A 72089-nucleotide genomic window follows, 5' to 3' on the forward strand; every position below is an offset into this window, starting at 1 on the left:
TTGAGGATAATTGAGATACAAATGATGCATATGACTGAGATAACTTGTGAGATGACACATATGACTGAGATAACTTGTGAGATGACACATATTTACCAATGGGATATTTAACTTTGGCTTGGAGGTCAGGTACATATTGGATTGGAGGTTGACCACGGTTAGAACGGGGTGGAAGATTATATTGGACAACAGTAGACTCAGTGTTTGGCATGTTTATGGTCTCATGCAAACAAGGTTCAATTTCATGATCAGTTTCATGCAAACGAGAATCAATTTCAGAGTTGAAAACACGATCCACTTCATCTATAATTGTAGTATCCGAAATGGGATCGAGAGATACCTCTAAAGAATCATGTTGAACCTGTGGAGAAGATTGAGCTAATTGGTTATGATCAGAAGGCGATGTATCATCTAAAGGAGAATTTCCCATATCTAGGATTGGCTTACTTCCTGCAGAGTGATTTTCACAAGATAATTTATCTTCACAATATAATTGTGTATCAATATCAAACATACTAACATCCTGATTTTGCACTTCACTAACATTCCCCCCTTGAAGTGTAGAATCAACATAAAAAAATTTATCTTCATGAAATGTCACATCCATAGAAATATAAAATTTCTTTGACGTTGGATGGTAAGCACGATAACCTTTTTGAGTTGATCCATACCCAACAAAAACACATTTAATAGCTTGTTCTTCAAGTTTCGTTCGTTGATGTGGGTGTAAATGTACATATATAACACATCCAAAAACATGAGGCAGTAAATGAACTATGGAAGGAAGCACACAATGATCAGACAACACATCTAAAGGTCTTCTAAAGTTCAGCACACTGGAAGGGGTTCGATTAATCAAATAAACAGCAGAGTTCACAGCTTCTCCCCATAAATGAGATGGAACATTACCATCTACTAGTCACTTCTAATATATGTCTATTTTTCCTCTCAGCCACTCCATTTTGTTGGGGAGAATAGGAACATGTAGTTTGATGCAAAATGCCTTTAGAGTTCATAAACTCTATTAATTCAATTTTCAAAAATTCTCCTCCATTGTCTGATCTAATGACCTTTACACATGTGTTAAATTGTGTAACTATCATTTGATGAAAGGAACGAAACACATCACATACTTCGCTTTTATGTTTAAGCAAATAAACCCAAGTTACCCGAGTACAGTCATCAACAAAACTAAAACCATTTTTTTCCATTATTTGTAGACTGCGGGGCGGGGCCCCAAACATCTGTATGAATTAAAGAGAAAGGAAAAACTTTTTGTTATTGCTTAAGGGAAAAACAGCATGATGACTTTTCGCCATTACACAAGTTTCACAAAGAAAATCTGAAATATTGCATTTATGAAATAACGACGGAAATAATTTTTTCAGATAACCAAAAGAGGGATGTCCCAGCCGTCTATGCCATAACCAGATTTCCTTTTTATTTTTATCTTGTATGTTCTCACTTGCAAGATAAGCCCACTCCTTTATGAGTTTTTTGTGAAACATTTTCAAGATAATACAGCCCTTCACTTTCTCTACCACTGCCAATCTTCTCCTTGGTCTGTAGATTCTGAAAAAGACAACGGGTTGGGTAAAACGAAGCAACACAAGAATGAGATTTGGTTAATTTGCTAACAGAGAGAAGATTACAATACAACTTAGGAACAAATAAAACATTCGGTATTGATAAGGAGGGTGAGAGGGATACAGTACCAACACCTTCAATAGGAGATGAAACTCCATTGGCATTGATAACGATAGTTTTAGAACTTTTAGGGGAAAATTTAGTAAATTTATGAGGATCACAAGTCATATGGTCAGTAGCACCTGAATCAATTATCCAATCGCTATCTTTAGTAACAACATAAAGACTAAGAGCAGAGTTAGATATACCTGACTTGGTTACAAAACCAGCAGCAGTAGAAATATGGCTCTTAACATTTTCTGCCTTGTTGTTGGGATTAGTTTTGCCTTTTGGATGCCAATCTGGATAACCATGGATTTTAAAACATGTTTCCTTGACATGATTATCCCCATTGCAGTGGGTACACTTGCGGAATCCGTTCTTAGGATACTTCTTGACAGCAAGGGCGGATCCCTCAGTAGACTCACTACCAAGCATAGCCTCTTGGCGATTTGCCTCTGCACAAACAGTTGCATAAACTGATTGAACATTTGGAAGAGGAGTGGTAGCAAGGATACGGCCACGAACTCCATCCAAATGTGAGTCCAAGCCAGCCAAAAACACATAAACTCGTTGAGAATTAACCATCTTGTTATACTTCTCAACATCTTTAGGGCATTCCATGGTACAATCTTTAATAGCATCATACTCCTGCCATAACCTCTGCAATTTACCAAAGTAGGTAATAACAGATCCTCCATTTTGCTGAGTAGAGATTACCTCACGATACAATTGATATGCTCTTGATGCATCTTGGTTGGCTGAGTACGTCTCCTTCACAGTTTCCCAAATTTCCTTTGCCGTAGCTAAGCGGATGAAGAGAGATCTGGTTTCTTTGGTCATGGAGTCCAGAAGCCAAGACTTGACCAAGCAGTTTTCATCTTCCCATGCTTCATATTCATCAGATTCCTTATTTTTTGGGTGCTGCCTTTGATCCAGAGATGTAACCCCAATGTTTTCTGCCTCTGATCTTATTCTGCGCATTCAACGACCACTCGACATAGTTGGTGCCGTCAAGTCGTTCTGGGGTGAGCGCTTCATGCATATGGGTAGCAGCGGAAGTCCCAGAATTAGATTTATTTTTATCAAGGGAAGCCATCAGAAATTATTCAAAGAAACCAACAAAGCACCGTTCCTATATTGTGGAGGCGGTGTTGGCTCTTGATACCATATAGAAGTGTTTCAAAGAATATTTCTGGTGTGTGTTATTCACTCAACAGAGCAACATTTGTACACATGAAACCCTATTCTATTAAAGGAATGATATAATTCCTTTCTTAAATTAAGGAAATAATATCTGAACACCTAATTTACAGCTAACATAGAATTTGACCCACTAATTTAGCTAACATAATATTTGACTTATCTTAACAGCTGCTTATATCTGAATAAATTCAACTTTTCTTGCACATCATTACAGATTATGCTGAGCTCTTCAGCCCGGACAAACGGAGATAAACAAGCATCTTTACAATTCAAAGTTTCGTAAGAAGTAAATGCCTTGTCTGGTCGGTTGGGGTGGATAGGTGATGATAAATAAAGGATCTTGGAGCATGTATCTCCTGGAATTGGTGGTGTTACAGTGGTTTGTTCACATCTCTAGTGGGAATGTCATAATGATGCACCTCTAAGAATCGTTGTTACAATCGTGCGGTTGCAAGTAATCCATAGTGCTAGCCCCTTTTCTGCCTCAATGCTTCAGACTTACAGTTGGGAAGGTTGGTAGGTAAGAACTGGGTGTCAAGTTGGACAGTTGGGATATGATATGTAGACTTTGTGGTGCTCACTTGAGTGAGTAATGTGTTTAGTTGTTGCGTCTTTGTTAAGATTCTTATAATATGTTGTGATGAGTTATATATGGTTCATTTTTACGTTTATCAAGTCGAGGGGTTGACTCGAACTTCTAAAATAAATGGATAGTGGATACATATCCTCCATCTTGGTCTGTATGATTACAATGATTTATATATCTGTATTTGGATTTAATATCTTTATTGCCTGATGTCTTCGTATTTTTATTTTAATTTCTTTTCAGCAGTAGTTTGGTTGTGGATAATTGCCAATGTTTTCATTTTCTTGGGGTCTTCAATGGTTTAGATGGGTGGTGAATGAAGGGCAATGCAGGCGAGCATAATGTAAACGTTGCCCTTGTTTTGAAGTTTCTAAGGCTTCGTTTGGATTGATGGAGGGGGAGGGAATGGAGCGGAAGGGAGGGGAGGGATGAACAGGTCCACTGTTTGGATTATTTTAAAATAGATGGAAAGGAATGGAATCCAGTGGTACACATTTCATTATATACCACTCTTTACCCTCACTTTTGCTCCCCTCAATTTGGGAGGAATGGGATGGAGCAAAAAACATTAAAATTTTGAAATTACTGGATTACCCTCACCAAACCATCATGCATGAAGTAACTTCTTACCTTGATGTCAAACTGCCCACCCACGGTGCTTGCTAATCTGTTAATTTTTTCTTAATATTGCCGGACTCATCTTCAACAATTTCACTGCTCTAACTTGCCTTTCATCATCAATATACAGAACGTATATGTCAATTAGTGAAGTGATTGTTGGAAAACCATTCCCTATTAATTTGTAGGACTACCTATTCAATGTATGGTACCCAGCAATAATTTGTAGAACGTATATCTTATGAACTTAGAAACAATTGAATGTAATTCGGAATTTCTGTAGAAACAAAAACATAAAAACAAAAACAAAATGAATGAGTAAATAAAAAAATTGGGTAGTAAATTAGCGCTGCAATTCTATTCACTTGTTTCAATTCTATACATTTAGGCTTCGTTCGGAGCATCTCCATGACACCCAATATATTAGTTTAATGTTTACTTTGGAAGTCCTTTAGAACTAACTACCTGGTGAGTTAGTAATATATAAAGTACAATTAATAAGGGTAGTATAGGAATAAAAAAAATATAATTCATTTCGCTCCACCCATTATTCATATAATGGAGTGGTAACTTTGTTCCGCTCCGTCATAAAATACCCAAACAATGGATTGAAATTTTTATTCCATTTTGTTCCGCTCCATTCCGTTCTATTATATTTCATTCCGCTCCGCTCCACTATATTCCATCAATCCAAACATAGTCTAAAAGAAAACGAAAAGAATGGGGTTATTATGTAACCCTTCTGTTTTTGGAATTATTAGATTTCAATGTTTGAGTAGAATAGAAGGTAACGTTTCCCTTCTTTGAGAGTTTTTCCAAACGGGAGGGATAATCATGCAACTTTGATCACTCGCATAATTCACTTTTAGAACCAAGGGAACGATTTATTTTATACATCTAAATAAGGAAATATTTATCATTTAGAATTCATTTTAATTTTAGGCTATGTAAAAACGGATTATTTTGTAGTGTTTTTATTTTATTTGAGGTAAAACTTTATTTTATTTTATTGTTGTTATAAGTTGTTTATTTATTTTAAAAAGTAGTTGAAGTTCTATTTAAAAGTAGTTATTATAGTCAAAAGTTTTAAATGACTTTTGAAAACATTTTTTCCCATGAACAAACTGAAACAAATACGTGGACTCTTACTCTAACTATAGTGTCTTTTTTTTTTTGGTCAAAAAACTAACTATAGTGTCTCATGTCTCATTTTTCTGTGGATATGATATAACTTACCTTTTCTACTACTTTTTTTTTTTTGGTCAAAACCTTTTCTACTACTAACTTGAATACTATAAGCAGAGGCGGAGCCAGGGGTGGCCTATAGGGCCTTGGGCCATGGCCCCCTTCCACTCTCCAATATATCTCTCTATACTACTACTACTACATATATAACTAGTTTAGAGTAATGTTGTGTTTTTAAGTTCAAAAAAAATGTTGTGTTTTCTTATTTCATCCTTCCTATAAATTTTACAAACTAGATGGAAAAAAGTTATGTAAGCAGATTTGTTTGAGGATTTAAAGAGGATAAAGCATTACATGTTTTTTTTCATACTATGTTGCGAAGTGTTATCTTTGTAACGGTTATGATTTCATCATTTTTTTCTTGGTTTTTAAAGCAAAATTTATATTGGTATAGTGATGAGGAAAAATATATGATATACACCCTTCTAAAAGGGGGAAAAACAGCAAAATCAGAAAGCAATCCCACACAAGATAACAACTAGTTCATAGAATCAAGAAAAAAAAAACTTAAAGCCTATGCGTGACCACATAGAGAACACCCAAAGCCCCCAAAGACCCCAAATCCAAATAACACCCAAAGCCACCCTTTGCCAAAACTAAGTGTTAGAAATCACATGGATTTCTTCAATGGGATCCCAAACATAGCAAAAGGGAGAATAGGAAAATTGATTCCAATATTCATTCATTATTAAAATTGATTATGGAAAAATACAATGAGCTTGCTATATATAGCATAATTGCCTAACTAACTATTAACTATCTACAATGTGGTCCTCATACTATCCCTACTCACTAAATGTGATTCTTGTATTTTAATATCCTCCCGCAAGCTGGAAGTAGTATTTGGTAGTACATCCAGCTTGAAAATAGAACTAAACAAAAAATGTAATGATGAAAATCAAATTCAGTATATAAGCAGTAGCAATCTTCATAGTCCGCAGCTATCAAGTCTCAATCCATATCATGTACTCATAAACTGACAGCCTTCTCTTATCCTCTAAACAGAACTCATTCAGCATAACAAACATAATGCTTGATCCATCTTGAACCTTGGTTCCAAAGAGGAAAAATTGATTATGGGAAGTTACCATCACTGGTTCACTCTCATCATTAAGAAACTCTGCAGTATTAATACACTGCTGCAGTAGTTGTTGAACTATTTGCTTTATTGCTTCCAAGTACTGATCATGCAAATACTCAAGTAAGCACTTGATGAACAATGTGGCAGCAGCAACAAAAACAAGTGGAATTGAGTTGCCAAACCATAAGAAAACATGAGCAATCACTGCATCAAAAGGCCCTGCCCCAGAAGATCTCTGCCTCCAGATAAGAGCATTTAGCACAAAGAATACTTCAGATGAAATAGCAAGAAATATGGATGTTGTCTTGAGAGTGATTTCCTTCCATTTTATTCTCTTGAACATCTTATAAAGACATAATGAAAAATATCCAGCACAGAATACAGATATCACCAATTCAATCTCCTTCTCAGCAGTGTTAGCAATGGAGTAAAATGAATCAGTTCTGAAATAAGGAGACATAGGCACTTCTAATGAAAACTTGACATCTTCAACACATAAAAACTTATCTCCTACATTCACAATCAACAATCTCAAGAGCCCAAGTTCTTCTCTGCAACTGTTACAACAGACAAGCACCAATACATCCTGATATATGCTCAAATTTGAAGCACAACCTATTTGTTTATCAAATGACTCAAGCTGAACTTGCTCCAAACTGCTTAATGAGCATCTATCAATCATTGGTGCATTTACACAAACACCTTGTGTGCAGCTCCTGAATCCACCAGGATCAAGTAAAATTGACTTAGAAGAATCTCCTATCATTGTGTCATTTTCACAAACAGCTTGTGGACAACACCAAAAACCATCAATCTCAAGCAACAAGTTCGAACCATTCATCCAATTAAAGGAGAAATCCCATAATCCCAGCCAAGACAATTGAAATTCTTTGATTGAAAGAAGGATTTGAGTTACCTTTGTGACACAACTTTCTCCAAAAGACTGATCGATGATGTGAGGAACATCAATTTGTTGAGTAACAGAATTCTTCATGAGACATGGAGAATAGGAAGATGAATCTGCTCCAAGATTAATCACAGCCTCACTAAAATTTCCAAAAGCATAAGCATTGGTGGCTGGTTTCCATGCCAGAAATTGAATATTCTGATCAGCAAAGAACGAAAGACGCGAAATAAGGGAAGATGCTACACCAAGATCAGTGGTCGACATTGAATCAGAAGCAATGGCTTCTTCCACGAGAGAAATTGATGAAGCGGAAGCTTCAAGAATTTTCTCAGGCACAGTTTCAACCATGGTTGAATCAGAGAAGGACGAAGAACCAGAATTGGAAGTTGTAGTAGCATCGCGAGTGGACGATGAATCCAGCAATGAAGAAGAAACGAAGAAACCCTTGCTGATAGTGCCAAAAACGAACGGCTCAATCGCCGGTTTCCACGCCGGAATCTTGATTTCTCGATCGGCGAAGAAAGAAACAGGAAAATGATCAAGAATCTTCTCAGAAATCGTTTCATCTATGGTAGAATCAAAGCACGCAGAGGAAAGAGGAACTGGAGCATGCAAGACAAAATCCTCATCTTCAACCTTCACGAATGATTCTTGCACCATGAGAGAATCAGAAGCCATGACCATCGAATCAGAGAACGATGAAGGAGAAGATGAAACTACAACAATGTCTCCAAAATCAGTGACCAAATCAGAGAAATTGAAGGAAGATAATCTCGCAGTGGTTCTCGCAGTGGTGCTGCGACGGCAGCGCTTGAAGCCACGTCGAGCAGGTCGGAGGAAGCGCTCGTAACTCGACGACGGCAGTGGCGGCGGAAGAGGCGGTGAGCTCCATTGGAGCTCTGATACCATGTTAGAAATCACATGGATTTCTTCAATGGGATCCCAAACATAGCAAAAGGGAGAATAGGAAAATTGATTCCAATATTCATTCATTATTAAAATTGATTATGGAAAAATACAATGAGCTTGCTATATATAGCATAATTGCCTAACTAACTATTAACTATCTACAATGTGGTCCTCATACTATCCCTACTCACTAAATGTGATTCTTGTATTTTAATACTAAGGATCCTTATACATTGTAATCTGAGCTGCAATTTCAGAGTGGAGAGTATTGTATGTGTAATCGTACTCCATGTCTAGGTGTTTCCCCATTAACATTCTATAAATCTTTTTACTCGACTATATGCAAGTTTGTATTCTTCATAGTTATATACTTTTTAATGCTTATAAAAAGTTATTAGTTGCATATTAAATATATTGTGTAAAATATGTATGTGAGAATTTAAAATTTATTCTAAATTATATGTTCTTAAGTCTTGCCCCCCCCCCCCTCCCCTCTCAAACTATAGTGGCATGACTCCAAGTAAGTCCTATAATATTGGTTAAATGGTAAATTCTGTGGTACCCATAATTTTCTATGGGTATGGTACCCGTATTAAGTAATTTAATATATTATTATCATGTTATTCAAGGTAAATACTGCATTTTTAGATTTTATTTTACTTATCAGTTAACTTTATCTTATGAAATTCATATTTTAATGAAAAATGAATGAGTGGTGGAAACGAATGATGGTGATGAAGATGCGCGTAAAATGACCATAGTAGATTGATGAATAAAGCTCAGAAAACATAATTCGCAAATCTCACGTTCCTAAGAATGCAACGCTGCATTAATACGATAGAATAAAATCAAACTTTGAATCGGTATATTGAGTCTTTATTATCGAACGAACTCATTTTGGGTACCACGCCTTAATCTAGTTTAAGGTACCACAACAAGCACCTTTAAAAAATTGTAAATTGATTTGGGTTATACGCGTAGTTAGCACATCATTTACAAGTAGACAAACTCATGACATTCTGAACTTAGTTTCAATAGGCGAACAACCCAACTCTTGGGCCTTGATTACTACAACCTAAGTGGCGAAGAGCCGACATCAAGGTGCAAACCTTCCCGTTCATGTGAGATTTTAGGGAAGATCAGTTTGTTAGAACTTTCGTATGTCATCTATTACTTGTGTGGACAAGACCATACATGAGATAACATATAATAACATTTTATATAACTTATATAAAATTATTTACAAATTTGATATATATATTATCATTTTATTATATTTTATTATATATAGCAGATATAGTAATAGGGGCATATTAAGTGAGAGGAGCAGTTTAATATGAGAGATGAGAGCCATCAATAAGAACCGTTGGATCATTATTAACGGTTCAGATTACACTGTTCAAAAATCTTCAAATGTCTCTCTTTCCACATACCCACGCGCACACGTCTTTACTCTTTTATCTTCCTCGTTTGTCTGCGTATCTCTCTCTCTCGCACAGTTCGTATTTGGGTTTTTTAATTTTATTTTAAGGAGGAGTTGTATTCACTGTCACCGCCTTCATATAGCATACTTTAATTTCTTTGCAATTCTAATTTTCTTCACTGTAATCCACAATTTCACATGGCACATACATAGAAATCAAGGAAGATTCTATGTTAATTTGAGACTGGATGGAAATTGAAACGGTACAGATTGGGGATTTGGGGGTATGACTTTCACAACCTTAACCAGAATGATGATGCAAAAGAGGAAGAACATGGTTACATGGAGAAAGATTAGTGGGTGAATGGATTCATGATTCATCAATGGCGAAGCTGCGGCGAGAAAAGAAAGGGAACGGGAGAAAAAGAAGATGCGCGTGGGTTAGGAAATTAGAATAAGTGGAGTATAGTAAATTGAATTAAATCTTAACCATCAGTTATAATCCAACTGTTTACTCTCATCTCTCACGTTAAACCACTCATCTCACTTGATACGCTCTTTATAGTTATATATATATATTATAACTAGTTAGTAGCCCGTGCAATGCACGGGTTGCCCGCTTGTATTATTTTTAAAAAATTAATGCTTTGGATTATTTTTAGTATGATTTAATTGTTATTGTTTAGATATTTCACTGAGAAATCTAAATTTTTCAATAGCTGATATACAATATAATAATATTTTCATATTTTACTGATATATATATATATATATATTTGCACTATTTTTGCTAATAGTTCTTTTTGTAATTTTAATAGCATATATGACTAATATTAACATGAACATGTACAGACATTTAATATAAATGAATAATAATTGGCTTTGTTTGTTAAAAAAATAGTGCAAGCTTATAGGATAGAGATTTGGAGACCGAACTAATTTTTGAATCCGAATTTGAAGAATTGCAAACAAATTTAAAGAGAATATTTGATACATTGTTATTATGGGAGTTAAATTAAAAATTGAATAAAGGAGAAATACCACAATTTGAGGAATTTTGAGAAGTTTTAGCAATTTGTTATGTTGAGAATATAAGTCCTTAAAGAATGAATAACCAGTAAAGAGTATGGAGCGTGAATTGCACGGATGAATGTAGTAGAGAGATGTAGTTAAAAATTGAGAAAACTAATGAAGTGGATAAATATGAGGGAGAGTGTGGAATTTGAGTGCCACACTTTCTAGAGTGAAGTCTCAAATTTATTAGATAACAGGGTGGATATATATAACGTACATAATATCATATATGTTATATATATTATATATGTTATATGATAACATATAATACATTGTGTATAAAATACTATTTTTTTATTATATTATAAGATAAGATAGCATATAATATATTGTGTAAAAAAATTATATTTTCATTATATTATACATAGCATATAGGTTTTTTATATAGTTATATATATTATATATATAACGTATATAATATTATATATAAATATGTTTTTTAGAGAAATAAAAGAAGTAATTAATTGGGAGAGTGAGGTAATACAGTGGATTTTGAATGAGAAAACTAGGGGTGTACAAAGGACGGGTTGGGATGGGTTTTGGTTAACCCTAACCCGACCCTAAATATTGATCGGGTCAATTCAAAGACCCTAACCCGTCCCTAGACCCGAAACAACTTGACATTATGCGGGTCCAATTTAGGACGGGTCTATGTAGGACGGGACCGGGTTGGCCCGAGGGACAATAAGTTTAAGACTATTTGATACTAATTGTAAAATTTAAAGATAATAACATACTAAAAGAGTTATAAGTTGGAACTATTTTTTTAAGAAATAACTTGAAAGGATCCAATTCTTTCATAATCTATTGCACTTGAGGTTTACATTTTGTTTGATCATTTCTTCACATGTCTCATATATGCATAATACACACACATGATTTTCTCTTATTAGAACATGAAAGTGTGCATAGTTTGACAAACGTTTATTTAATTCATAAGGTAGATGTTAGACATTTTAATCTCATCTACATGGTAAGATAAATTTGAGCACCATGTATCACATTTTAATCATTATAACAAATTAAAATTTTATAAAATATATATGTGGGACGGGCCGGGTGACCCGAGTGTCAACCCGAACCCGACCCTACCCGAACTCGGGTAACTCAAAGATCAACCCGAACCCGGTCTCTTTTAATTATCGGACCGGGTTCAACCCGGCCCTAAAGGCTTGGGCCGGGACGGGTTGGCGGGTAGGGCCGGGTCTTGTACACCCCTAGAAAAAACAGCTATCAAAAAGAAATAAAGCCCAACAGTTGTTGAATGGCTCATATGTGTAAAACACAGTAGTACAGGCTCTCAACCATATTCTCCCTATCTTTACCTTTCCTTCCCGGAGTGGCGGAGGGACAGGGGTGACTTACCCCTGCTTAGTCACCCCTGAAATTCTTAGAAACTTTTTAAAAAAAATTGAAGCAATGTGGGACTTGAGAAGGACAGAGTGTTTTATATGTTGGGAAGGGAAGGAGCTAGCTTCTGCTCTTCCGTTTGATGGGCTGGACAACTCGCGGATGGTGTTCCCCATAGTGAATCTGTGTTTTTTTTCTTCTTTATTTTGTGTAATCGATCCAGATCTGAACTGCCTTGGTTCTCTGGTCTGATCGTGGTTTGGTCCCCTGTTTCCTTCCTTTTCTCCCCTCTGTTTCTGTTTTATTTTTTTCATCTCTTTGGTTCTCTTTGTAAAGGGTGGCACCCCTTGTGCCCTTAATAAAATTAATTGCATATCCAAAAAAAAGCACTCTTTTTTGAATGGCTGTCCTATTCTCTGTTTAAAGAATTCTTAGGAGTGCCAATTTTAGATGGATATGCTAGCAGAATGCAGAAGGAACTCTGGATCCTCACTGAGTGCGTAACTTCCTTATGCCTATTTTGGAATATGTTGATGTGTACTGTTTTAGATGGATACTAGAAAATTATTTGATGTGGCTAAAGATATTGTTTTAAGAAATTTCACTCCTCGCATGATGCTTGTGAACTGAAATGGAATTTACTATCAATTTACCGTTAATTTTTTTTTCTTAGGATTGTTGTATTGGATTGGCTTGTTCAGGGGATATCGAGTTTGCTTTGGAAGGGTGGCTTATTTTAGAATTAATTAGTGCTTGTTCTGGCTCTCAGTAGTTTAGCTTTGGCAACCTTTTTTCTTGTCTGGGAGGTTGATTGTTTTTTGTAGTTTTGTTTTCTTTTTCTTCCAATTCAATAGATACTAGTGCTTTTTTACCCGCGCGTTGCACGGGAATATGTCTATTGTATTTGATACATCAATTCATATTTTAAATTATAAATATTTAAGATGCTAAGAATATAAGAATAATCATAATAAATATGTAGATATTTAAAGAGCACAAATTTTGAAAAACACAGAAGTTCATGAACCAAAAGCTTTAATTTTTACATATGTGAGGTATAACAGAATTTTGTTTGTGAAGATGTATACTCGTGTTGCATAAAGGGTAATGTTTTTGTGTTTTAGATATATAACAATACATAAATATATAATTATTTTTTAAATTATTAAAAATACACTTAAGTTATAGAAAATGATTTTTTTTTTAACTCGTACAAATTTTCATTTTCATGTAAAATGTTTCTCCCCGTGAGATCTCGTAACTCTAATTTGTTAGCACTAATAAATTCAGGTCATAATTTTATAGTCCATATGTATTAATATTTTGTATTCCTCGTACTTTTCTTACTATCAAATTATTATAGTTATATACTTATATAAATATACACTCTTTAAATTTTGAAAATAATACTAAAGTTAATTATATTAAATTTATTCTATTAAAATAATATCAATTAATTAGTTTAGAACATAATGATTGTATAAAAAAAATATAATGATATTTTTTATATAAAACAAAATCTCACGTAGATAGCATTATAGTACTTTAAAATTAAAACATACAATTGAAAATTATATGCAAATACAAACAACAACCGCTTTAAAGTTTCAAAGCAGACTTAGATGCAAATCATCTTACTGAATGAATTCTCATTTATCAGAGAAACAAAATCTTATAAATTTCATAAATCAATATAGATTTAAAATTTTCAAATTAGCCAAGATAGATTTGTTTTGGAAATGAATTTTAGGTACAGAAATTTCTCCTCGTCATTTATACTCCCTCCGTCCCCTATTATAAGTCACTTTTTGTGAGTTTTTTTTGTCCCAAAATATAAGTCACTTTACAATATCTATGCAACATTAATTTTTTCTCTCCATGTTTACCCTTGTAGCATTTAAAGAATTTTCCTACTTTCCAATATTTTTCTTTATTATCGAGGTCACTTTCATTTATATCTACTCAAAAAACTTCCAAAACTTATTTTTTATTGGTGGAAGGGGGTTTTCAAGATAGTGGAACATTAATATGGAGAGAGAGGTAGATGAGATTCATTGAATTGATATACTTTTAAATGTGGTCAGTTTAGGAAAAAAGATACAAATTTATTGTAACTAACTAATTCTAACCACTTTTCTTAATCCTAGAGAATTAGGTAAAAGTGACTTATAATAGGGGACGGAGGGAGTAACTGAATGCATTCGGTTGGTATCTCATTTGATTTTATTTGAAATTTGACATAATATCAATCAATTAGTTTAGAATATAATGATTGTTTAAAAAAAATATACTGATACCTTTTATATAAAACAAAATCTCACGTAGGTAGCATTATTGTAATTTAAAATTAAAACATATAAATTGAAAATTAAACCCAAATAAAAACAGCAATAGCTTTTAGATTTCAGAGCAGCTTTAGATGCAAATCATCTTACTAAATGGATACTCATTTATCAGAGAAATAAAGAAGTTAACTGTATAGAGAAATCCTTAGGGTTTTACAAAATCTCACGTTACATATACATAAAGAAATCTCTAAAGTTAAAAAGAAGATTTTACAATGATAGTTTTTATATAAAACAAAATCTCACGTTACATATACATAAAAAAATCTCTATAATTAAAAATAAGATTATAAAATTAATAATGATTGCATTCACATTAATAATGGTTGATTTGCCGGAGTAATATCCTTTCACCCTCCATAAATGTACATCAAACCTTATATGCACTAACCTATGAGCTCTAGTCCGCAGTTAATGAGAAACTCTGCCAAATTCACCTACCAACCATCAAATCTCGGAAAAAAAGCAACCTAGCAATAGGATTTGGCAATTCCAAATTAACACTAACCTATAGGTATTCAGTTGTAGAAGAATCCCACCAAAACTATGAAAAAATCTAAATTGCAATGTGAAATGAATCACACTACTTTTCCACATACCTCGATTAATTAAAAAATATATATTTTCTATTGTTTTATATGCACAATATTTTTTTTATTGATCTCATGTTAATTATATTCTCATAAAAAATACCTTTTTAAATTTTAGATTTGATTAGGATTTAGATTGTTTATTTTCTCAATTGTGATGGGGATAAACAATCTAAATCCTATTATAATATATATATATATATATATAATATTTGTGTGTGTGTTTTAAGATAGATGGTTCGGTCTTGGGCCCTAGTTCGCTGGCCGTTTGCGGGGGAGTGTGTGAAGGAATAATGACATTTAAGAAAATTCATTTCAATCTTAATTTTGTTTTCAGTTTCTCAAACAATAGATTAATTGCCATTTAACAATTTATCTTCAGTTTCAGTTCAACTTCAATTGGTGCCTAACGGTTTTTCATTGGCAATTACATAACCTTTATTATGATTAATCGGAATGGTCAATATATAGGTTAGGGGCAGCGACCATTTCTTGGGCTGGAAAACATGGAACATGGTTATTCATAAGAGAATAGTGAAGTAGAACATGAGACATAAAAAATGAGTGATGTTCCTTTCATACCGTGAGTTCAGAGATTGATTCCTGGCATATTCAATTTATATTTTGATGTAAAAAAAAACACAAAATTTCATTATATTCCATATGTGTAATATTTTTTTGTATTTTTTAACTATCACAATTAATCATATCATCAATGATCTGTCGAACTTTGTGAATATTTCAGCATATTGTGATACTCAATCTATCTTTATTTATAAGTCAGTTTAAAGAATATCTTTTTCTTTTTATTTTTTTATTTTTATTTTTTTTGACAATAATAGGGGTAAAAAACCCAACAGAACAGAGAACTACAAAACCATACGGGTAGCAACCCCAATAACATCACCCCTCAAAAGGGGATACAAAGAAAGTGGAATATCTTTTTTTTTTCTTTTTTGATGGGAGAATATCTTTTTTTTTTAGAAGTTAGTCAATGAAGCATTTTATATTTTTTTCTAAAACTGGCCTTCATATTTAATATGAAATAGACAATATATTTTTAAACAGTTTGAACTTGGAAAAAGAACTTGGATAATCTAGAAAAGTTACTAGTAGTTACTTTTTTTAATTAAAAGATTTGGTATAAATGCTCATCAATGAAGTCGGATGCATCAAGACATAAAAATGAAATGGTAGGATCCATAACTTTTTATAGGATTATTTTTTTTTTCCATCTAAAAGATAAATTGCACCCTTCGGTTTGATCTTTGGACCTCCCCACCCAACCCATATGTCTCATAACTCTTACCACTTGAGCTATCATTCGAGGACTTTTATAGGATTATTAGATAAAAGTGAAAGACTAATTAAGCTCTTTTTGATATATTAAAAAGATAAATTACAGGGGTTGATTCCCAGACCTTCGTCTCCCTAACCCATATGTCTAGGGGTGTTCAGTTTGGGCCGGTTTTAGGTGGAACCAATAACCGATCCAATCAAAATTCATTGGTTTGGTTTCGATCGATTGTTAGCAAGAAAAATTCCAAATCCGAACCGAATCGATTCGATGATGAACAGTTTGGATCGGTTCGGTTCATCGGTTTCACAACTTCTTCTATTTTTTTTTGGTAAATATCAATTTCACAACTTTAAATATATAGCAAACACATATGATTCACAACTTAACAATGCATAAAAATGACAAATCAATAACTCAATCATAGCTTAATCACAAATCCATAATTCATAATCAACAACTTAAGTACTTAACAATAATGTAGAAATGCTTAAAGTAATGTTTAATATTAGTACCATTACTAATTAATAATAAAAAAAAAACATAATATGTCTAACAAACACAAAAAGTCTAACATTAACAATATTTATTCAAAACATTTCTTTAATAAATACACATATATATAAATATATATCATCGGTTCGGTTCATCGATTTTTAATTTTTTAAACTGTGAACCGAAGCAATCTTCATTGATTTTTATCAGTAATAATATGTTTTTAATCAAATAACAAGAAAAATTATTCCAATTGCTTTGGTTCAGTTCGTCAGTTTCTTCGGATCGATCACCCCTACATATGTCCACCAAACTTGCTTAAACTAATAAAAATTTATATTAAATACAATTTAGCAAACTCATGATTTGCAAATTCTTTTATGTAACAAAAAAAAACTCATGATTTGCATTAATGAAAATACTTCAACACTTGGTTTGGTTTTCCCAATCAAGCAAACACAACAGTCCCCATAAAAGATCTCTCTCTCTCTCTCTCTCTCTCTCTCTCTCTCTCTCTCTCTCTCTCTCCTATATATACTTCATTTCTGCATTTTCTCTCATTCTCACTCTCACAACAAACCCAACTCCAAATCCCCAAAACCTCTCCCGTAATCTCTCACTATCTCCTCCACCATTGTTTAAACAAAAACAGAACAATGGGTACCCTGACCCGGACCCGCAAAGGTTACTCTACCACCCTCTTTATTCTCTTGACTCTTTTGCTTCTCAACTCCCCAAGTGTCCATGCAATTAGCAACAACCCCATCAAAACCGTCGTCGTTTTGGTCATGGAGAATCGCTCCTTCGACCACATGTTGGGCTGGATGAAGAAGCTCAACCCGGCCATCAATGGCGTTACCGGGTCGGAGTCCAACCGGGTATCCGTAACCGACCCGAAGTCGCAGCAGTTCTTCTTCAAGAGCCAGGCGCAGTACGTGGACCCGGATCCGGGTCACTCGTTTCAGGCAATCCGGGAGCAGATATTCGGGTCGGAAGACACCTCGGCTGACCCGGCTCCGATGAATGGGTTCGCCCAGCAAGCTTACTCGATGGACAACACCACCGGCATGTCGCAGAATGTGATGAATGGGTTTGATCCTGATATGGTTGCTGTTTACAAGACACTTGTTTCTGAGTTTGCTGTGTTTGATAGGTGAGAATTGATTCCTGTTCAATATCCAAACGTTATCCCAAACTTGTTGAATCATTTTCCATTTTTACTTTTGTTCATTTAATTTATGGTATATAGTTTTGAGTTTAATGAATATGTAACGTCTTTTACACCGATCATCAATGGTAATCACATTATATCACATTAAATATTTACTTTTATTTTAATTAAAATAAAAATATATTTTATGATTTGATAAAATTCATTTGGATGAATATGTAATACATTATATTGTACCTTTAATCCTATAGTTTTCACTTGTGACTTGTGAATTAATAATTGATTTTAATGATAAAATAGTAGGAGTAGTATTAAATATTTATTGCTAATTTTAGTTTTTTATAGGGGTTAGCTAGGGAGGGGAGGGACTAGAGTCTCTTTACATGAACATTATAAACATTAATGTTAATGCAATAATTTCTGGTAGATAAGACTATTTAATTGAGCATAAAAAGTAGCAAAACGGTTAGAGAGTTCTCCATCAACTTTTTCTCCCTTTCATCTTGCAAACAACACTATTCTCTTTATAAAATATCTTGGTAGCGCTACTTTAGGAATCGCATTCGCATTATCAGCATGCAGTTAGTTTTGTTTTAAACCATGGATGTGATATGTACCAAAAAAAAACCATGGGATGTGACACGGAGTGCTTTGGTTTCATATATAATCCAAATTAAAGCTAAATAATATTCTACAGTGCAATCTATATATTGGTTAAATATAATTAGGTCGTATTCCAAGTTATTACTATCTCTTTATAGTTTTTGCTTAGTTAATTTGTCACTTTCTTTATAAAAAAAAGATTTTTTAACCGTGAGTATAATATTAATATATTTTTTATGGTGCATTAACGTAAACGCTCCACCTATCCATAGGCATATAGTAATAGTATATATCTGACATCAAGTTGAAAATTATTTTATGCTTCACATTATTTTGACAACACAACTGTATATTACGAAAGAAAAAGATATACTACAAGACACAATAACAAAATTCGGATAATGTTGTTTGTCAGAAATGATTGAGATATTATGTTTGGTATATATTGTTAATTAACTTATAGCATTTTTTTTTGAACTCAGCATTTTTGTTATTTTAACATGAACGTTAGTGAAGAAACATAAACAACTATAGTCTTATTAATACAACGTGACATTTTATGTTGTTGTTAGGTGGTTTGCCTCCGTGCCGGCTTCCACTCAACCCAACCGTCTCTACGTGCACTCGGCGACATCCGGCGGCGCCACCAGCAATGTGGCGTCGCTGCTCGCCAAGGGCTACCCGCAACAAACAATCTTCGACAATCTCCACGACGCCGGAATCGATTTTGGAATATACTACCAGAATATTCCGGCCACATTGTTCTACAGAAACGTTAGGAAGCTAAAGTACGTGCCCAAATTCCACTTATACGACCTGTCGTTTAAGAGTGATGCAAAGGCAGGGAAGTTGCCGGGTTATGTTGTGGTGGAGCAGCGGTACATGGACACGAAGCTGCTCCCAGCAAATGATGACCATCCATCTCATGACGTGTACGAAGGGCAGAAGTTTGTGAAGGAGGTGTACGAGACGCTGAGGGCGAGCCCGCAGTGGAATGAAACCCTGCTTGTGATCACGTACGATGAGCATGGAGGGTTCTTTGATCACGTGCCTACCCCAGTGCGTGGGGTTCCCAGCCCTGATGGGATTGTGGGCCCAGAGCCATTTAACTTCACTTTTAATAGATTGGGGGTTAGAGTTCCTACTATTGCTGTTTCACCTTGGATTGAAAAGGGCACTGGTAAGTCTATGATCTATCTCTCCAATTTTACATGCTTTTTGATCAATTTTATGTTCCATTTCATTTAAATTGCATATAGATGTGAAAAGTAATCAATTAGCTAAACCTAAATATGTGTGTATATGCTACTTGCCAAAATTCCTCTTGGCACTCCCCGGATTCGGGTTCTTGTAGTCAGTTAGGGCACTATGCATTCACGCATTCAAGAGATTTGAGTCGTCTAATTAAGATTGGTTGCCTCAGATTTTTCATCATGACCTAACATTATACATGCCTTAAAATATGAACCGTTTGATTAAATCAGATTAAATGACTTAGATTTGTTGACTGCGTGAATTTAGGGGACTCATGACCGCTTGTTGACCGCGTGAATTTAGGGAATCCATGACTATTTAAGACATGTATACCTTTTGATCGTGATTTAGTCGATCGATCTTAATCGGACGACTCAAGTATCTTGAATGTGTGAATGCAGAAAATTGAATCATTTATTGCTCCAACAACTTGTGGAGTTAAAGTACTCACATTCTCTTTTTCTCACTCACCTAGATACACTCCTGATCTGATTTCACACACTGTGGCTCCATGATGCTAATAAAACATCTTCCTTTAAGTTAGGGATGGGTCACCATTCATTGGATTACTTACACGTAAACCATTTAATTTTCACACACAGCTTTCAGTACTTTGGAAATAGACAATGGATATAAAGTGGATGGAGTGGTGGGTGGGTGGGACCATATGCTTTTTTGGGTTGTCAAAGTGTACAATGTGAAACCTCATTACTTTGGATATTTTCCAACAATGATAAATCTCATACCCGCAAGAACCTGAATGGCCTTTGGTTTTTTGCCACTTTTCTTAGGCACTACCTGCATAACGTGTGAGCAAAATTAATTGCTTCGTGTCCTAAGCAAGGTTAATGATAAATGAAACATTCAATAATGCAGAGAAATTATGGATTGGTTGACTTATTGGTTAAGGCTCAACAAAGGGTTTATCTTTTGGCACTATCTTCCTAGTTTTGTCGGATTCAAATATGACTTTTGAAATATAACTTGATATATAACTCCCCATGTGTATATGCCATGATAAAAAAAAAGTTGCTTGCAGTTGGTTGAAATATGTACCTTGTGGTGAAAAGATCCCCAAAAGGGTGATAAATAAGGTACTAAGTCTTGTCAAGGGGAGAGTGAAATTATATTCCTTAGGTACAGAGTAATATGATGAAGCTGATAGATAGTGTGAATGCGATGCACAGGTTCTTGGATTGTTTAGTACCTTAGAAATAATAATATGATCCCCTAGTTGATTCTGGCTAGGATTCAACTTCATGGATATATTAGATAAGGAGGAAACTTCTGGGCTCTGTCATGAGTCAAAGACAAACAGGGCAACAGATGATGTTCAATAATGTGATTAGTAAAATAGTTTAATTGTAATTTCTTAAATAATCTTAAAATAAATTGTTTTTTTTATAATAAAATAAATTGTTTTTTTTGTTCTAGACAAACTTAATTAATTATATTTTTATTTATTCACATAAAATAGAGGAAAACATAAGATATAATGGTTAAAAGAATTGAATAACCAATTGAGAGTGTATATCACTTTGCTCAAGGAAACATCATATTTGATGATTTGATATAAAAGCTTTCATGAAGTTGTTCTCTATTCTGTCTATGTTTAATTTATTTAGGTAAATAAAACTTTAAACAATTGGACATATTTCTGTGCAGTAGAACAACTATGACTTGATGAAACTGTGCAAGGTTTTTCTGATTTGTTATGATGATGATGCAGTTGTTCATGGGCCAAACGGGTCACCAACTCCTACATCAGAATATGAACACTCATCCATTCCAGCAACAGTGAAAAAGATCTTCAATTTGCCTTCATTTCTGACCAAGAGAGATGCATGGGCTGGGACCTTTGAGGGCATTGTCCAAACCAGGACACAGCCTAGAACTGACTGCCCAGGTTAATCACTCCTCTATAGTACTCTTGAACAGCTAATTGGATTATGATCCCATTTTTATGTTTCAATAAACAACAATTAAAAGCCCATTTGATCGTTTATTTACCAAAACTACTCACACTCCATGGATACATGCATATGCAATCAAAAAGCTTTAGACCTACATAATCAAAGTCTGTTTTGACAGGACTAATGAATTTGTATTAGCTTCAAAACTGAACCCACTTCCTTAATATTTATTAATTTGATAACTTCTCTCAATTTTCCATTTTTCAACCTACATGTCATGTTATAATTGGATAACAATAAAAACAACACATAAAATTGCACCTTAGTTTTGTCCTACATTTTATTGATTAAATGGTAACAAGTAACAGAAGTGGATCCAAACAAAATCCAATGGGACATATTTTACACTTCGTTGATTCCTGCTGGTGTTGTTTTGACGCAGAGCAACTTCCAACCCCAGTAAAGATCAGGAAGAGTGGGCCTAATGAAGATGCAAAGCTCAGTGAATTTCAGCAGGAGTTGATCCAACTCGCGGCGGTGATTAAAGGAGATAACATCTTCACTAGTTACCCTGACACAATAGGGAAAGACATGACTGTTAAGCAAGGGAAAGATTACATGGATGATGCAGCCAAAAGGTTCTTTGAAGCAGGTCGTTATGCAAGGAAAATGGGAGTAAGTGAAGAACATATAGTTCAGATGAAGCCTTCTTTGACTACAAGATCATCCAAATCTGCAAACAAAAATCCTTAGAATAAAAAAAGCATGTAACATGGACGGAGTAAGAAGTTTTTAAATTTTTTTTGATACAAATATTAATACAGAAATGGAAGAAAGCAACATGATAGAAAATAATGGTACTTATATGGTATCCTTGTTATTTCATACATGTGTATGCATATGATGATATCTCAGTTGTTAATTTTCAAATTAGTAACTGTAATTACTTACTTTACATTCTAAATCTACCCTTCAGTTTAGAGAAGCCAATTCTTTCATTTGAACAATTCATAGACATATAATACCGTCGAGTTTTACATTTATGGTTGAGATGCCTTGCTTTCTTCTCTAAATTAAACATTTACTTTAGACGAGCCAAATCCTTGAAGATGATATGCATGGTGAAAATTCACTTTCATCAATTCAAAACGTGGGGCTTCCCTAGGTTTTGAATTGAGTGAAAGTAGATTTTTACTTGAGGAGTACCTTCTTTTTTTTCCTTTCCTCTTTTCACTGCATAGTGAACAAAGTGAACTGGAGATATAACATTCTGGCTGACAACTGACAAGGTGTTTCCATTCATGGCCCTCTCATAAAAATTTATTGGGAAAAAGGTGTTTCAATATCAATGATTAACTTGCACAAAACCATCCATCTATATTAGTCACAACTCTTCTATGAGTAAAACTCGTCCATTTTCACATGTAATTTGTATATATGTTTTTTTTCTTTGTGGTCAAATATTGATGTTTCTTATTTAGTAGTCACTGGCATCATGGGCCTTCTTTTATTATCTTTTCCCCTGGCTTTGTATGATGAATCCCATTCAGGTATGTTAGCAGTAACCTCATTGACCAACTTTACTACCTGCACCTGCAAATAATCATCAGAATTTCTATTAGCTGCCTAAACGAGCAACTACTATAAGACCTTTGTATGTATAAAGCTTTGGTAAACTTTTAGCTTTGTAGGTTCAGAAAAACCTTTACAATATCAGTTCAAAACTCCAGTACACTTCTAAACTATGGCAAACAGGTAATGTTGCTGTTCAATGATTTTCCAACGAACACTTATCAAAGCTCCATGTCTTCGAAGGATAGCTCAAGTGGTAAGAGCTAGAGACATAAATGTTGGGTGGGATGAAGGGTGAAGGGTACAGGGTTCGAACCCTGATGATGACTAATTTACTAACATTACTAACAACTAACATTTACCTATATAAAAACATACAACTCCATAATCCCTTAATATAGGCTTTAGGAAATGCAAATGGTATAAAGAAGTGGGTAAGGAAATGAGTCACACACATACACATATTTCAATAAGTCATCATACAATCCTGTTATTTAAATCAAAGATACAACCGAAATTATTAATTAGAGTAAGGAAATGAATATAGTCCATGCATGTTTCCCGTGCTAGTGCAAGTATTGTCCCTTCTAGTTCTTCTTTAGGTTATACTTTTTTTTGGTACATCAGAAAATTAAAGAAAAAAAGAAATGGAAGCTTGTGGAGGCATTGGTCTTTCAAATAGAAATGTAGGAATGATTTTTTTAGAAAAAAAACGTTGGGGGGAGGGGTTATTTGGGGGTATTCCTAGGTTTCACAACAGAAAAAACCCTACAACTTTGATTTTGTTTGATCTTTTCCTCTCTTCTACTTGCTTTGACCCTCTTCTCCTCTGTTCTATCTACACACCTTCCCTTTCTTCGACCCTGAAACAGACGGCGACCACCACGACATAAGCTTTGACCTTTCTCTGGTGAGTGTCGCCTTTGTTCTGCCCACTTCGACCCTCTTCTCCTATGTTCTATCCCGTGTTTATCATTGATTTAGTAAGTATATATAGGGTATAAATTATACAAGATAAAGACAAAAGTTCACTATCCCGACCATCCTGCTTTTCGGGATCCCATCTGTCCCAATTTTAAGGCATGCCATGATGAGCTATTTCATAATGCAAGACGGCCTTGAACAATTGTATTATTTTGGTAGTTTTCTCTCTGTTTTTTATCCTTCCATTGTTACAAGATGGCCTTGAACAGTTGAAATACTGACACTAATTTCTTTTGTAAGTTTAGTTTTAAATTATGTACTGTGATTTTGCCATATCACTCTAATTACATTACATTCTTAATTACTTGTAGTCTTAAAGGAAAAAGGACCCCAAAAGCAACCCAGACTGCCAACAAACCGTAGCCAGCAGCTAGGCAGAGACTCAATCTGCCATACCCGTACAATAGTTTCAGCAGAAAAATACAAAACCAGGAAACTAGGCTATACACTAATGTATAAACTAGCGATCATTCTAGTCATCAAAAAACCAGATCGAGAAATCAAGCTCAAGTACAAAGAGAAGATACTCACACTCTTATACTAGCAAACGTGCCCTCTTTGTGGTCATTGATGCTGGCAACACCGTTTAGAAGCCTAACCAATTATAGCACTGCAGACTCTCTTTCTCTCCCCCTGTCATTTCTCTGACCGAGACTCTCTTTCTCTCCCCCTGTCATCTCTCTGACCGAGACTCTCTTTCTCTCGCTGAGACTCTCTTTCTCTCGCCGAGACTCTCTTCCTCACCGCCTCTCTCATACATTCACCATTTGTTAAAGATTCCATGAGCAGTGAAAAGAAAATTAACCTCAATCAAGTCCCATTGGTCTGAACGGTGGCAATACTTCTTCAGCTTCCTTGTTGCCCATAGCAAACCACAAAAATGGCCAGATGTCGGTGGCGGAGGCTGGTCAGCTGCTCCGCCACTTCGAGCGGCTTTCTTTTCTTTCTTCTTGGCTCCTGCAGTGCGATCGTCCAGTAGGTGCCTCTGTAGGAACAACCGAACTTCATCATCACGTCTGCGACAGCCAGCCCGAGGGCATTTCATCTGGACCGACGTAGGTCATATGACCAAAAGGTGTCTAGTATTAAAATTTTATTAGACTTTATTCTATCAGGTCTTATACTATACAACATACCAAACATGCTATATTCGTCCTTTTATTTTGCTATGTCTATTCCGTTAGACTTACTATCACAGTTTACTCATGTTTGTTTGGATTTTTCACTGGATCTATGTTTAGATTTTTCGTTATATGTTTACTGGCTGGATCTTTGTTTGGATATTTTATTTCATGTTTGCTTAGTTCTTTCTATGATGAGTCTGATGTGTTATATAGTTTGAAAATCAGGCTTTCTCTTACAAGACTTCACATGATACTACTACAAAAACACGCTTTTGGGATGGACATATCCGCCACACGATAGTTAAAATTTTGACAAAATAATTTCGTCGCATTTTTGTGTGTCACAAAGTGTTTGGGACAGAATATATTACTCTGTCACGAGTTTGGGACGAAATAGAGACGAAATATATTAAATTATATTCATTTAAAAAATATATTCGTGACGGAATTTGTGACGGGACCCGGTCATTACAAAATATATTCACTGACTTGACACACACACAAACGCTCATTCGCCCACTCAATAAAGAATGCAAGAGTCACCCTTCTTTCCTCTATATGCCCTTGGCCTTAATGGACCCACAGAAAACCAACATCACTCACTCACCCTCTCTCATGATCATGCAACAGCTGCTCACTCTCAGTCACGCATCTCTCACACATCGATATCCCCCTCTCTCTTCACTGATCAATTCACACGATCAAATCAGTCCCATCATCTTCTTCTGCATTCCTTCTCTGCTCAACCTCAAATCGACCATTTCAACTTTCAAGGTGTGTCACATTATTATTTTTCTATTTCCTTCTCAATCTTACTTTCTTACTCCATGCATGCTTCTTCTATCACATTTTCTTGCTTTTTCTCCTCTTCCTCCTCTTCTTCCTCTCACATTTTCATTTTCTTTTTACTTTTCTTTCCCTTCTCCCACTCGCTTACTCTTATTTCCCAATGTTGCAGATGATCGGGACAACTAGTGATAAGGCGCGGAGGACCAACAACAGGAACGCCGGAATCCGCATCTGACAACCACGACCGGTTTACCACCGTTGCCGTGGCTGCAACCAGAACCACCCGTCGTGGGCAGCTGCTCAAGTCTGCGAACGACGTCACATCAACAAGGCTGCTCATGCAAGGGCAAACCAGCGAGCTCATGAGGAGGCCGCAGCTGCCGCTGCGTAGGCGGCGACACCCCGTGGCTGCTCCAAATGCGGGAAGATCTGGCCCTCAAAGGCGGATCGTTTGCTCTGCCGTACGAAGCACTACAAGGGGACCCGTAAGTACATTCTTGATATTGATCTTGATTTTGATTTCTCTTTTTTCTGTTCTGTTATATTTCCTTCAACAATTAATCTCTTAATTACTGCACCATCACTTTGACATTATTTTCATACATTTTAAATTTGACATCTAATTAATTTCTAGTCCATTGCCACTTTTTACATTTTATTGAAGATACACAAAATCAATCAGCAAACTGCAACAATTAATCTCATACTACATGTTATAGTTAATTTCCACGCAGCTAGCTAAAGTTGGGATAGTGAAATTATAAGCTATATGGTGTATTACCCACCACAACACCTATATATAGACTATCAACATCATTTCTAGTTCATGGAAAAAGTTGCGATTGGAAAAAGGATTTTTCACTATAAACGGGAGTATTCTAGAAAGTACAATGGTCAATTACTTTAAATATTTTATAATAAGTGTTTTTTCCCTTTAATTATGGTATACAAATAAATAGATTGAAAACATAAATTAAGTTTTTCAAATTCAATACATAGGTCAAGAAACCATGACTTACAGGTTCCAAAGTTTCTTCTACTTTTTTCTGTTATGCTATAAAAGCAATTTCACAAAATGATTACTTTTTTCTGTTATGCTATAAAAGCATTTTGGCAAATCCCTAATAACAATTAAAAATCAATGCACAAGTTGTAGAGGCTCAATCTGTCATACACGTACAATAGCTTCAGCAGAAAAATACAAAACCAGGAAACTAGGCTAAACATTACAACATAAACTAGCGATCATTATAGTCATGAAAAAACCAGATCGAGAAATCAATCCCAAGTACAAAGAGAAGATGCTCACACTCTTATGCTGGTAATGCTCCACACGACAGAGCAAACGTGCCTTCTTTGTGGTCCAGATCTCTCAGCAAATGGAGCAAACGCGTCTCATCATCTTCTCCCTACTTGACTCGATCAATTCAACGTTCAAGGTCTTTCACATTTCTTTACTTATTTCCTCTCGCTCTTAACTAATGATCTCTTGGGAAAATAATACTTATGCTAGGGTGTGTTGAATCATTCTAGATGAAAGTGGTATGGTAATGATGCAGAAAATCAAGATTGAAAGGTTCTCAGTGATAAGTAGATAGTTTTCACATTACTCTTGAAGGCCTCATTACTCATTAAAGTAGGTTTTGTTTCTCCTTTGTCCATCATTTTGGTTAGAATTGATATGTTAGAGATTGGATGATGACTGATGCTTGTAAATGTAATTTTCACTGAATATGTATTCATGAAAAAACTATAGGAACGTGAGCGTTATCATTTCTCCTCAAGCTCTGTTTGGATCTTAGTGGGAGAAGCACCGAATATTAGACACCTTGATGGAAATGCTAAATTTGAATGCAATTCATTGATTTACCAAAAAAAAAACTTATGCTAGTGAATAACCACTTTTAGGCAGGGACGGAACCACTTGTAGTGTTACATGTTAGCACAATTAAATACACAATAATAGATATAGACTTGCAATTTATTTTGGTAAAAGAAGAAATGCATAACTTGTCGCATGTTACTTGCAACGTGTATTTCGTGACAATGTGCCATAATCATTACGATGTGAATTGGAATTTGAATATCTGAGATATGGTTCCTCTTGATTCGTGGGACCTTTTTCAATTTTGAAGGACGTGTCTTTTATTGTTGCCTACCTTTTTACGACTTGTACTCAACTTTGCATATAGCTGTGAAATTTATGGATAAGGGTCAGTGCTTGTTTTGCTTTTTCCTTCTTATTCTTTTTTACTCCGGAGAAGAATCTTGCCTCGCCAACTAATGGACTATAAAACATGCCATCAATAGCCCCTAAATATCCAACCTAAACTATGTGAAATGTGAGTTAAAAATCAGGTTTGTATGTTTTATAGGAGAAATTACCATTACAAAGTGAATAGTTAAATTTAATAAAAATTGTTTTTTATAGGTAAATGTTAGTAGTTGTTATAAATATTAGTAAATTAGTCATTCTCAGGCTCGTACCCTTATCTTTCACCTTTCATTCCACCCGACCCTTATGTCCCCTAGTTAGGGACGGAACCAGAAAATATAGTCACGGGGGGCGAAAATTTAAGAGCCTAATCAAATTGTAATTTTTTTTCCAATAAAAGATAAAAAAAACACATAGTTTAAGAACTAATTAATTAATATATAATTCAAATAAAACACATTATCGAAAGTTGAGTTATATTAAAGAGAGATTAATTTGCTTGAAATCCCTTTAGTCTGCTACGTTGGAATTACAGAAGGGTTATCTTTGCTTTCCAAAGGAGGGGCTCCATTGCTATCTTTTAGATGTTGTGAGAAGGCTTTAGCGTTGTTGTTGCTATCTTTTATTTTTAGTCGTTGAGTTTTGGAGCTTGGCTTTTTCTTGTGTCAGCCTTGCTCTTTGCTTCTCTCTTGTTCTCTGTATAAGGGTTAGGGCACCCCTTGTACCCTGTCATTTATTTATACATATTCAATTTGCTGATAAAAAAAAGTTTTTATTAAGTAATTTGTGAGAGTTATGATGTGATAATATGAGGTGGTAGCCTAGGTGAGAAATATGATATTAAATGAGAGGACGAATGAAAGAAAGTGTGTATAAAAATAAATGAGTTGTAAAATAACAACCATTTTAAAAACACATGTGAAAAGTTAAAATAACAACCATGTAAAAATAAACGATTTAAAAATAAATGAGTAAAAAATTAGAAGAAAAAAAGGCAGCATATTTATTTTATATTTTATATTCATATATTGCTTTAATATTGAGAAACTTACACTATAATGACAACATGTATAGAACTCTCAACAACACATAATTAAATCATGTATAAAGCAATCAAGATTTAAAAATAAATAGTAGTTTTTTTGTGTGTGGGTATTTTGAGAGTAATTTTTAGAATTATGGCTATTAATACTACCCAGTCTACTATTTTTTTTCCTAAAAAAACAATAGAATTTATTTATAAAAAACCTAAGTATACACTAAGGTAGCGTTTGGTAGACAGGTGGGAAGGGAACGGAACATGACACATGGGTTCCGTTCTGTGTTTGTTGTGTTTTTAAGATGGAACGGAACGGGACATAAGGTTCCAGGAACGAGACACTTTGGTTCCCTGGAAAAGGGTGGAACGGAAGGGAACGGAACGGAACACTCTCTTAAAACTTTTGCAAGTTCAAAAATACCCCTAATTTATATTTGAAATTTTATGTATCTAAACAGTTTAAAATCACTTATAAAATCGAAAGCACTTATTATATTTGTAGACAAAGTTAAATAAAAATCTACTTTTTCAAAAAAATCACTTAAAATAAAATCAATTATTTTTTTCAAAAGTAAAATAACTTTTTATAAGCAATGATAAACGAGCCAATTAGAGTGCGTTTGATTCAACTTATTTTGGAAAAATCACTTTTAAAATACTTATTTAATCAAAAAATCACTTTTAAAATAAAAAACATCACTTTTTTAATCAAATATCACTTTTTGTGTTTGTTTCAGCTGAAGCTGAAAACGAATTATTTGAAACAGTTACTTTAGCTTATCATGAAAACCTATGATGATAGATGAGAGGAGATAAAAAAAAGTGATTTTAATTAGAGTAATCAAACACGAATCAACTTAATTAAAATAAAATCAATTATTTTTTCAAAAGTAAAATCAGTTTTTGTTAGCAATGATAAACGAGCCAATTAGAATGCGTTTAATTCAACTTATTTTGGAAAAATCACTTTTTGTGTTTGTTTCAGCTGAAGCTGAAAACAAATTATTTGAAACAGTTACTTTAGCTTATAATGAAAATCTATGATGATAGATGAGGGGAGATAAAAAAAAGTGATTTTAATTAGAGTAGTCGAACACGAATCAATTATGTTTTTCTCAAAATCTCTTAAAAAAATTATAGTTAAAAATCAATATTTTTAATCTAAATAAACACACTTTAAATAGCTTAAATAGATAATTAGGTTTCTGCTTTTTTCAATAGCATACTGAAACAACTTAAACAATATATAAGTGATTATTTTAAAGAAATAAGTGATTATTTCATGAAGTAAGCAATAGCAAACGGTTTCTATGCAAAATGTTCAATTGAGTTCAATTTGTTTTCTTCAATCAAATATTAAACATGTAGGGTTATATATGTAATTAAAATCATGGTTCTGTTCTATTGACTTGGAGTTACCAAACACAACACATAGAACATTATTGTCCTGTTCCATCATGTTCTGTCCCGTTCCGTTCTGTTCTGTTCCGTTCCGTCACCAAACACTACCTAATTGCATAAGAAAACTGTCAAAGACACCTAAAGTAGAAAAAGCACTACACCCCAACTTCTAATTATAAGGTACTAACAACTAATAGTAATATATATCTTCGAAAGTCTCTAGTTAAAGAGAAGAGAAAGATATAAGGGAAGAGGCAAGTCAACCAACAAAGTTAATAGTGGGGTAGTGTGAAGTTGTGACCCGTCTAGATGAGTTTGAGATATCAATCGGTTTTAAATAGTTGGGTGAAAAATCATCTATACACTAGACATGCCACCGACCGATTAATGGCTACAGGTTGTTCGGATTATGTTTCTTGGGTGATGGTTTTGTCGGGTGAATTGGTTTCAGTCGGTAGTAATTTTCTGGACAGCCCTAATAATGCTAGTTTCCAAACCAACTCTTAGAATCTCATAATTTGGATTTAGGTCAGAAGCTTTTTGCATCCAATTGTGTACACAGAAGCCGAATTTCGTAACAATGGTTTTGATGGAATAGTTGTCGAAAGTGACATCATATAGGTAGGAGTGTATAGGTAGTAGCATCCTTCAACCCACACATCCCCAAAACAAAGCCAGATCGACTAGCCCATATTGGACTACTATTTACTCACTCATAAAATTTATTTTTCAAAATAATCATTATAATTAAAAAATTTGTTTCTGTTGTTCAACTTACAAAACACAATAAAAACCAAAAAATTCCAAAACAAAAAATTAAAAATTACAAGTGTATTTTATTTACGTTTTTGGAACTTGAATTTCCAAAAAAATTAAATTTTGCTTCCAAAACTTCCAAGATTTACCAAATTCAGAAGCTAAATTTTTTGCACCGCTTAACTTCAGCTCAATGATATTCCAGTTTAATCGTAAGAAAATGAGAAATTAAATGATAAAAAAATAACATGATGATTAAAATATCACAAAATTTAATAAATTGCACTGAATTAAAGAAAACTATAATGGTTGAAATTTGAAAGTGATTGGTTGAGTAAAAGGCTTGTTTTGTTATATGTGCACTACACATGGAACAAGCCTCTTCTTAATATGAATTGTAATGAACGTAAAACATATATTTGAAGACCTTCATTTTGTTCTGGAGTAATGACTAATGATGTAGCTTTGGTACTCTTATTATATTGTTGTCTTGGAGGCTTTTCTAGCAAGTATAATCCAACAAAGCACACGATAGAACACAAAAAATCCAAGCATGATCCCTACATTCATCCACCTATGATCTTTTTCAAGCCCTCTACTCTTCAACACATCAAAGCCGGTAATCAAACAATGAGCATTCTCTGTTTGTTCAGAGAAACACTCAGTTCTAACATTCCAATACTCATTTGTGAGTAGTGCATCCAAAGGGTACCTATAGAGGGACACATAATACATGAATAGCCAATATTTTGGAATGCTCTCTTTTGGGATGAAGTATCCAGAGAAGAGGAAGAAGGCTCCAAGAACAGTGCAGATGAGAGAATTCCCTGAAATGAAATCAGGAGAGACTGCACTCAAAAAGAGTACTAGAGAACTTGCCATGAGCACAATGAGCCAAACCACAAAAGTGAAGAAGGTGAAGGCTGAAAGGGAAGGATTGAGTCCTACAATCCAATACACAGGAACTGCAAAAAGTATAGACACTACAAACAAGAAAGGGAGAAAAACAAGAGTGTTGGCTATCATGTAAGAGGAAATTCTATAGGCTCCCCTTGAGGCTTCTTTCATCAAAACACTTCTCTCTTGAAGGTATATTGGAAGTGCTTCCACTGTAGAAGACAGGAGAAAACTGAGACTAAATGCAAACAAGCCTAACCTTTCTGCAATTCCTTCTTCATCTTTTCTAACCTTTATGTAAACACTTGCTAGCCCAAATCCACCAACTAGTGCTTGCAATGTTCTGGCCAGGAAAAGCTGTTTTGTTCTGTAAATGATCTTCCAAAATCTTGAGCAGAGAAATAGTGTCTCCATCAAGTATGCATAGCAATGTTTGCCAAAACTTTCTGTATAATATTGGACTCTACTGTTTTCTTCCTCTGGCCATAAAGGGTTTGGAAAAAGCTCATTTTCCTCAATGGTGTAAGTGTCAAATTTGGAAGTGGAATCTTCTAACCTGCGGATAATTTCCATGGAAAATTCTAAAGCATTCAGTTGTATAGGAATTTGAAACCCCAATTTAGTTATGGTTTCCTCTAGTGATTCTAGGCTACCATTGTGAACAACTGAACCATGAGAGAGGATCAAGAACTTAGAAATGTACTGCAAAATTCTATAGCTAGGTTGGTGGATTGATAGGACCACTGTCCTTTGCCTTTGTTTGACCATTGAAGACAGAAGCTCTATCACATGCAGAGCTGAAGTGCTGTCTAGGCCTGATGTTGGTTCATCTAGAAGCAAAATTGGAGGATTATGAATCATGTCAACTCCAATTGATACCCTCTTTCTCTCCCCACCAGATATCCCTCTATTCTCTTCATCCCCAACAAAACTATCTGAAACATGAAAAAGGCCTAGCTCTTGCATCAAGCTTTCCACCCTCATTTCTCTATCATTTGGTGTCATTTCTTTTAGCCTAAACTTGGCACTGAACAGCAAAGTTTCCTTCACAGTTAGCAGAGGAAGCAAATTGTCTTCCTGGGCCACAAAGCCACATATCTTCCTCAACTGGGCAGGACTGGTCATTGGATGATCATTGATTGAGATAGTTTTAGGATCAAAATCTCTGTCTTTCACCCGCCCGGCAATGATTCGAAGAAGAGTAGACTTCCCTGTGCCACTAGGACCAACAACAGCAACAATCTCAGAACTTCTGGCCACAAAAGACACAGACTTGAGTATGTTTACAGGCTTGGGTTTTTGAGTCAGGTGACAGAACGAAAAGGGAGTGTTCTTTTGTGGGTGCAAAGTGTAGGAGAGGTTTCTGACATAAAGTTTGTGTGCTGTTTTGAAATGATGCAGTGCAGGTGGTGGTGAATGGTAGAAAGAAGAAGAAGGACTAGTGGACTCTTCAGGAGAGTTAGAAGTGGAAAAGAGTATTACAGAGTCATCTTCATTAATGGAAGGTTTCAAGCAAGCTTCCATTGTGTGGTTTTGATTATTCTGTGGGAGATAAGTGAGCTTAAGAAGGCTAAGTTTCATGGAGAATGCTCAAGTTTAGAAGAAATGGAAGTTGAAACAACCATGTTGACCGTTCATTGTAGGTGGTGACATATTTGGTAGAGGTAGGTTATCTGAGACAGTTAACTCATGAAGTGAGGAGTTAACTTCTTGTTACAATTTCATCAACAACCAACTTACTTGTTGGATTTTCAAATTCATCAGTTTGGGTATTCTATTTAATATATTATTATTTGAGTTTGATACCTTGTTGGTATAGTTAGGTGACGAGATGGTAGAAGATTATGGCTTGTTTTATAGGGTCAATTTTCTGGACCAGGTTATATATGCAGAATTATGATACAATTGCAAGGTTCTCAACTTCTGAAAGTAATTTTATAGCACTAATTACATTATTCTAACATAACGAAACGCACATCATATAGGAAACCGGTCATTGAAGATAAATTAATAGTTAAAGAGGGTTTTTCTGAAGTACTCTCAAGTTTTGGGTTTGCTTGCTGAAATTTGGTCAAGCTGAACAAGACTTGCTCATTGTGAAACGCTTAGAAGTTGAACTACTATTTCTCATTGGCTCTACATAAAAATGAGCAACACTATGAAGTCATAGGCATAAAAATGATCTCATGTTTGGCCCTATGTGTTAGTCAACTCAGGTTGGTGTATATGATGTTCCAGTTTGGTTGTTAGAACTTCTCACAACCATTACCTTCCCAGGTTGTTTTAATTTTTTTTTTTTTGAACTTAAGTTTTAAAATATTAGTAACTAGTAAATCCTATCCTATACTGTACGAATTAAAACCAGCAATTATTATTTATCAATCACTTAGATCTTATATGGCCTATCAAAAAAGAAAATTAGATCTTATATGATGGTCAAGAATGACACCCAACATTAATATCTCATTGCGAGAAAAAAAAATGGTAAAAACTTTATTGGCTTGGAGAGGCGTTCAAGTACTTGCAAGAAAAGTTTGAAAAAAGCCTAAATCTAAAAAATGTATTAAAAGAAGAAATTAAGCAACATGTACCCTGTCAAAAACAATTGACATCCCAAACTAAGCATAAACATCAAACAAGCATTTACATAATATCTAGTATTTGGCACATGAATGCCGAGACAGATATCCAACTTCTAGATTTACTCCAGTAAGGTGGATAACTCAGCCATGGAGAAATGAAATAAGCCAAAACGAAGTAAAGAAGCAAATTTGTCCTTGACGAGAACCTAACCAAATTACAGGTTTGGATATCATTTATCAACCATACAGGTAAATACAATTGTGTGAAATCTTGATGGTATACAGATTGACAAAGCATGTAGTATGATCAGGTTGACTCTTCAACATATAAGATAAAACCTTTCCACTGGATCTTTACTTTAGATCTGGTGACCATAAACCATGTCGCTTGAAGAACTCTCTAAATCCGTATGCACTAACATCGTTGTGGAACTGCAAGTGTATAAAAGAAATGAAAATCTAAATAAAATATTACAATATGTAAACGTAACAGATAGAGCCATGGATATTTATGAGGCATGTTCAAAAGAATTCTGATATATTTTACAGTCACATACTGGTAGATTTATTTTACTACTCAGGTATACATTCATTTTACATTTTTGTTCCAGACTTTGAGAGCCATAGTGCAAATTGCAAAATACAAAACATTATAATTATTATGCTCCAAGATGTCTGAAAAAAATAAAGGAATCCCTAGGTTCCATCTAGACCTAAGGGGGAAGAACTTACAGGCAAAACCTTCACGTTGTATTTAGTAACATTTGGATCAGCTACCTTTCCCTGGTTAGCAGCCTGTATAAAAAACACACAAGTTTCAAGTAACAATAAAGATTTATATGTCACGGTAGTCATTGAAAAGATTAACCTATGAATAAAAACCATATCATTGCCGCAGAGTATATATTTTCTGCTTAATCATTCCATCAAACAACAACAACAACAACAAAACCCTTGACCCATCAAAAGAAAATATATTACAATTTTATCCCATGAGAAATTTAGGCAGTCATAAGGTTGTAGTTAACAGGGATGGAAAGTCATACTTGTGTTGGACTTTGAAATATTTCAATGAATGGGTATTCCTTTTTCTGCCGAGTAATACAAAAACCAGGATACTTTGGACATTCAACCTGCAAAGCACCAGAAATAACCAGTTCATCAATGTACAATAACAATGTTACAGAGTATGCAGAAAATTAGTAAAAACTCAAAACCGAAGGTAAAGAATGAATAATAAAGAGCAATGAAATATAAAGGATAAGTTGATGAAGCATGGGTTCTACTGCGAGCCTTGTGCCTAAACTCGCCAAAAGTAAACCCCAACTGCTTGCAAACACTTGTCGCAGTGTGATTTTGTGATTCTATCTGATGAGACAAATTGTATGCTTCATTATGAGGGTATCCTTGATATGATGGTCCACACTCACAAAGGTACATCAACGAAAAATAACTTACACGCATAAATTTTACATGTGGATAAAACTCAGCAGCAGCTTCATCTAATACTTTGTCAAGATGTCGTGTGTAACTTCCCCTACATTATTAAATTGTAAGCAGTTATTCCTAAATCATTTCACTTTTCTCCTTTTTCTTTCAATTCAGAACTAAAGCCAATTTCAAATGAGAATTCAAGGGCTGACTCTAGATTACCTGATAGTAAATGCAACAACCACAGGAAAGCCTTCATGAAGGAGTTTGACAAACTCACGCTCAGAGGTAAAATGAATAACCCTTGATGGTCCAAGATACTTTGGATAACCAGTATAGTACCTAAAATTACCAAAAAGATATAAAAATCCAAGAATATTGAAACCTTAAAACAATATACAGAGCATTAGATGAAGTGAACTTGCTTCAGGAATAATGCATGGAGGCATTGTGCCATAACAGCAATTCTATAAATTGAATAAAGAAAACTATACCTACCATAGTCAACCCCTACTGAACTTAAATAGTAATGAGCTTCCAAAGACTTATAGATATGATTGAACAATTCTTCAATCAAACAACTAAAAACTATATTATATATAATAATAACTGCCTACATAAAAGCAGGGTTGTTAATGGCGGATAGCGTAGCGTAGCGGCAAGCCCAAAAAATACTATTTTGAGCTATTGCAGCGCTATAGCGCAAATAGCGGTGAATAGTGGAGTAGCGGTGAACCCCCAGGAGTCCAGGACGCTACGCTATAGCGCTATTGCGCCGCTATAGCGCGCTATTAACAAGCCTGCATAAAAGTAAGAACTGAATGCCAAAATTTTAAAATAAGCATATGATATGCAGGAAGTCATACTTGCAAGTTGAACGAAGATGACCGATCATCATATCAAAAAACGACGAATCTTCCATTTCACGGGCACTTCCTGCAGCATAAATAAATATTATATGAGTGTAGATTACATTAATCTCATCTTAGCCTCATATCTAAAGATAAGAACTAAACTAACCAAACAAATTGATCAAAATTGCAGAATTCACTCAGTTCCCAGTTCCCACCACTAGCTAAGATAACCAATTAAGCAGGGAAATTCATTATAAACCTCATTGAAACCTTCTTAGCTTCATTTCTACTATGATCACAATGTGTTGTGGATAAAGAACTAATTGAGGCATTTTATCAAACAGGTAGCGAGCATAATGCACAATCAGCAAAAACAAACATCACATTGAATGCAAAATTGAAATACAGAAACAAGAGTGAAGTAGAGATACAATAGTAAGTGTGTGTGGGAAATGAAAAACCTCAAATTCAAAATCGCATACCTCACTTTCCCAGCAGCGAAACAGAGAAGAGTGTGACAGATATTGATGAAGAAGAAGACTGTGGAATGTGGTGGGTTTGCAAATCTGTTATTGGGCCAAAAATGGATAAATTGGGCTGATGCTACTTGGCCCAATAGAACTCAAACAGTCACTGATGTTCGACCAAAAACAAAAATTATTAATAAATTTATGTTTATTAGTTATATCAACCAATCCGTTGTAGTCTAGTTGGTCAGGATATTCGGCTCTCACCCGAAAGACCCGGGTTCAAGTCCCGGCAACGGAATTTTCTTTTTACTTTTTAACAAGAAATTGTATTCTGTAATGTGACTTGGAAAGCTTACGTAGTTTGATTACTTATTTGTATTTTAGCAAATTTTATTTAAATCTAACTTCAATTTATAAAAAAAAACCATGTTATGACATGAAAAGCTTATCTAGTTTCCCTTAAAAATTATAGATACTCATATTCCTTAGCATGTAATCATTTTTATATTAGTATCTCAAAAAAAAAGTTTGTATCGATTGCATCGATCATTGTTACGGGATAGAGCATGTCTTTAGATTTATAAGTCTTTTACATATTGCTATCTAACACAACTCTTGCGTCAATCGTGAAAGTTAATGTATTCTCTATTTGTGTATAAAATATACTTAATAGTGTAATTTATTTATTTTTAAAATTCAAGTAGTAATTAACTAGTAATTAAGTACTGAATGAATTTTTATTAAATGACTGTGTAAAATTTTTTTTACACTATCAACGCATAGTAATTAAATTCTATTTATAAAACATAAACCACATTAACACATCAAGTCTTAAGTCTTATTTGTTGTTTGACGTTTGGTGAGTGGTTGCTCAAAGTTAGCTTTGATGCATCGATGAATTCAGCTGGTTTGGTGAGCTTTGGCTTCATAGCTTGTGAGGTGAATAAGGTTGAGCCTCACGGTGGATGGAAATTAGTTGGTGAGGGAGATTCTTTTCTTTTGGAGTTACTCACTGGAGTGAGTTCTTACTAATGACACATACGTTCATAGCTAATGACTAAGCGAGAAGATAGTCACAATTCAATAGATATTAGACAAGAAATGAATAGTTACTTTCTCTCATGTTTCCAATGAGCTTAATTTGGTTGTGGATGCGTTGGCTCGTCAAGCATCTCGAAATGCAGCACTTCTGCCGATATGGAAGTTCCCCTTCCAACTTAATCCCAAGACCTTTTTGCTTTGTTTTTTTTTTTCATTTCGTTGTCAACTTTCCAAGTGTAAAAAACATGTCATTAACTCAATAAATCATAGACCTACTTAAGATAAAAGAAGGTAAATTTTTTAGGAACATAAACGCAAAGTTTGATGATTTAGTGTTGAAGAAACTTTAAAAAAAATGTCGTAGAATCACATTTTTTTTTTGTCTTTATTTTAACTCGCACGTTTCCACTTGTTTGAAAAATTATAATTAATTCTTCGAACAAATGATTTTCTTAGAGTTTAAATTTATACTATCATACTTATGTGAGTCTACCTTATTTACTACTGGACTAAAAATAGTAGTTATTAGTTAGTTATTACTTGATCGATCTCATAAGTCAATGGAAAGAAGTTCTAAGCAAATAAGGTCAATTTTAGGGTGCAATGTATTTGGTGAAGGAAAAATAGTCCCAACTTCAACTTACCTGTCAAAGACGTTGTTTGTTGGTTAAGATGCGGTTGTCCATGTATGCGACTATAGGATTAGAGGTGAACCTGTTGAGTATGACTCATAGTCAATGTCAACTTGCCCTTGCATTTGGCCCAATTGTTGTCAGGGGGCGACTAGGGTGTGTGGGGTAAGGGGGCGTAGCCCCTCGCGGTACAGTTTATGGGTATTATTGTAATTAGATCATTAGTATCCTTATATATACTTGTAACATTGAAATCCTAATTATTCTATTCATAACGAATCAATAAACTTAACTATAATTGTTCTATAGTCGCAGACGTAGGAAATTTGGCCGAACTACGTGACCAAAGCTTTCGTGTGTTTCTCTCTACTTCGATTTGTATACGCGTTGTTGTTCTAAAAATTGGTATCAAATGACAATTTATCCTGGAGGTACGAAATTTGAAGTGACTCGGTTCGATGGAACGAGCAATTTCGGTTTATGGCAAAGGAGGGTTAAGGATCTGTTGGCTCAGTAAGGTTTACAAAAGGTGCTTCGTGATGAGAAACCGGTGGACATCACAACCATTGATTGGAACAAGATGAAGGAGAAGGCTACAAGTTTGATCCGACTTTGCATTTATGATGACGTGATGACTAATATTTTAGACCTCACAACTCCGAAGGATGTCTGGGATAAATTGGAAAGTCAGTACTCCAGGAAGGAGGCGATTTGCAGGCTCATGTCAACGCTTTCCACAACATCCCCGCTGATTTGACACGACTTGGTGTGAAGGTTGACAATGAGGATAAAAGCATTATTTTGTTGTGCTCTTTACCAAGCTCTTATGATTAGTTGGTGAGTATAAACCTTAGTACTCTTACGAAAATCAAAAGTAGATCATCTATATAAACCTATATATGATTCTACTAAAATCATGATACCAGCTCAACAAAGTAAATAATATGTTCAATTTAAAATTTATAGTTTTAGTCACCGATTTAGGACCTCTATATAACATAGGACCTTTTGGCTGGGATGCTCCAACATCCATTATTGCTCCCTACAGTAAAAAAAATCCAGAGAATGATCACATTCATGTTTTCCATTACATCAAATTTTAACAAATAGTCAACCTCTAGCACAATTAGGACAAACTAAGATCATTCACAGTTCAGAGGGTAGAATAGCATTAGTGCATTCAACGCAAAACATCCACAGGTTGGAAAGAGTAAACTTGACCCCAAGTCAAAACAGTGCATCTTTATTGGCAACAATAAAGGTGTGAAGGGGTACAAGTTGTGGGATCTTGTTAAGAGGAAGGTGGTTGTTAGCAGAGATGTTGTATTTGATGAGCAGTCCATGTTGAAATTGTGCAAGATACTGAGGTAGAAAACTCCAATCAGGACAAAATTCAGGTGGACTTTGAGGAGACACAGCGAGCCCAAGATTGTAGCCCAACAGCAGAATGAATCAAGCTCAGATTCAGGTGGAGTGCAAGATTCAGGTGGAGTACAAACTAGACTATACACTTGTGCGTGATAGGGAGCCTTGTCGTATTACAAGTTTTTCGAGAGGCTATGGCTAGTCAGGAGAAAGATAAGTTGATAGGTGCAATTGTGGAGGAGATGGAGTCTGTGACAAAGAAGGAGACATGGGATCTTGTTCAGCTGCCACAGGGAAAGAGAACTATTAGTTGCAAGTGGGTGTACAAGAAAACGCCAGCAGTAACAGAAAAAAAAAAGGGAAAAGTTCAAGTTTCGCATAGTTGCAAATTAAGGGGTATTTACAGCATAAGGGGATTGATTATGATGAGATTTTCAGTCCGGTGATTAGACACACTTCTATCAGGGCAGTATTGGCCTTGGTAGCCAGCAGGGATATGCATTTAGAGCAGATGGATGTGAAAACAACTTTCCTCCATGGTAATCAAGAGGAGCAAATCTACATGGAGCTGCCAGAGAGATTCAATGATATTAGACATGACAAACTTGTTTGCAAATTAAAGAGGTCTTTGTATGACTTGAAGCAGTCTCCAAGGCAGTGGTACAAGCGCTTTAATTTATACATGCTCCGAGTTGGCCATAGAAGGTATGATTATGATTGCTTTGTTTATTTGAGGAGCCTTGATGATGATTCTTTTATTTTCCTATTACTTTAATTATATTGATGATATGTTGATTGCTCCCAACCATTTACAAAATGTAAATGAGTTGAAGACAAAGTTGGGTAAGGAGTTTGATATGAAGGATCTGGGTGCTGAGGCAGAATACATGATAGTAGCTAAAGGTGCCAATGAAGCATTATGGCTTACAAGGTTAGTGAAAAAGTTGGGTTTTGAGCAAGTGAAGTTCATTTGCATTGTGATAGTTCGAGTGCTATCTATTTGGCGAACAATCAGGTGTATCATGCTAGGATCAAGCATATTGATGTGATCGGTTGCACAAGATTAGAGAGTTGTTGGCGTCAAAACAGATATTACTTAAGAAAATTCGCACTTCAGAGAATGCAGCTAATATGTTGACCAAGCCAGTCACCAGTGACAAGTTAAAACACTATTTGGACTTGTTACATGTTTCTCAGTCTTAAGCAGGAACTACACATCTCAGTTGACAGGATATGACATTATGCAGTGAATCTTCTTAGGGGTTTGATATTTGTCAAGGTGGAGATTGTTGAGTATGCTCATAGGCAATGTCAAGTGGGCAAGGGGCAGAGTCGTGGTAGGGGTATTATTGTAATATGGATCATTAGTATCCCTATATATACTTGTAACACTGAAACCTTAATTATTGTATTCAGAACGAGTCAATAAACAGAACTATAGATGCTCTATAATTGTAGAAGTAGGCAATTTGGTCAAACTGTGTGACCAATGCTTTCGTGCGTTTTTCTCTACTCTAATCTATAGATGCGTTGTTGTTCTAAGAGAACTACTATTTGATATTGTGGATTTGTGGTGGCCAAACTTTGGCTATATGTAATTTTTGAAGTAATTAACTTGTCTGCCTTATAACGGATTTTTAGTTATTTTCAAATATTACATACAACACAAATTTAAACAAAGGAAATTAGTCTAATATTAATCTCCATCTTGGCGAATATCAAACTAAAATTTTACCTCGAATATAAATAAAGTGCATCTAAATTTCTTAAATACACGAAAAAAATAATTAGTCAAAACAAATGTTACGTTTCAGTTGCGCCACATATTATCATTTTGTATCTTAATCTTGTTTAGTGCCAAAAATTTGGGGCAAGATATATTTATTATCACCATATATTTGCATATAGTGTTATATAGTGTTATCCGGCTAGAACATAATTGTATTAGTGGAGAAAGCTTATGGTTTAAATGAGAGAGAGAAAAAAAAACCTACTCCCTCCGGTCCTTTTTATAAGAAAATATTAGTTTTCTTGGTAATGGTTTGTTTGATTTATAATTGAAAGCCCGTTTTATAATATGAGAAAACATGACTATACTTTGCAATGAATAAAAACATGAAAGGAAGTATCTCCTTTAATTTGTATTCATGCACGTTCAACTCACTCGAGTCACTAATAAACACAAACTAATTAAGCACTTGAGATATTTAGAACACATGATGGCAATAAGATATGGAAAAAGATATTTGGCACGAGCTGGAGGGGCACGAGCAGGCACGAACAGTATTTATGACTAATAAATAATATTTAAAAAAACACAAAGCAAACATTTTGCATCAAACTAGGGCATTACTGTAACCAAAAAAAGAAAAAACTAGTGCATCAGGAACAGAAAAACCCTTTTGTGGGTACCCTGGTTTTGGCATCTCTTGTGCCAAAAATGGCTTCCCAATCCTCAATTTGTCAAACACCCAATACATCATCAACCAAATATTCTATGAAAGTCAATTAGAGTGTCGAATGTTGAATTTTCAAGTTCAATTGTTGTACCTTGCTCTTCCCAGCGTGTTCCATCTTGTTCCTAACCAAAAGGAGGTGAAGCGGCCTTCAGAGTTCAGATCGACACCGTCCTTGGGGAGCAAGACCATGGTAGGCTCGTGCGGTGAAGGCTCGGTGGAGCCATGGAGGCATGTTGTGGCCAGGCGCAAACGGGGTACCTCAGGCTTGATTGGAACGACGCGAATAGAGTACACGGAGGTTGCCACTGTCGATGGCGGTCTTGTGATGGTGGAGGGTCGAGATCGCGTGAATCCTATGGGAGAAGAGAACTGAATGAAATGCCACGTGTCTGCTCTTACATAGGTGTATCGTACCATATAGCGTTACTCATAAGATATTAATCAGGGCCACAATCTACTGCCATAAAAGGAAAACCCAATGGTTGTTCCTTTCTAATAAAAGACAACAGTTACCGATATTGACAAATTAAACTTGGCTATCATGTTTTATATAACACTTTATTCACATCACATTAATGGGTTCTTGATAGTTACATTTAACCTTCTTCAGTTCTTCTGATGAGGTATATTGTCAGTCTGATAAAGATCTCTCTTGCATGGGTACGGCTGTTTTGGCCGCGTACCCGTACCGAGTACGTACCTGGTACGCATACGCTGTGGGTACGTACCCGGTACCGACCCGTTCCAAAAAAAAAGGTTCCTGGGCTCAAAACAACAGCGTTTTGCCTTTTTTTTTCTGGCTCAAAACGACGTCGTTTTGGCCTTTATATCTTTTTTCCCTGACTCAAAACGACGACGTTTTGCCTTTTTTTTGCATAATTTATTTATATTTAAATATTATGTATATTTTATTATATATTATATTTAAAAAAATATACATATATCTAACGTACCCGTACCTCTGTTTTTTCAAAAATCGCGTACCGCGTACCCAATACCGTACCCGTACCGGGTACCGTACCCGTACCCGTACCGGGTACCGTACCCGTACCCGTGCAACACAGATAAAGATGCATATCAAATTTGCCAAAATGTGCATACACACTTGAAATCGAATCTTGAATTACAATAAAAAAATATTATGAAACAATGCATTCGATCTCCCCCCGAGTTAATTACCTCTTTAACAAATCTTGAAAGATTCCTACATATCTTCTTTAATTGCAAAAGTAACAACAAGGTCCATTGAAATTTGATATGAAATCTTTTGATCATGTGGGTTCAATTTTGCCAGTTTTACCATAACACATCTAGATACAGTGGACTATATATTACTTAACCAAATCATGAAAAGAAATTAATGCAGAGAAATGGAGATGCATTGTCATACTTTTAATTCCTTCACTTCATAAAACAATTTATTTACATATATATATATATATATATATATATATATATATATATATATATATATATATATATTTCCGGGGTTATTTAACCACGCACACATTTTTATTTATGAGCCTCAGGGTTTGGATCCTCTCATGTGTAAAAAAACTTGAGAGTGTCAAGTTTCATCATCTCACCATTAATTTTATTTTATTTTATTTTTTCATTTATTATTTACACAAAAGTTAATGGTGAAATGATAAAACTTGACACTCTCAAGTTTTTTTACACTTGAGAGGATCCCGGCTCATGAGCCTCATAATTTTTTGTTTTAATGCATAGATTTGTTATGGGTTTAGCGATACAGGTTATCAAGGTTATGAAAACCGGACCGGTGATCAAACCGGTGAGGGCACTGGTTCACAGTTCATTGGTCTAACCGTAGTTGAACCGTGGTCCAACCGGTTTTACCGCTATAATTTTTTAATATTATTTTAAAATAAATAAATATATGTATATAAAGTAATAATAATGGATTTCTCTTCAAATAAAATTTCTCATCTGTCTTCTTCATCCCTCTTTTACTCTCTTCAAAAAATTATTATGATCACAAGCTATTTTTTCATTTTTCTCTCTTCCTCAACCAGTTGAATCTACTCATTAGAAATTCTTTTATTCTCCATTTTATTTTGCCCCTTCTTCTCTGTTTCAAAATCAAGAAACCATTCACGGCTTCTATTATGGCAAGGACAACCCAAATCAAGAAAACATTCAAGTCCATTACAAGTTTACAACCCAATTCTTTTAAATCAAGCTGTGTAATTCAATAATTGCAACAGGAATTATAGCACTGGTTTACAACACTTGTAGTATTATTCAATAGAAGAAGAAGAAGAAGAAACAAAAACAGAGGGTTGAGGTAGAAGAAACAACCGTAACAGCGGCAAGGGGCGGGGACGGTGAGGCGCGCGAATAACTCTAGTGACGAAGACTGGCGGCGCGACGGAGGTGGCTGCGAGCTGGAAAGAAGTTTGGAAGATCTTTGGGGAAGAGACTAGGGTTTTCTACATTTTCTGGAACTGATGTGGAGTTGCAAAGCGTATTTTGTTTTCTCTCTTTTTTGTTTAGTTGCAATTTTTTTTATCTGTTGTTTACTGGGCTGAGCCCATTGTTGTTTTTTGAAGCATGAGCCCATTGTTACTGAGCACAAATTGTGAAAAAACGTAAAAAAAATAATTTTATGAACTAAACCGCCTGAAACCGCCAACCGGCCGGTTTTTGCCGGTTCGTCTGATTTTTGGCCGGTTCTTTCGGTTCATCACCGGTTTTGATACTACACGGTTTTATGGGTGTTTCGATCCGGCAAGGGGTTCGGTTCCCGGTTCAACCGATCGAACCGGCCGGTCCGGTCCTGTTTTAATTACCATGCAGGTTATCATATATTTTTGTGTTTTAGTGATTGAACACATACAACAACTTGATCGACAAGAAAACAGTCATTTTACAACCACCATCACGCAAATATACATATATAACCACCGTTCAGTTTTCCTGCTTACCAAAAAAAACCACCGTTCAATTTGTTGAAAAAACATGATTTTTTTTTTGGTTTAGTGGAGGGCCTAAGCCCAAAACAAGAAACTAAACTCGGACAGCCCGAGGAAACGAAACTCCTGAAACATCAAAGAGGAGCAAATTGGAACACCTAGGGGGAGGGCTCTCCAGAACATGAAGCCATATCTCTAACTCATGTGCCATACTAGCTAGACAATTCGCTACTTGGTTGGCCTCTCTGCAGGCATGCACACACTGGACCTCTCACGCATTCGCCATAAGAGCTCGAACCTGATTCACAGGGCCACCGTACGGATGATTGGATGAAGCTCATCACAACTAGAATTAATGAGTTGGACAGCAACACTGGAGTCACTCTCTACAATCACCCTCAGAAAACCTCTATTCCAAGCTTCAGAAAGGAATGTAAAGATTTAAGATGCCCCATAATTCCGACCACAAGACATTGGACATGCCCAGGTTCCTACCAAAACCAAACAACCACCTGCCGTCAGAGTCTCGAGCCACACCGCCATACGCTGCTAGTTGTAGGGGGCCCTTCACCGGGCCATCACTATTGCACTTGTCTCGTGATTTTTCTTCAATGCTTATGGCGACGGCACAGAACCGTCGCAAGGATTTTATTGACTTTGGGGTTAATTAATCATATCACTGTATTGCTTTTTTTTTATGTATTGCATATTAATTTGTCGAATATTAAAATTTTAAATTACACACAATAATTACAAATATAAAAGGTAATAGAAATAAATTCATTAATTACCTTAAAAATAGAAACACAATAAATAATTATTCCAAATCACTGTTAAAAATAAGCTTATTTAAATAAGTTTAGTTTTTGTGCGGATTTTTTTGCTGTGGAAACTAACATGAAAGTGTGAATGGGTTGTTCAATGGTGAAAGACCGTCTTTTACCACTTGAAATTATAAGTTTGCCCTTAAACTAATTATAAATGCCAATTATGTCATTATTGCTATCTCAACCCAAACCGATATGGATGGCTTCAATTCTGATTGTTTCGTTCATTTTATCGAGCATTTTCTGTTTTTTAGCTTTCTTGTTAGTTGTTTTTCTTTCTCTTTGTATTGGGTTGAAGTACCCCTTGTACTTCATTTCAATATATCATTTGGCTTATAACAAATAACCACTATTTTTTTTCTAATACTTTCATTTATAATCTTATCTTATGTGTTATTTAGACAAATGTTTTCACATTTATAACACTGAACTTTATTGCAACATTACATATGTTGTAACAATCGTGCAAATTTTTAGTTTGAACCACATGTATCTTCTATCGAAGCAAATATATTTAAGTCATGTAGGATTATTACGGGAAAATGCTTCTCTACCAAAAATCTAATGCACATGCATTCACAGTAAAGTACACACGGGTAGACTCAACTCAACCAGAATGGCGTAGCTCGCCTGACAACTAAAATTAACTCGGCGATTGGGCTCGCAGTCTCATTTGGAATTTTTTATGTTAACCCGATGCCATTGGTTTTGGTCTTGGGTTCAGAACCTTATTAGAACTCGAACCAACCTAAGACCCGAATAATACCTATACCAACACAAATTCTTCTAGGCTTGGCTCTTACAAGGCATTTGCAAAGTTTGTAGTTTCATTTTGCAGCCCTAAGTCAACCTTCGTCCCTTCTCATCTCTCCACTCAATCAAACCCGAAGTCATTGTATCCAACTAGCCACCTAGCCGCCATCTCAAGACGAAGAAGTCGGAGTTTGTGACAGTGACACGGTTGCCACTTCCTTCACATTCGCCTCGTTCCTTGACACTCATCTCACTTCAAAGTTGTAGATTTCACCTTCTAACTTGACGTCGTGGATCACCTTCACGCTAGTGTTAGTGCACGAAAGTGGTTGCGAGATGGTGAGAGGTTTCACCTTCACCTTCAATCTCCGTTATAGGTATTTGGCGGTTCTTTATATTTTTGTCATTTTTCCTTTTAGATCTCTATTTGTGACATTTTGATAGTCATTTTGGATGTATAAATTTTACCAACAAGGATTTCAGGCAATGTGGATTTGAATTTTTTGCTTTTAAATTTTTTATGTATTTTTTTCCAACATTATGGATTTGTATATTTTGTAGTAGTCACTTTCTGAATATTTCTACTTTATTTTTTATTTTTTTGGAATTTTTATGATTTATTATTTTAATTCAAATCTGAAACCAACCTGACCATTATCAATAGCGTACGTTTGGATTAGCAGGAAAAATTAGTGTGTGACGTTAGGATAATTGATAGACATAAGTGATTCTATTAAAATTGAGTTTAGTAAATATAAGTTAAAGTAATGTAATTTATGTTTGCATAAGTTTATGAAAAAAGTGAGGTTGTTCACGAATGATAGTTCAAGTTGTAAAAATTATAAAATATATGAGTTGAGATAAGGGAGGTCCATGATCAATTCATCGAGAGTGCAATTTGATGAAATACGATTATAAAAAAAATTCATAACTGATTATCATTTAGGCAAAAGTAACTATTTGTTGTGCGAAGTAAAATTGATTCTATTGAATTGATTCAGCCAATACACCTAGATATCCTTTTAACTATAGTTAAAATTGATTTTAAGCCAATCAAATTGATTTGAGCATACGAGACACAAGCGCGTGGTTAGAATTTGTGCAAATAAATTCTAAAAAAACATGGCCCCTAGTTGTTTGCTTGCCCCACTTCCATAAATCACTTCAAATCAAACTCCTTCTTCTCTTCACTTCTCTCCTTCTCACCAAAAAAACATGTCTCGTCACCGACGACAAGCTTCCCAAGTCATGCCGCCGGAGCTTCTCGCCGGCGAGGACTTCACAAAGCCATTTGATCTGCAGGTCACTGAATCCCTCGGAGTTGGAACCACAAGTGCCGCCGCCGCTGCTGTCACCACCAACCACGACCCAGCTGAAAGAGAAACACCCCTTGCTTTCCCTTCTCCGGCAACCACCTCCAAGAAGCCGCCGCCTGGAAAAGCTGCCTGAGCTAACTGCTTTAATTTCTGGTTTTATCTATCTATCACTCTCTGATCTCTTCGATCGATCTCTTTGTTTTGAATAAATGTGAGAGTGAGACAGTGGGAGTGAAAATCTAAGGCCTTGAAATGTGGGGTAGTTTGTCTTGTTGTCTTTTCTTAGAACATGAAATTCAATATAAGCTTTTATTTTATTTTACTTGGAGTATATCATCTTCTAAATTTCCGTGTTCTATTATATATTATTTATTTTTATTTACACTCACGAAATTATATATGTGCACGGCATAAAGAAAATTAATACTAGCATATATAATTGATAATTAGTGCTTAGAAATATGACTATATAAGTCCTGCAAAATTAAGTTAAGTGTTGCCTTCTCTCATTCATAGAGATTTCTTCTTCAGTAGAGATTTTGGTTCTGAAATGTCAAACAATCTTTTATATTTTTTTACCCAAACATTAAACTCTTGACCAAAATTTCCCTTTCCTCTCCTCCTCAAGTACCTTTTTGTGTTCCTCACAAACCAGCCCCTTCTATTCCCCATGAGCTCACTTTTCATAGAACCTTCCACCAATTTGAACCTTTTTCAAGCACTCATATATATATTTTTTTTGGACAAAGCACTCATCATCTTTTAAACACTCCACCCCTGTACTTTGCTCTCAAAACCCGGCCTTCCCGGCCCATAGACTTTCCACTTCATTCAATAGTTTCTACGACATTGTTAAAAGCAGTGTTATCAGACTCGGACCGGACCGGCCGGTTGAACCGAGAACCGGACCCCTGGTCGGTTTGAGTCGAGCAACGGATCGGACATGCAATCGACTCGTCTTGAACCGGAATGAACCGGCCGGTTCGATATAAAAACCGGTGACCCGGAGCTACGGTTGGACCGATAAGTTTTTTTTTTTGAAATTCCACCACCTGAATCTTCAGATCCACAACCGGCAATGCAAAAACGAGATCCACAGCTTGCATGTTCATTGTGCCATGGAGAAATGATGAAGAGAGAGTAAATGTCAAGGGAGCCGGTAATCAACGAACGACTAAGGGAACCCAAAAGGAGGTGGAGGTTTGGTCTCGAAGCTCACATCTCGAAGCTCACATCAGATCGTGAATGGTGGAAAAGCGAACTTACATCCGGAAGGTGCTTGCAACTCGACACCGAGGCTGGCGTGAACAAGACAAGCTTTTGAGGAGCAAGAAAGATGGACTTCGCGGTTGATGGTGGCTGCAACTTTGGGTGTTGGACGAGGCAAAGGAGAAGATGCAATGGTGGAGGTGAAGTGGTTGCTAAAATGGAGGTGGAGAAGAAGGAATAAACACAGTGGTTGAATTTGGAAGGGTGAGCGTGGGAGAGAGTGGAGAAGATTGGGATGTGTAATTAGTGATGAATGGTAAAGCTCTAGAAGGTGCTTTGCTTTTCCCATATAAAAAAATGCAAACTAAATTAGAGAGACTAGGTAGTAGGCACATCAAGAACGAGAAGGTACTTTACTTTTCCCATAATTTTTTTTGACTAAAGTTGAGAGAGTGACATTATGATAGACTTGTCATTAAACAATGCACAAAATGCACAAGAGTAATAACATCAGTAGAGCAGTGCGCAGAAGTAGTCACATAGGTGCAGTAAAGGTAGATGAAAAAATAATTTATTTCTAGTTACATTTTGTGTGTATGGTATTTGTGACATTTAGTTATGCTATTATGATTTTTTTAATTTTTTTTAATATCAACCGAGTCAAACGGTTCAACCAGTGACTCAGTGGTCAGACCAATGACCCATTGACCCAGTGCCCTGACCGAGTCGATCTCCGCGTCGAGTCTGATAACACTGGTTAAAAGTAACAATGTACTTTACCTCTAAACTCTCTTTCTCCCTATGTTCACAAATTATATTTAATAATTTAAATGTGAGTTTGAGTTCCACATAAGTTAAATATGAGAATTGAAAATCTTATAAGTGTTTGGCCTAAGAAAGGAGATGGTTTAAAACTGAGGGATAAAACTTCATATTGGGCTTTAAAGAGCAAACCCTACATCTTTCACCCAAAAGTCCAAAACCTTAAGGCAATGGGTGTATTAGTCATCACACTTATAAATCACTCAAAGTTATTCTTATCTTCCAATGTGAGACTTACTCACACTTGAATTCCCAACAATCTCTCCCTCAAGTTTGAGTCTATCTCAAACGAAAGTTGGACTTGTACTTATCCAGAACCTCAGAGGCTGTCATTCTAGGCTTGTGCTCCTGAGTCTCAGAGGCCCACGACCCATGGTCAAACAACCATCGGCTCTGATACCACTGTTAGGCCAAAGAAAGGGCCAAAGAAAGGAGATGGTTTAAAACTAGGAGATAAAACTTCACATTGGGCTTTAAAGAGCAAACCATAAGTGGACCAAACACCACATCTTTCACCCAAAACATTAAGGCAATGAGTGTATGGGTCCTCACACTTATAAACCACTCAAACTTATTCTTATCTTCCAATGTGGGACTTACTCACACTTGAATTCCCAACAATAAGAATGCAACTCATAAACTCAACGCCTTAAGATTTCTAGTAAAAATGTGACGTCGAGTTCTTGTTATAGTCTTTAATGTTAGCTCATGGTCTCCCCTTGTCTCCCTATCACCGTTCTCCCTTTACTGAAGAAATTTTTCACGGACCCTCACAACCCCATAAGAAGTTACTTTGCAAGCTTTTCATTTTATTAGCCACAATGACATAAATTTTAAACAAAAAGAAATAAAATTAGAGGGATAAAGTTTATATTTTTGTTTTGGTACGGGTTTTCTTTTATGTTCTTTGTCTCAACTCTATAGCTTTATGGCGCTTTGTGGATTTTGGCTTTCGGTCTTTTGGTTTGCTTGGCTAGGCTTGATCTCTGTTTTGCAGGTGTCGTGCAGTTTGATATGATTTGTTATTGTCGTTGTTTTTTTCGACTTCAAATGGGGGGGGGGGTCCTTGATGCCTAGACGTAGAGGTTTTGGTTATTGCCGGTGTTTTTGAGGTATTTGGGAGGTTTTTGGCTGTAGTTGTTGAGCTTTTGCCAGCGTTTTGTTGGCATGTTTATTGTACGCATATTGAGAGGGGATGTTTCTCAACTTTATATATTTATATATAGCTTTCGTTTTTGAAAAAAAAGTTTAGTATTGTGCTTACAAGCAAAAAAAAAAAAAAGACCTCCAAAAGACAAGTTATCTCTTCTAGTGGTCAACGTCTTTTGTAGTTTCTTTATGATTGGATCCTAAGTTGATGTACTTCTAGGATTTGCTCCAACCTCAACTCCCAAGTACACAAATGCGACACTCATAACTAGCAAACTTCTTTATAGAAAATTAACCTCCTGCCCATATATCAATTCAAACCATCTCAGATTGTTCTTTATCGCGTAAATGTTGTCCAACGACAATTCTCTAATAAACAATGTGTAGTTCGGAAACCGATGATGAGCGATTTCAGTGGCATTGTTCCCAATTTTGAAGCCATTATAAACAAATTCAGCTTTACGGCTTGTCTCGTCAACTCCCATAGCCCTGTCATAATTGAAAGGAGAAAAAAGTAACTGGATCACCTTGCCTTAACTCATTTTCCATTTTAAATTCATCTGTCATGCTCTCATTCACCAAGACATAAAGGAAACCTGATTGATTCCACATAACGATTTATCTATTGAATCCATTCTTGAATGAAGCTCATTCTCCATAACATGTAATACAAGAAATTCCAATAAACTGAGTCATATGCCTTTTCCAAATCAATTTTGAACATACAACATAATTTTTCCTTCTTTTGGCCTCATCCACTAACTCACTGGTCATCACTACCCCATCAAACATATTCCCTGTTTATAAAGGCATATTGATTTCCTCTATTACGCTATTTACAACCTTCCTTAACCTCAGCAAGGAACTTAAGAAATTATCTTGTACAAGAAACTAATAAGAGAGAAAAGCATGTACTCACCTAAATCAATTGGAGCCTCAATATTTGGGACTAAGGCAATGAAATATGAATTATATCCATTATGAAAATTTCCATGATGGTAAACTCATTCAACACCCTCAATACATTCGGATGAAGAAAATGGCAAAAGGTTTTGAAGAACTTTAAATTAATTCATCTAGGCCTCGGAATTTCCTACCATCACGCACCCACACACTTGCAGAATCCTTCGTAAAAGAAGGAATCTCGTATGGATCCGAAAGAATTTGAAGCAAGGAATCAAGGAAGGAAGAAGAGAACAAAGGATCTTCTTCCTCAAAACTTTTTCCCTCCAAAAGGTAAATCAAAACCATTTTTTTAAATTTTAAAATGGAGACAAAATTTTGAAATTAAGCATACATGCTTAAAAAAGAGGAAGCTCGGGAAGCGGTTAGAAATTGAAGCCCTGAATCAAGCGGTAAAGCATTTTAGCTTCACATGGAATTTTCTCATTAAAAAGATTGAAAGAAGGGAAATAGTTTTGAAGGGTTCCTCTTAAAAATGAAACTTGCCACGTGTTCCGGTATGAACATTGAGAGAGGGAGTTGTCCCTAGAGTGTAGAGAGAGATTGCACTAGAGAGTGAAAGTCACTGAATTTCATATGTGTATTGAGTAAATGAGCAAAAGTCCCCTTCAAATGGTAACCGCTACCTATTTATAGTGTAACTGCCCCTAATGAGCCTCGCTGGCTGAGGCCCAATCCACAGACCAGGCACCCGCCGCTCGGCGAGCAACCCTCTGGGCGTAGCCCCTCTAGGGGCTCACCTAGTCCACAAGTCCACAAGACACCGAGCTCGAAACATGAGATTGGAGGACACATTTTGAAAACACACTTTGCTCTCATGCTTCGAGCTCGGTGTCTTGTGGACTGGGCGAGCCCTTAGAAGGGCTAGCCAGAGGGTTTCCCGCCGAGTGGTGGGTGCCTCGCCTGTGGATTGTGCCTCAGCCTGCGAGGCTCAACCGACCAATTAAAGGCAGTTACACTATAAATAGGTAGCGGTTACCATTTGAAGGGGACTTTTGCTCATTTACTCAATACACATATGAAATTCAGTGACTCTCTCTCTAGTGCAATCTCTCTCTACACTCTAGGGGCAACTCCCTCTCTCAATGTGTTCATACCGGAACACCACGTAACGTTAGGGCAGAAGCTGGAAAGGCCAAACAGAACTAGAAATCGGACGATGGGACAGTCGAGCGATTTTGCATACAAGCATGTTTCTCAATTTTTTCTACATTAGTTGAACTAATTTTAATCAACTTCTTTAGTAGGGATTACATACATTTTATCTTAAATTTGTCATGTTTTCTTCAGTAATAAACTCTTATATATAATTCAAAATTTAATTCTTTTTATTCTAAAATAAAGAACTGAATAGTATATCACCTTCCATTTTAAATGAGTATCGGAGTAACGCCTTAATTTTATTCTATTGGTATAAAATTTATTATTTATTTGACTAAATATTTTAGAGGGCTTATCTAAATCGCATCAGCTAAGTATAATGTAAAATTATAGTAATTAGCTTAAAATGTGTTTTAGACTTTTAGTACGTAGTATTTTAACATGTCTTATGACCTGAAATTTCGTAAGACACGGGTCACACAAGTAAGGCTAAATAGTTTTATCTTATATTTATTTGAAGTGATTTAGACAAACTCTTTATTCCATTTTTGTTATGACATATAGTTCTTTGCATTTACGTTCAATAGTTAAAAGCACATGCACCTCGATGATTCAAGCTAGTTAAGAGACATGGATTGATCGAGCCAACTTTTAAACAGTCTTTGAATGTGTTCTGGCAAAAATTCAAATAAACCATAATTTATTACGATAATTCATTACAAGTTTAATTTGACTTGTAAAGTAGTAATCTCTTTATTTTAAAACGTTTGTTGTTTGAATTTTTACCTAATTCTTCAAATTTTTATTGTTTTAGAAAGAGAAAAAAGATGATGCACTGACGGTGTAAATTTTTTTTTACACCGTCAACCAATCAGATTTAAGGATGTGTCACGTCAAATAATGAAATTAATTAAAAAGAGATATTTTCTCACATCCTTGAAATCTGATTGGTTGACGGTGTAAAAAAAAATTACACCGTCAGTGCATAAAAATTAAACTCTTTTAGAAATCCAATATTATTTATGTCATTTTCTACCTGTTATATATATTTATTTAATATATTTCTCATCTAGAGTGTGTTGTTTCTTATAAAAAGGACCGGAGTCTACATGGAGTATTATATTCCTCATCTAACATCTCTTATTTTCATATATTACTATTTTGACAAATTACTTAACCAATAACTATTATTTTCTCTAACTCGAAATTAAATAAATGTTTGCATAAAAATATATTAAATGAAAATATTTTATTCAAATTATACATCAATAAATAAGCTTTAAACTTGTGAGTATAACTTTAAACCAGAATTGTTATAAAATGGTTGAATTTCAATTTTTACTTCATTTCAATATAATGTTTGACTTATCTAAAGAAAATGAAATGGTTGAAATAAATCAAATAATTATGATAGTCAAACACTTCATATAAAACATTAATGCTATCAGTAAATAAATGACAAACTTTCAATGCTAAAAATTAAATACACAAACAATAAATAGACTTTTCTTTTAGTATTAATGTGGCTTATTAATGTAGCTCTAAAGATTTAATTTTCACATCAAAGTTGATTTACGTAAGCACTAGTGAACAATGAATGTAATTGTGCAAGAAAAACTAAGATATTGATTCATGGTAAAGTTTTATTTTTGCGCATTAAAAGCTTATCATTTAATGAGTTTGACTTGTGATTCATGAACCACTCAATTATAAAACACCCACAAATATCTTTTTTTTTTTCATCTCTCACTTACAATTACGTCACATCGTATATGACACTACTCTTTCTTCTCTTCTTTTTTTTATGTGAATGTCTAAGAAATATATTTGTTTGAGCTTTATCAAAACTTTTTGGTATATGCACGCACATATAATTAGATCATTGTATATTGAGTTAGAAGATACATATATATTAGACGTGCATTAGATCTTAATAAGTGTGTTTGACTGTATTTTCAACCCACATTAACACATATTCTAAAAAAAATACTACATTTTTTCAAAATAATAAGAGAGTTGAATTAGATGAAATGATTTTCACATGAACCCCAACTCTAATTAATAAATATACCCTAAGAACCTTAAGATTTTATTCAATGCATGAGATCACTTCAAAACCGATCTGATGTAAGGGTCAGTAATTACAAGAAGAAAAAAGAAAAGGAGGACTGAGAAAAAGGAAAGGATGATTTCCATTCCATTAGATTTAGAGGTATGCAGTAGGTAACTGATTAATGATGAAAAAATACTGGACTTGTGATTACTACTATATGACCTGCTTCTTTCTATTTCATTTGTCTGCATGCTATGCTTTCTCTCGGCATTCAAGATAGTGAGTTAATTTGACCCTTCCCGAGGGAGCAGGTGAGGAAAGCAACTCCTCTGAGATTATATGGAATTGAATTACAGAACCACACTATTATACAAGAACTACACTAAAATTAAACATGTTAGAAATTAAGAACAAGGTATTAATAACTAATAACCCTTCATTAACATTGATATACTTGTCTTATCAACAATTATTACACTAGCATGACAAGGAAAAGTAAACAGCTTATTACTAAGCCCTGTGATACACTATAATGACTGTTTATGAACATTAAGGTAACTAAAAGAAAGACAAGTAAATGACTCATAGCTTGTTTGACTCAGCGGTTGCACATAATTCAATGCACGACAACCCCAGAAGCTAAATGTTGTAGCTTCTCCTCAAAAGTGATTATGCTAAAACCTCATAACCAAACACGCTATCAATAGTCCTCAATAGTATGGTGAGTGAGCTCCGGGTTGACCATGGCCCCAATGCATGACATTGGGACTAGGGACACCATAATCCATTGGAGCTAGAGTCGGAGCCAGACCGAGACTGAAAGCAGGCATGCTGGAACTACTAGCACCTAGTCCTCCGCCGCCAGAACCACTAGCAGGGACACTGAAACCCATCGGAATGGAAGTCGGAGCCAGACCCAAGCTGAAAGCAGGCATGCTGGAACCACTAGCACCAGGGCCTCCACCACTAGAACCACCAATAGGGAAACCAGAACCCATTGAAACAAGAGAGAAACCCATTGAAATAGGAGTAGGAGCCGAACCAAAAACAGGCATGCTAGAACCACTAGCACCAAGGCCTCCACCACTAGAACCACCAATAGGGAAACCAGAACCCATTGAAACAGGAGAGAAACCCATTGAAATAGGAGTAGGAGCCGAACCAAAAACAGGCATGCCGAAACCACTAGCACCAAGGCCTCCGCCGCCGCCAGAACCACTAACAGGGACACTGGAACCCATTGTAGCCGAACCAAAAACAGGCATGGTAGAACCGCTAGCAACAGCAGCGCCGCCGCCACCAGAACCGCCAACACCTGCATGATCACCATCACCGCCGTCTTCGTTATCAATATCTTCTTCCACAATGTCATATTCAAGGACACCAATGTTATGATACTCTGGGTTCTTGAAAAGCAAAGCAGTCACGGTTACACCCTGATCCGCAGCCACGACCTTCCCAGCAACAGTCCCACCAAACACATAGCCCTGGGGATTAGTGAGGGTGATCCCGAAGGACGAGCGGATTGCGGAGGGAGGGAGGTTGGGGATGAACGGCGGCAAAGAAGGAGGAGGAAATCCACCGCTGATAGCAGATGGTGTCAAATAAGAGCCGGAGAAGCCCAACAAATTAAAGGGGCCATGAACGGTAAAAGGTGCGGCCTGGGTCAAAGGGTGGCAAAGCCTCACGTTGTTAACGGCGCCCGCAGCATGGAGCACGGCAATGCCGGCATTGCGGCGGCGGGCTACTAGGACGGTCGCCTCCACGACATCAAAGCCACTCCCAATGTCGATGACGGCTGGCTTCACAGGGTAATCAATATCCTGGGTGACGATCACAGGGGGCTTAGGCTTGTTCCTAGAGCCCGGCGGCCTACCGCGGACCTTCTTGGTGGAGGAGGACCCTGCCTCCTGTAGGTTGGGGAAGGTAGCGGCAGCGGCATAAGGAGCATATTGTTGCTGGAAGTAAAACCCAGAGGCGTCGCCGACATAAGGGACGGGGGCGGAGGCATACTGTTGCTGCAGCTGCTGACCAGTGGAGATGTCATCGATGTTGGGTGAGAAGGACATGGGAATGCCATGGTGCTGATCGGCCATTGTTTGGTGAGTGAGTGGGTGAAGTGAAGAGTATGAATTGCAGGTTTCTCAGGTAGGGAATTTATAGTGTGTTGAGGGAAGGGGATAGAGTTATTGTGCTGACATGGATGGGTAAGACAAAGAAGGTTCAGGAGAGAGAAGGGTGACGGTGGGCCATTACATGAATATTTTTATTATTTTTTATAATATCAGGGTCAGTCAAATTCAACAGGAAACTCCTGCCCTGGTCTATTTTATTATTATTTTCTAGGAGCATTTACTATGGTTTCTAGAAAACTAGACTTTATGTGTGCTCTAGAGGGAGAGTCGTTGATTTATTGAATAAAAACTCGGATGGTTGTGATCAAAGATAGGGGAGCAGGGTTAAAGATCATGTGTGTGTTAGGATAACGATTGAGTGAAGGATCAACATCTTTTATCGTTAATTGATGTCTCAGTGAATGTCCCACGAACGAGATTATGACATGTCAATTCAAATTCATTCATGAAAGGTTATAAATGTCATATCCATCTATTTTATAATTGATATCAAAGAATTAGTTATCCCAAAAGCTAGCATAAATTATATTGTTGAGTTCACGTAAGAGTCCATTTGGGCAAGGATCAAACTCTAGATTAATTAGTCATAGAGATTCTGATACTATATCAAACAACCAATTGTCTTAAAAGCATAATTTATTAATAAAGAACAACATGAATGGTTTCAATTGTATAATTTTATTGATTGAGACAGAAAAATAAATACTGCTTTAAGACAAAAAGGATCTCAAGCTATTAAGTAAAAGTCAATGGACTTTTATCTCAAGCAAATGCTAATATTTATTTGCATTGTGCTAACGAGTATTCAAATATAACCTACATGATATCCATGAGTCAAAATTTGAGTGGTTGTGATGAAAGATAGGTGATATGTGTTGGATTATAAAATATCCATGTGGAATTTCAATCTTAGGTCCTTCAATGAATAATGTTTTGCATAATAAATCCTGTAAAATGAGGTAGATTTTATCCAATTAGTGGAATAGAAGTTAACATTAAACTTGGCTTTTTTTTTTTTGGTATGGAAAAGTTAAAACTTGGTTTGATTTTTTTTTTCTATAAGCATACAATGAGAGAGAGGAAAAAGATAAAGAATAAAACATCAAATACAATGAATGAGTCGCAAAGTTGTCTAAGACTAAAGAGAGCTATCACCATCTTGAAGGGAGACTTAAAGAAAATTTGCATCATTAAAACTTTACTAGGAAAAATCCCCTTGGGAAAACCTTGTGAAGGGAAAACTTTAATACCTTAAGAAACTATGAAGTTTTTTAACTTTAACTCTTGTAAAGGTAAAGTTTTTAACCTTAAGAAAATCATTTTAACTTTAACTCTTGTAAAGGTAAAGTTTTTTTTTTCTCAATCCATAAAAAGTGTTCTTTGTGCTTATTTTAGCTCTACCAAATGATTTTCTAACATGTAAAAAAAATTGACTATTTGATTAGTGGGTTATGTGCATGTTTGGATTAAAAGAGTTAAAGTGATTGTATTTAAATTTCATGAATTCCAAGACATTTGTAAAAAAGTAATACTAATTTGAACTTAAGAAATAATAAGAATATTAATTAAAAGTAATGATTACTTATACTATTAATTAATTGTATTAGTCAAGTCATATATATATATATATTAATATTTAAATATGACTTGACTACTAATTAATTGTATTAGTAAAGGCATATTACTAATACTATATTAGTCAAGTCATATATATTAATAGTTAATAGTAATTAATATTACTATTATTTATAATATTAATTACTTGTATTAGTCAAGTTATATACTACTTTCGTTCCTTATTAATTGTCCATTTTGAAGAAAAAAAAATTGTTCATATATATTTGTCTACTTAGAGTTTTAAGAAAGCATTAAATTATTTTTTCCAAAAAATGTCCTTACATAACAATAAATGAGGAAAGATAAAAATGAATTTTAAATGGTGGATTTCTTCTCTCTAGTCTCTCTGGACAGTTATATAGGAACGAAGGTAGTTTAGTTATATTACTTTTATTTATACACGAAAATTAGTTATATAAATTCTTAAGTTTATTTTCTTATATTAATTATCGTATGAAATTAGTTAAGTATAATTAAAATTAAGTTGATCTTAAGAATCAATGATAATATATTAATATTAATTAAGAATTACGAGAACTTATACTATTAATTTTATTAATTATGCCTTAACTATATTATTATTATTTATTTTAATTATTAAATTTAATAATTTCTTATGTACTGTATAAATTAAGTATTATCTTTTGTGACCAAAAAATTAAGTATTATCTTACGACATTAGTTAATGAAAATGTTTTTAGTTTTGTAACGATGATAAATCTATGACTAAGCAGTAGTTAATAAAACTCTAGTGAATTATTTTAATATGTTAATAAATGAAAGAATTTGTGAATTTTTTTTATTTAATTGTATTCGCAATTTTAAGTCGGGTAAAATGACTATAGACAGAAAAAACTTTCACTATATATCTAGCAAAAGCAATTGTGACTTAGATAAGAGAAAAATAATTATTTCTCAATAATTATCTCATATATATATTTTGGCTTAATTGCACTGTTGGTCCCCTAACTTTGGCCTTTATGTGAAAATCGTCTCCAAACTTTAAAATTAGTAAAAAACGTCTCTAACGTTTACACCCGGTTGCAAAATTGGTTTTCCATCCAAATCCATCCAAAAACTAACGGAATACTCCTCAAAAAAATAATTAAAAAATTTAGTCTCTGAATTATTCATCATCTTCATCTTCTTCGCGCATAACCAGATCAGATCCGCTTTCGATTTCGGGTTAGTGCAGTTTTTGGTCGATTCAGACCCCTTAAGTTCCCCTTTTGGTATCAAGCTTCTCGATCTCTCTTCCTCTATGTGTGGGTTTGTGGTTTTAGATCTGATTTTCGGTTGTTGTTGGTACTGGGTTGGCTGCGATTTTATGTCTGGGTATGTGGGGGTTGAGGTGAGGCTCAATCTAATCGGCACTGTTGATGGCCAGATCGAGGAAGGGTGGTCGCCGACGTCGGCCATAAAGGTGAACGTTCGAGGCCTGAGCAACGGCCGCCGCTGAAGGGAGCGACAGTGGTTCCATCGACCAGATGAGGTCGCGATCATGGTTCGGGGTTCAATGATGGTTGCGGTTCAAGTGAACGACGATACAGTGGTAGTTCTCATTCGGAGTTCGAACAAGATCTGCGAACTGGGATTGTGAATGATTGATTTGGGGGAAACGAGAAACCGAAAGAAAATGAACGGACGGTGAAGAGATTTGATTCGATTCTGCAACAATTTGGTGATGGAGTTCAAGCACAAATCTGGTGGTGTTTGCCCAGATTTGTTGGTGTTGGAGGAAAACGTGTTGGGTAGGGGAAAAAATTAGTAATGAAGCAGATTACTCGTAGTCAATCTCACTGTTTCTAGGCATGGTTTTGATTTTTTACTGAAAGATTGTTTTTTGTGTTGATGAGAAATACATAGTTACAGACTTACAATGTTGATCTCATTGTTGAAGATTGCTTTTTTATGATTAATTTTGATTCATAAAGGTTGAAGCTGTTCTATAAAGGATTGCGTTTTTTTTCTTCTAAATCTGTTGGTTCTAGTGTTTGTGATATTGGATGGAATTGGACCGAAGATCATTTTTGCAACCGGGTGTAAACGTTAGGGACGCTTTTTTTTCTAATTTTGAAGTTTGGGGATGATTTTCGCAGGAAGGTCAAAGTTGGGGACCAAAAGTGCAATTAAGCCATTTATTTTATGAAAATATTGAATAATTTTGTTATTTTTTTAATTAATATATTTATACATGATCAACTAGGCTATTTGGTTCCATAAAGTAGTATCATTTTCTGGATTCAAATTATTCCTGAGAGTCATGAGACCCTCTTTCTCATGAATCAATCTCTCAAAAACTTACTTGAGATTTCAAATCCTATATATTAATTTAAACTACTTACTCAAAGACTATATTTCAAAATAATCATGATATATAATATATACTTCATTATCCATCTTTTCACTCAATCGCACTATTACCATCACATCTCTGTAAGTGATTTAATTTTAATCGTTTTAGACTTTCAAAAAGAAAAAATTAATCGTTTTAGAAACCTTACTGACCCTCCAAAAAAAATTAAAGCAATCTACTTATGCAAGAAAATCACATCTTATGAGTGCCACATTTATCTATACTTATATTAAAACACTAACATTCTAAGAATTTTTCTATAAAGAGAGTCATCCAACCCTCTACCATCCAATCACAAGCTTACACATGTCCCCTCATATATTATTTTATCACTTTTTATTCTCTCTTTCTTCATTCTAATGGGGCCCTTTCTCTAAAATAATAATATTGTATTCTCTTTCACTTCAGATGACCCCTCCTCTCTCAAATAATATTATTTTATTCTCTCTCCTTCATTTTATTTTTTTCCTTCATTAGTTTTAATGATTTCCTTTTTCCATTCATTATTTCCCACACTTCTCTATTCTCTCCAATCATATTTATTAATCCTCTTTTATATGCTGATTGAAATTCTTATTAAAATTTCCTTTGTTCCCAGCAAATTTCCTTTGTTAATAACTTAATTTTTTGGAACTCGATTCATGGATACGGCTCTTTTCAAATTGTTATTAAATTTTTCTTTGATTTTTTTGAAACTCGAATCCTTTATTTATTTTTCTCCCTCAATTCTTTTAATTTCCACCTCTTTCCTTTCTTCATTTGCTCTTTCCAAGATTTTTTTCTTTCCTCTTTATGGATTCGGTAAAATCGAAATTCTTATTAAAATTTACTTTGTTTCTTTTTTTTGGAACTCTAATTATATAGGTAATCCAAAGGTTTTGTGTCCTGATTTTTTTCTATATAAGCCCCATTGGTTTGAAGTATTGATTCACTATCCAAATTTTCAATACCATTTACATCTTTTATGTTCTCTTTCCAATATATTCCCTGTATAATTATCAGCCTTTATTTGTTCTCTTCACGTCTTTGTTTTTAATTTTTTGATATTTGAACCCTAATGTATATTGCTCTACCAAATTTTTCATTCCACCTTTGATGATGCAGCGGCATTCATTCTCTATCCCTTTAATGGATTTTGAAACTTGGATTTTTTTTTTCTCTGGTTGGGCACCATGCTGATTGTTCATTCCCCCTTAATGGATTCATACTACGCCCCATTAATGGATTTCGAAACTTAGTTTTTTTTTCCTCTATTTGTGCCCAATTATGATTGTTCATCCCCTCTTTTCTGTTGTTCTATATTCTTATTCTTATTTCAAATCCAAAGGTTTCCACCCCTGAAATTGTTCTATATAAGTAGCTGTGTTGTTTGGTTCTAATACCTATATTCTTCGCCTCTCACTCTCCTATTCAGATGCGCGTCTCCTCTCAGCTCATATCAATCTCTCTATTGCAATGGTTCTCTGAAGCTTCACCATGCATCACCAAAGGCGCCCTAATCCAGATTTTCAACACGGCGCAGTACCTCGCTCTTTGCCCAAAAGAATCAATTCAACCTTTAAAAACTGGTGCTGCAACGATCTCTCTCCCCGTATGTGCTATCCTCTCCTCTTTCTGCTTCACTTTTTGTTCTCTGTATTCAATTGTTTTTTCTTCTCAGTTTATTTGTGTGCATCCCTTTTCCTTCGGATTTTTTATTGACATTTTTTTTTCTGGGCAGCAACGATCTCTCTACCCGTATATGGTATCCATGATTTGGTTCTCAGCTTGCTCTTTGCTGACCATGAAACTTCATCAGTTTTCATAGCCCTAGCTATTTACTTCATGCGAGGTTGTCCTCAAGCTATGCAACAGTTGAGGTAAGAATACATATATATTTTCTCGGTTCATCTTTTAGCATAAAAACTATTGAATTTTTCTATTGATTATTAATTCTTTTTCCATTGTTGTGTCCTGAATAATGAGAGGAAGAGGCACAATGAAATAGTTTGGACTGGCTCAGATCTTTCTACGCATGCCTTCCACTAGTACTGTGCATAGCTTCACAAAGATCAAATGCTGATCAAGACAATTCTCTTCAGCTTGGAGTTGGTTTTATGTCTAGAAGAGAGTCTTCTACCTAAATAAACTACAAGAAATAATTGGGAAGGTAGCACCGCCGTGGCAGCAATTGCTGATCAAGTTTGAACACAAAACCACTTCTCTGAGGAACTTATTTGAGGGAATTGTTTGCTACCTTGATATCATCCAAGGCTATAAGCAAGCCAAGAGAAGTATTGGATAAAACATGGAGAATTTTAAGTAACGTTTCTTCTTAATCAACGAAGAAAATTGCTTAAAATGCTAGGTATTTCGCTGAATAAATTGCATCACGATTTTAACTTTAAGTATTTTATTTCACCTTGAGCTTATAAGAATTTCGCCATTCTTAGGCTATCAAGTGAAAGATGGATAGTTTTTTATAATCAATTGAAGGAAACTATAAAAAATGATTGCTACCTGTGTTCATTATTGTGGTTATATATAAATCTCCTTTTATGTTTTTTTTTTCCAATCACTAAAGCCCAGAATTCATTTTCCATTTTTTTCCTCAAGTTTCCATTGCCGTAGGTGGGGATTTCTCTAAACTCATATTGGTATATTCCATAGATTTAGCCATTTTAGATTTCAATCTCTCTATCATTTTATATTTTCGGTGGCTAGAATAAAGCTTTAGAATATGCATAATTTGGATTATTTATTTGTGATTATAATTCTGTTTTTCTCTTATTTTTTGAAATGTAATTAATCTATGTTCCTTTTTTCTTTTGTTGTAGAACTCCAAATCAATGATGAGGATTTGTTGAATTTATGTTTGATTGAAGTAGAGAAGTTGTTGTAAAACAAGGGAAGGTCCCTTAAAGAATGGTCTAGCCTGCCTTATCCCTCTTTTCGTGAAACTTTTTGGTTTGAAAATCAATTTGTTGCAGACGAGCTTAATTACATATAGACTAAGACCCGCGCGTTGCACGGGCGAGTATGATTGATTGAATATACCGTGAATATTAGAGACATGTCTTATTTTTTTTCTTCAGGCATACGTAGGTAGTGCCATTGTAATGTCATAATATGGATCCAATGTATAATTAATTTATCCATTATGTTTTTTTTTGTTATTTAAATTCTTGGAGTTAAGGTTAAGGTTAGACTAAAAAATAATGAAAGTGTTAGGTTTTAATATAACTTGGACTATGAATTACATGTAATTGTCTTCACTATCCTCCATGAAGTTCAATTTAGTGAGTCATTATAAATGGAGTGAAGTCGGTAAAGTACATATATATATCCTATTGAATGATTCAAGTTCAATTTAGCAAGACTTTAGCACCATCAACCCATTAACATAAAAGTAATATAATAAATTTAAAGAATTGAAGACTAATTAAGAATAAAGTAGGTGTTGCCTACATATCTAAACCCTGTTTTTTTTAGTTACATGGAGGGTTCTAGCCCAGGAAAGAGAAACTACACTAAGATAGAGCACGGGAAGGAAGCTTCGGTTTGATCAAACAACGGGAGGTGGGAACAGCCTGGCGGGGGGGACTTAAAACAGTGTAATCCCACATCTAGAGTATGAGCTGCATTTGTAAGCCAATCTGCAACTTGATTTGCTTCACGATGAACATGAGCACAAAGGGCCTCCCAATCCTTAGCCAATAAAGCTCTAATCTGGAAGACAAGCGATGCATAAGGATGAGTTTAACATGAGTGTTCTTTTTGCCATTAATTTTACTTTGTTATATTCCTACATATTTTTTCTTTTCATGTGGAAGAATTTCAAGGGGTTTTGGATGAGCTGAAATTATGTATTGGGAGATGTCCTGGCTAGATTTATCTAGAATTTTTTCCATGTTTTGTTCTGGTTTGGATACCCATTACAGTACAATACATGATTAGTTTATTAATTATCATGATTGGGGCTTTAGATGAGTAATAGTTTTGCCAATTCATTTGCTTTGTAAAATGGTTCTTCTTAGTTCTTTACATTTTTAATACTTCATCACACTGCATAACTTATTTTTTGTTTACCTGATGAAGTTTGACCTTTATAAATGCTTCCCAATTTATAACAAGTTATTTTTCTTTTATACTTTAAATTCAAATTCTCTCCTCTCTTATAAAAACATTGCTCTATCTTCATCTGAGCAGATCAAGCACTGTGTGGCATATCATGAATGTTGATGAATCCTTGATTTCATCTCTTTGATTCATCCCATTTTATTCACATACCAATGTTAGTAAATCCTTAAATAACATGGTTTGGTTTATATTGAAAAATTTAAGTCCACCTTTATATACATGGAACAATCGTATCTTCCAGCAATATAACCTCCGATGGCTTTTGAAATCTTGAGAAATGCCATTTATTTATTTTGATTTATAGTATCCCTGATTATAATTTTTTTTATGCAGGATCTTTGCTTACTCAGTTATATGTTGTTCAGAATCAAATAGAGCTAGATTTTCTAGAGCCTCTATGAACTTTTGTAAGGACTCATAACATGCACACTGCTTCTGTAATTCAAACTCAAATATCTTCATTTCCCTAGCCTTATTGCTGATTAATTCAAACTCTAATAGTCAAAATATGACATGGAAGAATTAAAAGAATTTGTGGTTTATTATGGCTTGCAAATTGTCTTATATAGTTGATCTCATGTATGTCTTTCCACGTATTCAGTTCATGTTGATTGGTCAATTGCTCTACAACCCCAGGTTGTGGATAAGAATATAACTATGTTAACCATTGTTTAAATGAAAGATTAATTAGTGAGGGCATGTATCTTTGAATTTTGATTTAATTGTCAAATATTTGGAGAACTATCCAAAGATGTATTTTTCCCAATGCTTTATATCCATGTTTCTTTTCATTTTTTTTTAGGTTTGCTACAATAATGAATGCTTAAACAGATAAGCAGTTGTGCCTTGATGAACCATATAATGACTTCAAGACAATGGACTTTCATGGAAAATGTTGGAAAGACTTTAAGTATTTGAAATTAATATTCAGTTTAGAGTAGTTATTAAATGACAGGAGGTAGATCTCCCAATGTTGAATTTTTTTTTCTTTTTTTGACATTGAAAAGTTGGGATCATTTAAATTTAACAATTTCTTTAAGAACCAATCAATGTAATCCTTTTCTGATGCATCATAAAAGAACCAATGTAATTAGTGTCGTCTATACATTAATCTCTTTCAATGAAATTAGCTGTGCAGGGTCTTTGCTGCATGTTTTCATCTCTTTTTTAGTAATCTATCTATGGTTCTCAATTACAAATATCTATTAGTAATTTATTACAATTATCAAATACAATTGTAGAACTCCCCTGCAACGATGAGTTGAAATATTTTTCTTCAATGGTGCAAATCCAAGTTTTTTAAAGTCTTCATCCTTATTATGATTGAATTTTTTTCAAATTTTTTTGTTTAGTTTATAAGTAATGAATTGACTGATATAATTAACATTGTAGTAAACTTCGCGTGCAACAATAAGTATAATTTTTTTGTACCTCCCATGTGTGTAAATGAAGTTTTTACCAATTGATTCATTTATTTTTTTTAAATCTTTATATTTGTCAAATGAGTGTATTTGTACAAAACACTATACTTGAGTTTCACAATTTATATTTTAATAATTTCTTCATTCTTATGATTGTTTTCATTCATAATATCTCAACTTTTTCATAATCAAAATATTGATTGATGTCTAAATTATAAAATGAATCTTCGCCGTGCAGCGCACGGGGAAAAACACTAGTGCTATTTAAGTGGTGCAATATCACTCATGATGAAGATGATCAATTCAATCTCACTAAAAAACACTCACACAGTCACACTTACTCTCATTTTATTCACTCTACCATAATCAAGAGAAGATAGCTCTCCCTTCTCTCTTCTTCAAGCGATTTTCCAGTTGGAACCAACACCACCACCGTGCATGCCTTTTGTTACAGCCATAAACCACCTCAAACACCACCCTGAACGAGTTAGGACCGTTCCTAAGAAGCTATTTTGGAGTTGTAGGCTGCTAGAAACAAAGCAGAAAGGAAGCTCCATGGTGGTTTTCCAAAATCCGATGACCTCTGATACTTGCCCCTAGACTTTACGGCCAACAGTTGCTGAAGAAAAAATAATTACAATCAAAACACAATAATATTACGTGAAAATTAAACTCTAATATTGGAGAAAAATCACTATATGTAAAAATTATTGCAATACATAAAGTTCTCTTAGACCAACACTTTCGCAAAGCAAACATTATATCTATCTATTATAATATAGGAATTGTGAAGCGCGCGATATGGCGCAACCAACTCAACTTACTTCTATTCCTTAAATTTGCCACATCAGATTTAACTTTGACATGTCAAAATATCTCAACACTTCTCATTTCGTTTTATCCCTGAGCTGATGTTGTAAACTTTGCACACCGTAACCATTATTCCGTTAATATGCCACTATTATTCCTTTACGTTACAAATTTTTCTAATACCATTATTCCACTAGGCGCATTAAAACTTTGCAAAACCTTGCATTCTGTTACTCTGACTTCATCATATCTATATCTATGAATTATAATAGACTGTGTACACATTTTTATTGTGTGCCATTTCATCTTCTAAAACCTTCAATGCTCACTGTTCTATGCATCTTTATCTTGTGGTAGTTTCATTTTTTAAAACCTTCAACACTCATTCATTTCACATAACATTTATTTTCTAGACCCTTCATACTCATTCACAATGAGCATCCTCCCTCCCTCTTAAATGCTCTATAACCCCTCACATCACCAAAGCAATTTTTATTTTTAGTCATTGATTTTTATTTTTAGTCATTTTCACATAACGACAGCAGAGGAGCAAAGAAATGATTACATAGCAAAGTTGTTTTTACAAAAAATTCAAGAATAAGTTCTGCATGGGAGGGATGAAATTCATTGAGATACACATCCCAGAGATACCATCTATGGTAAGGCAAGCGTGCACAACCTGTTTTAGTGCTTTTTTAATATCTTTGTTGTGGTTGATGTAGTATCTAACAACAGCAATAATGTTAAAAAAAATAGAGCAGGTGGTGCTATTGGGTAACTAAACATAACCTGATGGGTGCTAAATTTTATATTACTCTCGGGTTAGAGAAGATGTTTAAGTTTTACCTCAACCTTTCCCTGTTTCTGGGTGCATGGCACCACCTATGCAACCTTTTGCTCTATACCATAAATGAAAGTTGACAGGTAGTCACTTAATTAACAACTCAGGCATCCAATAATTTCTAATTGTAGTTGTTGGTTATAGTATCATATTGAAGAATTTTTCTTATCAGGTTGTTAATCTTACGGAAACACAAGAATTGTCCAATAAAAAAAGGACATATATGTCTTCTTCAAAGTAATATATCAGCCTTAAGGAGAACCACATCGAACCAAAACACAAGTTCACTAAATTATGCTTCAAGGTGGGCAAACATAAAAACAATGATGACATCAAAATGTCTATCCCCTCTACAAAAATATTATGTATGAACATATTTTACTCACACTTTTATTAACCAATATCATCTCAATTCCCACATATTCTTTTACATCTTTTCAATATTGAAAGACTTCTTCTTTTTAAATAATTACATATAATATTTACATTAATATTAATTTACCTATTTTAATTTTTGAATATATGATTATATAAATAAAATGAAATTAATTTTTTCTTCAACCGCGCATCGCGCGGGTATGAGTCTAGTTTATACTAAGTCACATATAAACTTAAAGTACTACTAAATGGTACATCTAAAAACAAAGAACTTGAGTCCAATATATAGTCTTGTCTCCCTCTTATTTCACCATACTAATGAGACTTTTCCAATTGTCAATTTTTGACATCTTTTTTATTTAAGATATTGGGCGATGTACATGGGACTTACTCGGTGTGAGACTATCATCCTAGTTCTCCCTCTCGAGAACTTCCAAACCGATGCCAGTTCGTCTCTGACAAGCATCTCTGTCGTGCGCCACCACACAAGTCATCTTCTTCTGCAAGCTTCTAAACAGAGGGGGGAAACTTCTCTTTTTCCATAAGTTCTAGAAATCCTCTTTTCATTTCTGAACCCTGATTCCACATGCAAGAAGGGGAAGCCTCTCTTCTCTTGCATGTGATACTTAGCTTTAATTTTCCTAAAACCTAGTTATGCATAGTAATGTTTTGGACTAATTAGAATCTTCGTAAAAGCTCACTACAAAAAAACTGTCATTTAGTGGGGGTTTTTTAGCGGGGGTTTTTGTAACCCCCGCAAATGTCTTTAATTTTTACTCGTTAACGGGGTTTTACTAAACCCCCTAATTAACTCGCGGAATTTTTCTAATTTCAGATCCCTTTTCCTGGTAAATTCTCTCACGACTCACACCTCTCATCTCTCTGCAACTCACCACTCTCACATCTCTCTATCTCTCCATGGAACCCTAGATCTAGCAACCGATCATTGTTTCTCCACTCTCTTCTCTCACCGATCGTTCACTCTCTTCTCTCACGGATTTTTGTTTTTGAGTGCAGAATCGATTCTTGAAGAGCGATTGAGTTCGATTCACTGCTCACCTGTTTCATGGCTTCACTGCTCAAAGGTTGGTTCATTCTTCTTGCGTTACGGTACGATTCATTCCATATCTTGTTCTCTTGATTCCGCTCATCAACAAAATAGGTTTGATTTCATACTCAATTGCGATTGAATTGATCCATGTTATGAAGATTGAAATCAACAAGATTTTTATGATCATGTATCATTATTTTTTGTTGCTTCAACCTTGCAATTGGTTTGCTGTGCAGAGCAATGTCAGAGGCTAAAGATGTTGAGGATTTGAAGAATTCCCCTGAAGGTGAAGCTATCTCTCATGATTCTGGGGATGATCCGAAAGAATCAGATAAAGATCAAAATGATGAAAGCCCCATGCCCTCACCTCAGCAGGAGGTAACTGCTTTTTCTGATTCTCCATTTAGAATGTATTTTGTAAGAATAGGAATTGCTTTTGAACAAGAAAAATTGCATTTAGAAGAATGAGTTTGCAGTTTGGGAATGTTAATTTAGCGTGATTGGTGTAGAATATCACCAAACCTAGTTTATGAATAAAATCTGAGTGCTTTATATTCTGATTTACATAAAAGTATGATTGATATGAAAAGTATAAGGTTGAAAGTTCATGTATCAGTTCATGACATTACTATTTCATTTACATGTGAAAATGAGTTGTTTTTAAGTGGGCTTAGATATTACTGAAATCACTTGAGCATATTTTGAAGGCATTCACATCATGGTTTGGGGGGGGGGGGGTTCTTAAATTTTTGCAAATTTTATGGCTATCCTTGATATAATACTATGTTATGGTTGTGGTATCATTTGCTGTAAATGTGTTTCTATAGGAAGAAGCTGTGATGAAGAAGTATGGAGGGATGTTGCCAAA

The 72089-nt window shown here is 35.0% G+C and overlaps 6 protein-coding genes and 1 non-coding gene across 10 annotated transcripts in view; 4 read left to right on the forward strand and 3 right to left on the reverse strand.

Moving 5' to 3' along the window:
• The window catches only part of LOC130723984 (nonsense-mediated mRNA decay factor SMG7-like), an 11738-nt gene extending 8064 nt beyond the window's left edge, over window positions 1-3674 (forward strand). For both annotated transcript variants that reach the window (XM_057575139.1, XM_057575138.1), the window contains exon 8: window positions 3107-3674. The gene's annotated coding sequence lies outside the window, so the exon portion shown is untranslated. The remainder of the gene's footprint in view (window positions 1-3106) is intronic.
• A 13668-nt stretch (window positions 3675-17342) lies between these two features.
• On the forward strand, window positions 17343-22738 carry LOC130723387 (non-specific phospholipase C2). The gene is made up of 4 exons (XM_057574410.1): window positions 17343-17965; window positions 19159-19766; window positions 21570-21746; window positions 22196-22738. The coding sequence occupies exons 1-4, from the start codon at window positions 17469-17471 to the stop codon at window positions 22504-22506; spliced, it is 1593 nt and encodes a 530-aa protein (XP_057430393.1). The 5' UTR covers window positions 17343-17468; the 3' UTR covers window positions 22507-22738.
• Window positions 22739-31959: 9221 nt separating this feature from the next.
• On the reverse strand, window positions 31960-34078 carry LOC130726584 (ABC transporter G family member 23). Its single transcript, XM_057577888.1, has one exon. It carries the CDS (start codon window positions 34052-34054, stop codon window positions 32111-32113), a length of 1944 nt encoding a protein of 647 aa, XP_057433871.1. The 5' UTR covers window positions 34055-34078; the 3' UTR covers window positions 31960-32110.
• A 1040-nt stretch (window positions 34079-35118) lies between these two features.
• LOC130723425 (uncharacterized) lies at window positions 35119-37969 on the reverse strand. The gene is made up of 7 exons (XM_057574469.1): window positions 37880-37969; window positions 37410-37479; window positions 36766-36885; window positions 36571-36649; window positions 36159-36245; window positions 35845-35907; window positions 35119-35544 (listed from the first exon to the last, which is right to left on the reverse strand). The coding sequence occupies exons 2-7, from the start codon at window positions 37463-37465 to the stop codon at window positions 35467-35469; spliced, it is 483 nt and encodes a 160-aa protein (XP_057430452.1). The 5' UTR covers window positions 37466-37479; window positions 37880-37969; the 3' UTR covers window positions 35119-35466.
• A 123-nt stretch (window positions 37970-38092) lies between these two features.
• Window positions 38093-38165, forward strand: TRNAE-CUC (transfer RNA glutamic acid (anticodon CUC)). Its single transcript has one exon. It is a non-coding gene; the product is annotated as a tRNA-Glu (tRNA).
• Window positions 38166-57203: 19038 nt separating this feature from the next.
• Window positions 57204-58589, reverse strand: LOC130725433 (AT-hook motif nuclear-localized protein 25-like). Its single transcript, XM_057576662.1, has one exon. It carries the CDS (start codon window positions 58587-58589, stop codon window positions 57204-57206), a length of 1386 nt encoding a protein of 461 aa, XP_057432645.1.
• An 11989-nt stretch (window positions 58590-70578) lies between these two features.
• The window catches only part of LOC130726818 (uncharacterized), a 4189-nt gene continuing 2678 nt past the window's right edge, over window positions 70579-72089 (forward strand). For all 3 annotated transcript variants that reach the window (XR_009015013.1, XM_057578124.1, XM_057578123.1), the window contains exons 1-3: window positions 70579-71280; window positions 71458-71599; window positions 72049-72089. The exon at window positions 72049-72089 is cut by the window's right edge and continues 22 nt beyond it. Coding sequence is in view for 2 of the 3 variants with exons in the window: in XM_057578124.1 (XP_057434107.1) it covers window positions 71237-71280; window positions 71458-71599; window positions 72049-72089 (227 nt within the window). In the remaining variant the exon portion in view is untranslated. The remainder of the gene's footprint in view (window positions 71281-71457; window positions 71600-72048) is intronic.

This window comes from Lotus japonicus, chromosome 6 (assembly GCF_012489685.1).
Source record: "Lotus japonicus ecotype B-129 chromosome 6, LjGifu_v1.2".
NCBI classification, from domain to species: Eukaryota; Viridiplantae; Streptophyta; class Magnoliopsida; order Fabales; family Fabaceae; genus Lotus; species Lotus japonicus.

Excerpts from the sequence above, each read along its gene's own strand:
- LOC130726584 (XM_057577888.1), bottom strand. The coding sequence starts at position 34,054 with ATGGAAGCTTGCTTGAAACCTTCCATTAATGAAGATGACTCTGTAATA.
- LOC130723425 (XM_057574469.1), bottom strand. The coding sequence starts at position 37,465 with ATGGAAGATTCGTCGTTTTTTGATATGATGATCGGTCATCTTCGTTCA. Across the intron at positions 36,650-36,765 it reads GTTGTTGCATTTACTATCAG|GGGAAGTTACACACGACATC; the intron begins GTAATCTAGAGT and ends TTAATAATGTAG. Across the intron at positions 35,545-35,844 it reads ACAACGTGAAGGTTTTGCCT|TTCCACAACGATGTTAGTGC; the intron begins GTAAGTTCTTCC and ends ATACACTTGCAG.
- LOC130723387 (XM_057574410.1), top strand. The coding sequence starts at position 17,469 with ATGGGTACCCTGACCCGGACCCGCAAAGGTTACTCTACCACCCTCTTT. Across the intron at positions 17,966-19,158 it reads GAGTTTGCTGTGTTTGATAG|GTGGTTTGCCTCCGTGCCGG; the intron begins GTGAGAATTGAT and ends TGTTGTTGTTAG. Across the intron at positions 21,747-22,195 it reads GCCTAGAACTGACTGCCCAG|AGCAACTTCCAACCCCAGTA; the intron begins GTTAATCACTCC and ends GTTTTGACGCAG.
- LOC130725433 (XM_057576662.1), bottom strand. The coding sequence starts at position 58,589 with ATGGCCGATCAGCACCATGGCATTCCCATGTCCTTCTCACCCAACATC.